This window comes from Sorex araneus, chromosome 2 (assembly GCF_027595985.1).
Source record: "Sorex araneus isolate mSorAra2 chromosome 2, mSorAra2.pri, whole genome shotgun sequence".
Classification (NCBI taxonomy): Eukaryota; Metazoa; Chordata; class Mammalia; order Eulipotyphla; family Soricidae; genus Sorex; species Sorex araneus.
In genome coordinates this window covers 225,116,322-225,184,939 of record NC_073303.1, presented here as the reverse complement: position 1 = coordinate 225,184,939, position 68,618 = coordinate 225,116,322, and the positions used below count along the sequence as shown (strand labels likewise).

The 68,618-nt window shown below is 55.2% G+C and overlaps 3 protein-coding genes across 3 annotated transcripts; 1 reads left to right on the top strand and 2 right to left on the bottom strand.

Moving 5' to 3' along the window:
• Window positions 1-14,936: 14,936 nt before the first annotated feature.
• Window positions 14,937-27,799, top strand: LOC101541751 (keratin, type II cuticular Hb5-like). Its single transcript, XM_004601825.2, has 9 exons — window positions 14,937-15,359; window positions 18,278-18,486; window positions 19,544-19,604; window positions 21,120-21,215; window positions 21,936-22,100; window positions 22,290-22,415; window positions 23,992-24,212; window positions 26,740-26,771; window positions 27,648-27,799. Exons 1-9 carry the CDS (start codon window positions 14,937-14,939, stop codon window positions 27,797-27,799), a joined length of 1,485 nt encoding a protein of 494 aa, XP_004601882.2.
• Window positions 27,800-34,183: 6,384 nt separating this feature from the next.
• KRT85 (keratin 85) lies at window positions 34,184-40,422 on the bottom strand. The gene is made up of 9 exons (XM_004601497.2): window positions 40,000-40,422; window positions 37,994-38,202; window positions 37,482-37,542; window positions 36,866-36,961; window positions 36,343-36,507; window positions 36,004-36,129; window positions 35,469-35,689; window positions 34,657-34,688; window positions 34,184-34,377 (listed from the first exon to the last, which is right to left on the bottom strand). Exons 1-9 carry the CDS (start codon window positions 40,420-40,422, stop codon window positions 34,184-34,186), a joined length of 1,527 nt encoding a protein of 508 aa, XP_004601554.2.
• Window positions 40,423-55,017: 14,595 nt separating this feature from the next.
• On the bottom strand, window positions 55,018-62,852 carry KRT84 (keratin 84). The gene is made up of 9 exons (XM_004601498.2): window positions 61,994-62,852; window positions 60,511-60,719; window positions 59,695-59,755; window positions 59,170-59,265; window positions 58,203-58,367; window positions 57,973-58,098; window positions 57,294-57,514; window positions 56,839-56,870; window positions 55,018-55,772 (listed from the first exon to the last, which is right to left on the bottom strand). The coding sequence occupies exons 1-9, from the start codon at window positions 62,684-62,686 to the stop codon at window positions 55,453-55,455; spliced, it is 1,923 nt and encodes a 640-aa protein (XP_004601555.2). The 5' UTR covers window positions 62,687-62,852; the 3' UTR covers window positions 55,018-55,452.
• Window positions 62,853-68,618: the final 5,766 nt, after the last annotated feature.

The window sequence follows — 68,618 nt, the reverse complement described above, 5'->3', positions numbered from 1 at the left end:
CTTGATTCACTCTGTATAATTCTCCTCATCTGTAAAAAGGAGCATATTAAAGCATTCCCAAATTCCAAGTTGCTGAACCTGGGGTCTTGGGGCAAAGACTGTTATGCTGGCTTCTGGACAGAAGGTGGCAGCAACACATCTCTTTTTTCATACCAATTTTTTTATCCTCCGTTGGTAAGCTCTGTATATATAGCACTCTAGCACTGTAGCACTGTCATCGATTTGCTCGAGCAGGCACCAGTAACATCTCCATTGTGAGACTTGTTACTGTTTTTGGCGTATTGAATACGCCACGGGTAGCTTGCCAGGCTCTGCTGCGCGGGCAGGATACTCTCGGTAGCTTGCCGGACTCTCCGAGAGGGACAGAGGAATTGAACCTGGGTGGACCGCATGCAAGGCGAATGCCCTACCTGCTGTGCTATATAGACTCATTTCTTTCTCTTAAAATTTTTTTTTAATGAATCACCGTGAGATACAGTTACAGACTTACAAACTTTCCTGATTATGTTTCAGTCACACAATGATTGAGTACCCATCCCTCCACCAGTGCCCATTCTCCACCACCAGTGTTCCCAGTATCCCTCCCCCCACCCCCATCCCATTCTGTGGCTCCCCCCACCCCCGTGTCTGTGGCAGGCACATTACCTCTTACTCTCTGTCTCCTTTTGGGTGTTATGGTTTGCAATACAGGTACAAAGTGGCCATCATGTTTGGTCCATAGTCTACTTTCAGCAAGCATCTTCCTTACCAAGTGGGCCCTCCAAGCATCATTTTTACTTAGTGGTTCTTTTCTTACCAAAACCATGGGAAAGATTTTTTTCCAGCTGCCTCAGCGTTGTTGATACTGATATTTGTTTAACTTCGGTCCTATGCTATACACCACTGAATGATCCTTGGACTACTCACTAAATAACCAAGCTCCCAAAAGAGAGTGACACAGAGTCTCTTGCCCCCTGCGCCTGGCTGTCTTCACCGGGGCCAGCCATGTGACATCTAATAGCCTTGTTCTCCTTCTTGGAGAACTTGACAAGCTACCAAGAGTCTATTGCCTGCACGGAAGAGCCTTGCAAGCTTCCCATGGCATATTCATAACCCAAATACAGTAAAAGATATATACATACCTCTCAAAGAGCCCGGCAAGCTACCAAGAGTATCCCGCCCGCACGGCAGAGCCTGGCAAGCTACCCGTGGCGTATTCGATATGCCAAAAACAGTAATGATAGGTCTCATCCCCTTGACCCTGGGAGAGCCTCCAATCGTTGGGAAAGACGAGTAAGGAGAGGCTGCTAAAATCTTGGGGTTGAGTGTAATAGAGATGTTACTGGTGCCCGCTCAAGTAAATAGACGAACAACGGGATGACAGTGATACAGTGATTTTCATTTTTATATTGAATCACTGTGAGACAAACCCTTAAAAAGCTGTTCATGATGAGGTTTCAGTCATACAGTGTTCCAAGACTCATCCTTCCACCAGTGTACATTGCCCAGCACCAGTGTCCCCAATTTCCCCCCATCACCCACCCTACCCCTAGCCTGCCCCTATGGCAGGCACTTCTCTCTCTCTCTCTCTCTTTCTCTCTCTCTCTCATTCTCTCCATCTCTCTGTCCTCTGCTCCCCCCCCATTTCCCCTCTCTTCTCCTCTCCTCCTCCCTCTCCCCCTCTTTCTTCCCCTCTCCTTCTGACTTACCCCCCTCTCTCCTCTTCCCCCTCCCCCCTCTCCCCCTTTGGACACTGTGGTTTGCAATACAGATACAGAAAGCTTGTTGTGTATATATCCCTTTACCTAGTTTTAACATTCAGTTCTTGTCCAGGGCGATCATTTCCAACTATTATTGTCATACTGGTCCCTTCTCTATCTTACCTATCCTCCGCCTTATACACACTGTGGTAGATTCCAACCATTGACCAGTTCTCTTAGCCCTTATTTTCCCTGGCCGTGGATATTTGTCTTCTGCTATATATTTTTTATGTACCACAAATGAATGCAGTCATTCCATGTCTTTCTTTTTCTGACTCATTTCACTCAGCATGATACTCTCCATGTTCATCTATTTATAGATAAATTTCATGACTTTATTTTGCCTAACCGTGGTGTAGTAATCTATTATGTCGATGTACCATAATTTCTTTATCCATTCATCTGTTCTTGGGCACTCAGGTTGTTTCCAGATTCTGGCTATGGTGAATAGTGCTGCAATGAACATAGAAGTGCAGATGGTGTTTCGGTTGTGTGTTTTTGGAGCTCAGAGTATATTCCCAGAAGTGGTATTGCTGGATCAAATGGGAGATCAATTTCTAGTTTTTGGAGGAATGTTCATATTGTTTTCCAAAAAGGCTGGACCAGTCGGCATTCCCACCAACAATGAAAAAGGAGAATCCCTTTCTCCCCACATCCACACCACCACTGTTTGTTCTTAGTCTTTTTGATGTGTGCTAGTCTCTGTGGTATGAGATGATATCTCATTGTTATTTTGATTTGCATCTCTCTGATGATTAGTGATGAAGAGCATTTTTTCATGTGCTTTTTAGCCATTTGAATTTCTTCTTTGAGGAAGTTTCTGTTCATTTCTTCTTCCCATTTTTTGATGGGGTTGGATTTCTTTTCTTGCAAATTTCAACCAGTGCCTTGTATATCTTTGATATTAACCCCTTATCAGAAGGTATTGGGTGAATAACCTTTCTTGTTCCATAGGCTGCCTTGTGTCATTGTTTTTTTTTTGAGGAGCAGAAACTTCCCAGTTTAATGTAGTCCTTTTTGTTTATCTTTGCTTCCACTTGCTTGGTCAGTGGCGTTTCATCTTTGAAGATACTTTTGGCTGCAGTATCATGAAAGGTTTTGCCTACATCTTCTTCCATGTTCCTTATGGATTTTGGTCTTTAATCCATTTTGATCTGACTTTTGTGCACGATAGAGGTCTGAGTCCATTTTTTTTGCATGTAGCTATCGAGTTTTTCCAGAACCACTTATTAAAGAGACTTTTCTTGCTCTATTTCATATTTCTTATTTCCTTCTCCCTTGTCAAAGATTAAATAATCAGATATTTGAGGGTGTGTGTTGGGGTAGTCAGCTCTATTCCACAGGTCTGCAGGTATGTCTTTATTCCAATACCACTTTGTAATACAGTTTAAAGTTGAGGAAGGTGATGCCTCTCATCTTCTTTTCCCCAAGGGTTGCTTTAGCTATTCATGGTGGGTTTATCGTTCCACAAGAATTTCAGGAGTGTTTGATCAATTTCTTTGAAAAATGTCATGGGTATTCTTATAGTGACCACATTGAATATGTATAATGCTTTGGGGAGTGTTGCCATTTTGACAGTGCTAATTCTCCTAATGCACAAACAGGGACTGTGTTTTCATTCCTTATATTCTTTTTTATTTCTTGAAGTAGCATTTTGTGGTTATCTTTTCACAGGTCCTTAATCTCTTTAGTTAAGCTGATTCTGAAGTACTTGTTTTTCTGAGGCACAATTGTGAAGGGGATTTTTTAAAAATATCACTTTCTTCTCCTTTTTATTTGCATATAGGAAAGCCATGGACTTTTGGGTATTGATTTTGTAACCTGCCACTTTTATATATAGATTGATTATTTCTAGGAGCTTTTTGGTAAAAGTTTTTTTTTTTTTTGCTTTTTTGGGTCACACCTGGCGATGCACAGGGGTTACTCCTGGTTCTATACTCAGAAATTACTCCTGGCGGTGCTCAGGGGACCATATGGGATGCTGGAATTCGAACCTGGGTCGGCCGTGTGCAAGGCAAACTGCCCTACCTGCTGTGCTATCGCTCCAGCCCCCTTTTTGGTAGAAGTTTTAGGGTTCTCTAAGTATAGTATTATGTCATCTGCAAATAGTGAGAGCTTGATTTCTTCCTTTCCTATCTGGATGTCCTTAATATCCTTTTCTTTCCTAACTGCTATGGCAAGCACTTTAAGTACGGTATTAAATAGATGTGGATAGAGTGGGCAACCTTGTCTTGTCCCTGATTTTAGAGGGAAGCCTTTAGTTTTTCCCCACTGAGAATAATGCTTGCCTTGAGCTTGTGGATGATGGCTTGGACTATGGTAAGGAAAGTTTCTTGAACTCCCATTTTGTTGAGAGTTTTCATTACGAACGGGTGCTGAATCTTGTCAAATTCTTTCTCTGCATCTGTTGATATGATGATATAGTTTTTATCTTTTTTTATTGATTTGATGTATTATGTTGATTGATTTGCGAATGTTAAACCATCCTTGCATCCCTGGATGAATCCCACTTGGTCATGGTATATGATCATTTTGACAAGTTGTTGGATTCTATTTGATAATATTTTGTTGAGGATATTTGCATCTGTGTTCATCAGGGATATCAGCCTGTACTTTTTATGTGTATCTGGCTGCTTTTACTATCAGGGTGGTATGCTCCTCATATAAACTGTTTGGGAGTATTTCTGTTTATTCATTTTCCTGGAAAAACTTGGAAAGAACTGGAAATAGGTCTTCTTTAAAGGTTTGGAGGAATTCACTAGTGAAGCCATTTGGATCTGGGCTTTTATTTTGGGGAAGACTTTTGATTACCATTTCATTTTCCTCGGCAGTTATAGGTCTATTCAGGTATTTCAAGTCTTCTTGTTTCAGCTTTGGGAGGTTATAAGAATCCAGAAATTTCTTCTAATCTGTATGCTTTGTGGCATAAGACTTTCAAAGTAATACTTGATCTTTTGAATTTGTTTTCTGTTGTGATGTACCCCCCATTTCATTTGTGATTTGGTTTATTACGGTTCTCTCTCTTTCTTGGTGAGTCTTACTAGTGGCTTATTGCTCTTGTTTATTTTTTCAAAGAACCAGCTCTTGATTTTATTGATCTTTTGGATTCTTATTTTAGATTTTAGCTCATTGATTTTTGCTCTAAGTTTTATTATTTCTTTCCTCCTGCCTAGTTTCGGCTCCTTTTGTTGGTCTTTTTTTCTGAGATTTTAAGCTGTAAAGTCGTTATTTATGTGAGCCCTTTCTACCTTCTTGATGAACATTTTCAGAGATACAAACTTTCCACCAAACAGTGAATTAGCTGTGCCCCACAAGCTCTGGTAACTTGCATGCTCCTTCTGCCTTGTTTCCGGGAATCTTCTGATTTCTTCTTTGATTTCCTCTCTAAACCACTTGTTGTCCAGTGACGAGCTGTTTAATTTACAGGTGTTAAATTCCATTTTCAGTGCATCATGCTATGAAAAGATAGTTGATATCATATATATCTTCTTGATTTTATTGAGGTATGTTTTGTGCCTCGAAGAGCCCGGCAAGCTACCGAGAGTATTGAGCCCATGCGAACAAATAGATGAGCAACGGGATGACAGTGACAGTGACAATGTTTTGTGCCTCAGCGTGTGGTCTATCTTGCAAATGTTCCATGTGCATTGGAGAAGAATGTGTATTTGGCTTTTTGGGGGATGAACAGCCCTGTATATATCTACTAGCCTTCTCTCTTCCATTTCTTCCTTTAGAGTCTGTACTTCCTTGATGAGTTTTAGTCTCGTTTATTTATCAAGAGGTGACAAGGCCATGTTGAAGTCTCTGACCAATATTGTTTCACTATCAATGTCCTGCTGAAGTCTATTAGCAGTTATTTTAAGTATTTTGCTGGCCCCTCTTTGGGTGTGTATGTTTAGGAGTATAATTTCTTCCTGATATACACATCCCTTGATTATTAAGAAATAGCCTTTGCTGTCCCTTCTAATCTTTTCCAACCCCAAATCTATGTTGTTGGATACTATTATGGCCACCCCGGCTTTTTTGAAGGAGTTGTTTGCCTGAAGAATTGTTTTCCCGCCTTTGACTTTGAGACTGTGTTTGCTCTGACTTCAACTATGTTTCTTTTTGGCAGCAGAATATTGGATTTAGTTTTTTAATCCATTTTGCCACTCTAGATCTCTTTTTTTTCCAATTTTTTTATTAGTGAATCACCGTGAGGTACAGTTACAGATTTACATATTTTCGTGCTTGTGTTTCAGTCATACAGTGCTCGAGTACCCATCCCTCTACCAGTGCCCATTCTTCACCACTGATGATCCTAGTATCCCTCCCACCTCTCCACTCCATCCTCTCTCACCATATCCCACCTCTGTGGCAGGGAATTCCCTTTTGTTCTCTCTCTCCCTTTGGGTGTTGTGGTTTGCAATAGAGGTATTGAGTGGCCGTGTTCGATTTATAGTCTACTTTCAGCACGCATCTCCCATCTCGATCAGGTCCTGCAACCCTCCAACCACACTTTACTTGGTGTTCCCTTCTCTATCTGAGTTGCCTTTTCCCCCAGCATGCAAGGCCTGCTTCCAAGATGGCCACTCTATGTCTCTTAATTGGTATATTAAGTTCACTGAGGGTGAGAGAGATTATTATCATAGGTTTTGTGTCATATTTCTGTAGAAGTTTATTGTGTTTGTGGGGTTTGTCTTGTCTTCAGTAGCCTCTTCAGTCCTTCCTTTAAAGTTAGTTTTGAGTCTATGAAGTTCCTGAGCTGTTGTTTATCCATGAGGTAGTGTATCGTTTCTTCAGATCTGAATGAGCATCCAACTGGGTAAAGTACTCTTGGTGAGGCATTCGGTTCATTGAGATTTTTCACTATATACCACCACTGTCTTCAAGCCTGGAGGGTTTTGTCTGATAATTCTGCTGTAAATCTAAAGGATGCTCCTTTATATGTGATTTCCTTCTTTGACCTTTCTGCTTTCGGTATTGTGTCTCTATGGTATTTGTCTTTCTGGTTATGATATGTCTTGGAGACTTTTTTAGGCTCTCTTTTAACTGGTCCCCTTCCATCTTCTTGGATCTGGATGAATACCTGAGTTCAACAGTTCTGGGAGCTTTTCAGCAATGATTTCTTTAACTGTTACTACCTCATTAGGTAGTACCTACTACCTCATTGCTTCCCTGTCCCTCTGGGATTACACTGATTCTTATATTGTTCCTTTTGAATTCATCCCTACATCTCTTACTTGCCCTTGAGATATTTTGAGGTGTCTTTCCATCTTCTGATGTTGCTTGTATGTTCTCCACAGCACATCTTCAAGCTCACTGATGTGTCTTCGGCTGTTGTTGTTCCACTATAAGGACACCCACTGAGTTTTTTAAAAAATTTCATTTATTGAATTTTTTTATTAGTGATGCTTCTGTTTGTAGTTTTCTTTTTCTTTTTTTAAAAAAAGTTATTTATTGAATCACCATGTGGAAAGTTACAAAGTTCTCTGTGGGGGTCCTGTCCAGCAGGGAGGACCCTTTGTGGGGCTGAAGAGGGGATGCAGCCGAATGAACAGACACAGAGCCAGAAAGCAGCAAGAAGGAGGAAGAGAGTTTATTCTACTGGCAGTTACAATACTTATACCTCTCTGCTGGGAGGAAATGGTATGGTATGCGTGTCTGGACCCCCATGCAAATGCAGATTGTGACATGTCCTTTTGTTATGGGCATAGGCTATTCAGAAACAAATGGTGACCATAGTGGCAACCTTGTTACAAGCCTCTGTTTGATCAGAAGATAAGAGTCAGGCTCTGTTTTATTAGGAAATAAGAGCCAGGCTTGTAAAGTGGCTCCCTACAGTTCTCAGGCTTATGTCTCAGTTATACAATACTCAAACACCCATCCCTTCACCAGTGCCCATATTCCACCACCAAAAACCCCAATATACCTCCCACCCCCCCGCCCCCCACCCCCGCCTGCGTAACTGATAAATTTCACTTCATTTTCTTTTTACCTTGATTACATCCCATATTTCAACGCAAAACTCACTATTGTTGTTGGAGTTTCCCCCCAAAAAAGACAGCCCTACTGCCAAGGAAACATTTGATAATTAGTTTTCCATTGCTGAGAATGAAGAGATATGAAGTCCTGCTGTTCCAAGTACATAACTCTTTTTTTTCCTCCTTCCCGCACCACCAAGTTTGTGCCTGCTTAATAGTCCTCATAATATGGCTGACGCCACACTGCTTCTCCCCGAAAAGGGAAAAAAACACGAGAAAGAAGGATATTTCCCCTCTTCGGCCGGCGTGGGGCTATGGCTTAGTTCACAGTCTAGAGACATGACTGCAAGCAGTTTCTGGGACCAAAAGTAGTCTAGTTGGCCTTCGGATCCTGGTTGATCAGCAGCAAAGCGGCCTCACAAAAGTGTGGAAACCCATGTTGAATCTCTGCAGAGCACGCAACGGTATTGGCCCTGGCACGAGACTGCCCAAGCGTCCTGCTGTCCCAAGTACATAATTTTTTTTCCTTTTTTTCCCTCTTTTTCTCCTTCCTGCGCCACCAATTTTGTACCTGCTTAATAGACCTCGTAATATGGTGGATGCCATGCTGCTTCTCCCTGAAAAGGGAAAAAAACCGAGAAAGAAGGATATTTCCTCTCCTTGGCCGGTGTGGGGCTATGGCTTAGTTCACAGTCTAGAGACATGGCTGCTACTTCGATTACCTTCAATATTTCAACAAAAAACTCACTATTATTGTTTGGAGTTTCCCCCCAAAGTCAGACCTAATCAAAAGGAACTAAAGGGCTCAGGGACCATATGGGGTGCCAGGAATAGAACTTAGGTCAGCGACATGCAAGGCAAGTGCCCTACACACTTACTGTCATCCTAGACAAAGTGCCTCTTTCTTTCCTTTATTTTTTGGCTTTTGTGGTCACACCTGACAGTGCTCAGGAATTACTCCTAGCTCTGCACTCAGGAATTGCTCTTGGTAGTGCTTGGGGACCATATGGGATGCCAGGGATTGAACCCAGGTTGGCTACGTTCAAGCAAACACCTTATCCGCTGATATTTATGGGAACATACCAATCTCTGGCATCATATATGTGGTCCCTAAGTCCCTTCCAGGAGTGATCCTTGAATACAGAACCAGGAGTAATCCAGGTGTGCCCCCCAAAATAAAATAAGGAAAAAAAGAAGACATCAGTAAGTTTCTGAATGTACAGCAACCAAGTGATAATTTATAATCAACCCTGTCATGAATCTGAGGTGAAGCATTGCTCACCAACACGGCACTTCTCAGGTAAAAGGGGTCACCAGGAGTCAGAGCAATAGTACAGTGAGTAAGGCACTTGCCTTGCACTCAGCTGACCCGGGTTTGATCCCCCCGTAAGCCCTATGACCACTACTGAGAGTGTGACCTACTCTCTTGGAGAGTTGGAGAGTGTTCATCCAACGTCAACCTTTGTTGGATGAAACAAAGTTGGACTTCCCTTTGGAAGGAAGGGGAAGACTAGACTAACCACTTGTCTTCGGCAGGGGAGTCCACTGTGAATCTCCACATGGAGTGAGAGGACAAGAACTGTAGCTGCCTGAGGTGGAGTGGAGTTGGTTCACGGGAACCAGCCAGCCAGGGCGGTTGGTCTCACAGGCACGGTGTGCAGCTCTGGGATAATCCAATCCCAGCCCTAAGGACCCATTCACTCTCACCATTAAAAATAAACAAGGTCGGGGCTGGAGCGATAGCACAGCAGGTAGGGCGTTTGCCTTGCACTCGGCCAACCCAGGTTCGATTCCCAGCATCCCATATGGTCCCCTGAGCACCGCCAGGGGTAACTCCTGAGTGCAGAGCCAGGAGTGACCCCTGTGCATTGCCAGGTGTGACCCAAAAAGCAAAAAAAAAAAAAATAAACAAGGTTTGGGTCTGAAAAATGTAGCTTAGCTGTAGAGCACTTGCCTTGTGCAAGTTAGGTCCTGGTACCTCAAATATTAATAATAAGATTAAAAAGTGCACTGCAGTGTCATCCCATTGTTCATCGATTTGCTCGAGCGGGCACCAGTAACATCTTCATTGTGAGACTTGTTGTTACTGTTTTTGGCATATCAAATATGCCACGGGGAGCTTGCCAGGTTCTGCCATGTGGGCGGGATAGTCTCAGTAGCTTGCCGGGCTCTCCGAGAGGGACAGGGGAATCAAAGCCGGGTCAGCCATGCGCAAAGCAAATGCCCTACCCCCTACCGCTGTGCTATCGCTAGTGCACACCTTTGTTTATTGATGTGCTTTGTAAGACAGTCAAGATATGGAAACAAACCAAATGACTGATGCTGAGTGGATAAAGAAATTGTGGTATGTATACACCATAGAATACTACTCAGCATTAAGGCGAGGGGCTAGATGTCATACTAGATCTGCACTGTAGGCCACTAGAAAAAGTTCAAGTAGCCCAGACTGCCGTAACAAAATACTATAGACTGGAACAGCTTCCTGGTTAACCACACGACACGTGTTTTCAACCTGTTGCTCAGAACTTAGTTACATGGCTCTGCCTGTCCATGTTCTTTTTGGTGTTGGGGATTAAACCCAGGGTCTCATACATATAACATTATGTGCTACCCCTATTCTCTATCTTGGGTCCCAGAGACGTCATCTTTACTTTGATGAAATGACAGGCCAGCCGATATTCTTACCACTGCCATGGAAGCGCTTCCTGACACCTGCGGGGAAGCAGCATCTGGCCTCTGGCCGCCCTGGCCGCGCTCCACCAGCGCAAGCTGTCTCTGGAAACTCCTGTCCTCAGCTCCTCAGCTGCAACAGTGCTCAGACTCCAAAACCAAGCTACTGGGGAATGCGTGTCTCCATCTTGGATCTGAAGATTGTGTTCATTTCTGAAAAGTAACTTAGTGCCTGTTCCTAGGAAGTACTCAGGAATGTTAGCTGCTACTACCTCTACGACTACTATTATGCCTTTTGGTTTTGGGGCCACACTCAGCTGTGCTAGAGACTTGCTCTGGCTTTGTGCTCAGGGATCACAGATACTGTCTTTCCAGGCCAACTACTACTATTATTATTGGTTTGGGGCCACATCCAGCAGTGCTCAGGGGTTACTCCTGGCCCTGGACACAGGAATCACTCCTGGTGGGCTGGGGTGACCATATAGGATGCCGAGGATCAAACAGCAGCCAGCCACATGCGAGGCAAGTATCCTACCTGCTTTACTATCTTTCCGGTCTAGTTTTTTTTTTTAAATTTAAATTTGTTTCCCCCTTACACTTGATAAAAACGTTGTGTTTTATGGATTTTATGATGATTTGTTACAGATATCCCAAAACCACTGGCCATGTATTTTTAACTATGATTGAGATTTAATTTTCTCACTCCTTCAGAAAGGTTTGCCCTGTGCGGCTGGAGAGATAGTAGAGCAGATAAAGTGATTGCCTTGCTTGCAGCTGACCCAGGTTTTTTTTTTGTTGTTGTTGTTTGGGTCACACCTGGCGATGCACAGGGGTTACTCCTGGCTCATGCACTCAGGAATTACTCCTGGCAGTGCTGGGTAGACCATATGGGATGCCGGGGATCGAACCCAGGTCAGCCTCGTGCAAAGTAAAAGCCCTCCCTGCTGTGCTATCGCTCCGGCCCCATGACCCAGGTTTAATTTCTGGCACCTCATATGGATCTTCAAGTCCTTCCAGGAAAGATCTCCGAGTACAGAGCCAGGATTAAGTCTTGAGCACTGCCAGGTTTGGTCAAAAAACCAAAAACCAAAATAAATTAAAGGAACAGATTGAAAAGAAGCATCTTCCCTGTTCCTCCTGTTGCTATTATTCTCTCGCCGTGCCTTGTTCTATTCCTACAGTGCTTCCAAGGCCCACTTTGTATTCACAGACATCATGACTTTTGCTCTTGTTTCTATTCTTTCTCCCAGTCTGGGGCCACACCTGGTGGTGCTCAGGGTTTACTCCTGGCTCTGTGCTAAGAGATCATCTGTGCAGGGCTCGGGGGACCGTCTGTGGTGCTGGGGACCTAACCCAGGCCTGCCGCGTGCTCCGAAAGCACCTTACCCTGGTTCTCTGGCTCCAGCCCCAGAATGTTCTCTCTTTCTGGGGGAGCCACTGCCTTGAGGTCTGGGGGTCACTTTGTGAGCCTGGACACAGCTTCCTCCCAACGCACTGGAGCCTTCAATGAGCTTCAGCCTTTGCTGACGATCAACAGCCTCGCGAGAGGTGCCTGGCTACGCTGCACACGTTCCTGGGCCAAGGAAACCGAGGGATGCTAATCTCCTCATCTCAGGCAGCTGCATACTTGAGTAGTGGGTTATGCTCCAGAGTGAATGAATGCTATGCCTTTGAAGACGTGTGTTGGGAGTGGTGCTGAGAGGTGAGGCAGGAGAGGCAGCCGGGCCATGGAATGCGGAGGCCGGAAGGGGTGGGGCTTGTCTCCGCCCACAGCCGAAGACCCTAGTGAGCCTTCCAGTGGGCCTTCCCGTGGGGCCTGCAGGTTGGGGTCAGCACTGGTGTCAGGCAGGTGGAGCTGGACCACTTTGGAACTGGTGCTGAAGGAGGAGTAGGAGGGTAGCATCACCAGGCAGGAGGGCAGAAATTCATCACCCCAGCCCCACTGCTGGGCCCTGAAACAGTCTCAAGTGCAAGTTCTAGATGAACACACTCTTATTACACAAATTACATTCTGTAGGAGACCGATGGGAAATGGACCACCTTAAAAGTTTGGGAGCCGGAGTAACAGTATATTCAGAAGGAGAGAGAGGAGAGACAGGGAAATGGGGAGAAGGAGAGAGAGGGAGAGGAGGGGAAGGAGAGAGAGAGGGAGAAGAGGAGGAGAAAGAGAAAGATGTGATAAGGAGAGTGAGGAAGAGGGGAGAAGAGAGAGAGGGAGAGGGGGAGAAAGAGAAAGAGGGAGAGGGGAAGGAGAGAGAAAAGGAGAGAGAAAGGGAGAGAAAAAAGATGGAGAGAAAGGGAGAGAAATGGAGTGAGATAGAGAAAGGAAGAGAGGTAAAAGGAGAGAGACAGAGAGAAAAGAATAAAGAAGAAAAGAGAAAAAAGGAGAAAAAATAAGAAAAGAGAGAGATAGAGAAAATGAAAGAGAGAAGAGAGAGAGAGAGAAAGAGAGGGCAGGTGGGCAGAAAGGCCCCCCCCATATATTTCTGGTTCTGTTGGTTCATTTCTTTTTTAAAAAATAATTGATTAATTAGTAAATTAATTTTCAAAATTTTTTGTTAGAGAATCACTGTGATGTACAGTTACAAACTTATGAACTTTTGTGTTTGCATTTCACTCATACAGTGATCGTTTACCCATCCCTCCACCAGTGCCCATTCTCCTCCACCAATGATCCCAGGATCCCTCTCACCACCCCCACCCCATCCCCCACCACCTCACCCTGCCTCTGTGGCAGGGCATTCCCCTTTGTTCTCTCTCCTTTTGGGTGTTGTAGTTTGCAATAGAGGTACTGAGTGGCCTTCATGTTTGGTCTATAGTCTACTTTCAGCTTGCATCTTCCAACATGAATGGGTCCTCCCGATATCCTCTACTTGGTGTTCCCTTCTCTATCTGAGCTGCCTTTTCCCCTAGCATGTGAGGCCAGTTTCCAAGCTGTGGGGCAGACATCCTGGTCCTTATCTCTACAGCTCTTGGGTGTTAGTTTCCCACTATGTTATTCTATATTCCACAGATGAGTGCAATCTTTCTATGTCTGTCTCTCTCTTTCTGACTTATTTCACTTAACATGATACTTTCCATGTAGATCCACTTATACACAAATTTCATGACTTCATCTTTTCTAACAGCTGTATAGTATTCCATTGTGTAGATGTACAAAAGTTTCTTTAACCAGTCATCTGTTTTTGGGCATCTGGTTTTTGGGCATCTGTTTTTTTCCCAGTTTTTGGCTATAGTAAACAGTGCTGCAATGAACATAGAAATGCAGATGTCATTTCTACTATATCTGTTGGTTCATTTCTCATGCCCCCTCCCTCACCTGTTTTCCTGAGAGAAGTTCTAGAAGACTCCTTGTCTTCAGGCACTGAAAGCTTCATGCAAAGACTCTGTGTGCTGGGGGCTTGGGCATCAGAGAGGCTGCTGACGGCCCGCTCTGAATAGGCAGGCACCTCCCGGGTAGGGTCATTTCCATCCTGCCCCTTTTGGGGTGAGACCCAGGAGTAGTGTGGGGAGGAGGGAAGCCCAGCCTGGGTCTGGTGAGGGCCTCAGGGCTGGACGGCCACCGGCTCTCGCCTGCCTCCGTCCTGCTCGCTGGGAACCTACCGCCCTGGGTCTTACCCTCGCTCACGTTCCTTCCTGACCTGTCCCCGGGAGGAGGCGGCTTCCAGGAGCCCCAGCTCCCCGCGCCCGCCAGGGTGGGTGAACCCTCTTTCGGCTCTTGCCGCCCATCTCTCCTGTCTGTCTGCTGTCCAGGTTCCCCCAGGGCGAGCTGTGTGCCCCCACCCAGGCCAGGCTTGCCCAGGTGGGCGATGCGCTCCTGCCCCCTGCAGGCAGTGCCTGGGCCAGGCCCTGTGGAGGCCGCCTTGGTTCTGGGGGACCACAGGAAGGAGCTGTGCCCCTCCCCACTGTGTCCTGTCCCTTCCACCCACTCCAGCTCGCCCCTCGTCCTTGTTGCGGGGAAGGGGGACAGTCTGGTGCAGACACAGCGGGATCTTCTCTTACTTCTGCCACGTCTAAGAAGCCTCCTGAGTGGAGGGGCAGCGCCCACTTCCCCTCACTGCTGCAGGACCGGATGCTCTTCGGAGCAGTGGAGCGGAAGGCTGCAGGCCGGCCCACGTGTCCTGCGGGAAAGATGAGCCAAGGGTCCCAGCAGCCTCCGAGGCAGCCGTCATGCCCTCTGCATGGTGGGAGGGGCGGGTGGGCAGGACCCTGGGAGTCTCAGGAGGGTCCTGGCTCAGCGTCCACTTGCCTCTGTGGGATGCTGACCCCGGTGCACTCAGAGGCTGCAGGGGAAGTAGGGGCTTCTGCCCGGGCCTGTGGGTCCAAGGGCAGGGCTGTTTTTATTACAACGTGGGGTCTTCTTGCGGGGCCTATTAAACCAGGCAAGTCTCAGCTCTCCTCTGGCTCTGCCTAGCGGGAGGTTCCCATGCTTGTAAAAGGCTCTTAATAACTTTCTCCCGCCTTTCATGTTGTGGGGAGACCTGTGCCGGCCCCATAAAAGGGGAAAGCGCCCACGGTTCCCAGAGGAGAGCCCACCCTTCAGTCTCGGCGTCCGGGGCCCAGCATGGCGAGCCGCCCGTACCGCGTCAGCTCCGGCTATGGCCCCAGGAACTTCAGCTCCAGCTCTGCTGTGGTGCCCAAGCCCGGTGCCCACAGCTGTGCCAGCGCCATGGCCTACCGCGGGGGCAGTCCCGGGGGGCCCGGCTACCGGCGCCTGGGGGGCTTTGGCAGTCGGAGCCTCTGCGCCTTGGGGTCCCCCCGGATCGCGGCGAGCGGCGGGTGGCCCCTCCGCACGGGGGGCAGCTTTGGCTACCGGGCAGGGGGTCTGTGCGGGCCGACCTTCCCCGGCTTCACCACCGTGACCGTCAACGAGAGCCTCCTGGCACCCCTCAACCTGGAGATCGACCCCAAGGCGCAGTGCGTGAAGCAGGAGGAGAAGGAGCAGATCAAGAGCCTCAACAACAAGTTCGCCGCCTTCATCGACAAGGTGGGTGTAGGGGTGCTGTTACCCGGGGCGGGGGCTCCGGCAGGGCCGCGGGAGGACGCACGCCCAGGGCTGGGCTGTGTTCCGATTCTCCGTCTCAGCCCGGCTACGGATTAGCAGGAGCCTCGGTGCTCAGGCAGCCGGGGTCTCCGCTTTCAAATGCTGCTGCTGGAATCCACCCAGAAATGCCAGGAAACTCACCCGTTGCTGAGTTTCGCTCTGGGCCTCGAGTGAGTGGTGGGGTACACACGGGCAACGGAGTGTGGAGACTGATGGGCCACAATTGTGCCCTTCTGATTGTGGGTATTTTTTTTTTGAGGGGAGGGGCACAGCACCCTACATGCAGGGTTTATGCCTATCAGGAATCACTCCGGGCAGTGCTCAGGGGACCATTTGGGGTGCCAGGGGATCGACCCCGGCCAGCCATATGCCTACCTGCTGTACTGTCACCCCAGTCCCAAGAAAAACTACTTTTTCAGAGTGAATGGCATGCAAGTCCATGCCTGTAAACGGCTTCTGGGAGCTGGGGGGCGTGGGAGGGGCTTTGCTCTCAGATACGCCTGGCCACCGGGAGTGGACGTGTCTGCTGTGAAGAAGCGACACTTCTGGCAGCCCAAACTATGACCCCCTTCCCCAGTGTTGGCTAGGTTATGAGTTGCTCCAAGGTGTGTGTGTGTGTGTGTGTGTGTGTGTGTGTGTGTGTGCGCGCGCACGCGTGTGCGGCGAATGCATATTTTGGAGGGAGTGCAGGGGAGTGCCCCCTTGCCTGTGTGCCCTGCAGGGTGTGGCATTTGCCAGGAAGGGCACCTTTTCCTAGTTTACTCAAACGTCTGTGAGGGCCCTGAGCACGCAGACTCCAAGGGCGTCTTGCGTGTGGCTTTTGGGCACCTCCCAAGGATGTCGCTCTGCCTCTGAATTGGTCAGTCCTAGAGGATGCTGAGGTCCGGGCATGCAAGGTGCCTCGGTGGGGTGCACAGCTGCAAAGGAGGCAGGTCCCAGTTCTGCTCCCGACCTAGACTGGGGGAGAAACTGAAGCGGGTGCCTTTGGATAGTCAGGGTTTGGGCTCCTTATCTCAGGTTCTGGGCGTCCAGAGCTGCTTTCTCTCAGGTGTGTCGTCCTGGGAGAGGAGCTCTCCCCGTGGCAGGAGGGCAGGTCAGGCGGTCAGGCCCAGATTTCCCAGTTTCTGGTGTGTCAGTGTCACGGAAATCTAAGACCTTGCCTGAAATCATTTTCATCATTCTATGCCAGCAACGCGTTTGATTTTTGTGAAACTGCCGCAGAGACATGCCCGGGGGCCAGGGGCCAATTGCTGGTGTAATGTCACTGTCTCAGTTTACGGGGGACTCAGAGAGGAGCAGGGCCGGGTCCAAGGCAAGGGGGGGTCAGCGAGTTTCAGCGCCACCTTCCCAGCTGTCTGCACCCCTGCTGTCAGAGTGAGGGTCAGTCATTGTGGGCGTGGTTTTAAATCACCCATAAAAATGCCCATTAGCTTAGCAGCTGAAAACCATACAAATTTGGGCGGGAGAGATAGGTCAAGGGCTGGAACATGCCGGCAGCTTGGGTGTGATTCCTGGAACCACTCGCTCCCTTCAGCACTGCCGGGAGTGACCCTCAGACACCCTCCCTAGAGCCCTGCCAGGTCTGGCCTGAGAGCCCAAATCAAGCAAAAAAAGCAACAGTACAAATTCGATATTGCAGACATGAGGCTGAAGGCCTGGGGTCAGCAGGGCTGCATCTCTTTTGGGAGGTTCTGGGGGGATCTGTTTCCCGGGACGTACTGGACCTGGGCAGAACTGAGTTCCCTGAGACTGCAGGGCTGAGGGCCTGGGGCCCTGGCTGGCTCCTGGGGCCGGTAATTCTGAGCTCCTGGAGGCCCCTTCAGGCCCCTTTCCCCTCGTCGTCAAAGCCAGTGAGAGTGGCCAAATGGTGCTCCAGGCCGCTCCTCTGCTCCGCCGCCAAGTTTCTTTCTCACTCTTCTGCCCTCTGCGTCCCCTGTCTGAGTACCAGGTCCACCTGGATAGTTGGGCACAGGCTCCTGACCTCCAGGTCCCTAATGCACGCCATGTGCAAGGACCCTTTGACCTATTTATGTGAGTTCCAGGAATTAGGGTTGTTTTATTTATTTATTATTATTATTTATTTATTTTTTATTAGTGAATCACCATGCGTTACAGTTACAAACTTGTGAACTTTCATGTTTGCATTTTGTTTATATCCCTCCACCAGTGCCCAGTCCCCTCCACCAATGTTCCCAGTATCCCTCCCACCCTCCCACCTCATCGCCCCACCCCACCCCACCACTGTGGCAGGGCATTCCCCCTTGTTCTCTCTCTCTCCTTTTGGCTGTTGTGGTTTGCAACAGAGACACTACGTGGCCATTGTGTTTGGTCCATATTCTATTTTCATTGCTCATCTCCCATCCTGTGCGGGTCCTCAAACCACACTTTACCTGGTGTTCCCTTCTCTATGCGAGCTGCCCCTTCCTCCAGCATGTGAGGCCAGCTACACAATGGAATACTATGCAGCTGTTAGAAAAGATGAAGTCATGAAATTTGCATATAAGTGGATCAACATGGAAAGTATCATGCCAAGTGAAATGAGACAGAAAGAGAGGGACAGACATAGAAAGATAGGGTTGTTTTTTTAGTTTTACCTACGTAGCCTGCAGATCAGATGTTACTGGACTCAGTGCCGGAGGGCAGGATGACAGCAAACCGGGTGCTGTTTTTGGGAGGTGGGGTGAAGGGAAGGTGCTTGGGGATGTTTGTGACCGCTCTTGCAGACCTGACCGTAGGGTTTGGGCCTGGGGGGAAGGTTACAGGCTACTGTGGGCCAAGGGCTGTCTTCAAGGGCAGGGAGCGCTCCAGGGGCCCGGGCACCTGCGGGCTCCCCCTGAGTCTCTCCCCCACCCTGGGCCCAGGTGCGCTTCCTGGAGCAGCAGAACAAGCTGCTGGAGACCAAGTGGCAGTTCTACCAGAACCAGCGCTGCTGCGAGAGCAACCTGGAGCCGCTGTTCTCGGGCTACAGGGACACGCTGCGGCGGGAGGCCGAGTGCGTGGAGGCCGACGGCGGGAGGCTGGCCTCCGAGCTCAACCACGTGCAGGAGGTGCTGGAGGGCAACAAGAAGAGGTGGGCAGGGCAGGCCGGGTGGCTGTGGAGTGGGGCTGTCCTCGGCTCTCCTGGAGGGAAGGGTGGGGAGGTCCCAGAGACGGGGAGGAAGAGATGACACCAGAGCTCCAAGCCGCAGGGCTGAGAGGGGCGCGGGGGCACCCCAGTGCGGGGAGGGGCACAGGAAGGTGCCGAAGAGGCATCTCGAGTCTGCGGTGGCTAGAGCCGCCCCGGAGGTCTGGTGAGCCCAGCTAATTCTCTGACAAACCGCAGAGAGCCCCGCTCCTTGCCCTGCAAGCGCCTGGGGCCCACGGAGACCATGACTTCAGACCCAGCCAGTGCCACATGGCTCTGCCCACCGTCACTCTGCCCCTCTCCCAGCCAGATCAGACGGTGGGGGGCGGGGAGTTCGATGTCCCCCTCTCCAAGTCTGATGGGAAGACCTGGGGATTCTGGCCCGGGAAGCTCGGACTGTTCAGGTGGCCCCAGTGATGGCTGCTTCCCCACCCAGTGGGGGTGCTTCTCGGGGCGCCCCAGAGGTCCGGCGCCCACTCTGGGGCCGGGAGGCGGTAATTACAGAGCTGGGTTTATAGCAGCCCCATTACCCTCATTAAGCAGTGTGAGAACCTGCTCTGGGAACACGCCTGCCCAGGCACAGCTGCGCCGAAGACCGGGCTCGTGGGCAGAGGCACCAGGTCAGGAGGAGGTGATGGAGCCTCCTCCCGCCCTCCATCCCCGCCCCCGCCCGGAGCCCGGAAGTCTGGGCACTGAGGGCGGGTTGCAGGATTTGGCACCCCTGGCTGTTGGGGCGCTGGAGGGAAGCCTCAAGAGGGGAGGCCCCGGGGAGGGGGGCTCTGTCTCCCACTCGGCCCGAGAGGTCGGCAGAGGCCCTGCCGAGCGCAGGAGCAGAGAGCGCGGAGGGGACTGGCCCCCGGCGTGGCCCCGACTCCAGCCACACTCACGCCCCAGGGCAGAGACTCGGCCCTTTGGTGGATGGAAACGAAGGGTCCGGAAGGGCTGGGCACACGGAGCGTCCCTGTCCCAGCCTCAGGCCTGTTCCCCCGCGCTGTCCCCTCAGGTACGAGGAAGAGGTGGGACTCAGAGCCTCAGCTGAGAACGAGTTTGTGGTGCTGAAGAAGGTGAGTGTCTCCCCGGGGACGGGCGTGGGATCAGCGCGCGAACCGGCATTTGGCCAAGTTCACGTGCAGCTGTGGTGGTCGGGGCCCTTGTTCCCAGCACTGGTGGGCTGGTGGGCTGAGCCTGGAGCAGCGTCCTGAGTTCCCGCAGGAGCCCCGATGGCGAGAGGAAGAGAGCCTCAGCACGAAGCTGTTTGGCTTTGAAGACTTGGCAACCCCCACCCCGATTTGCAGGCGCCATCTCTTTCTCTTTGGTTGTTTGTTTTGCGGGCCACACCCCGTGGTTCTTAGGAGCCATTCCTGGCTCTGTGCTCTGGGATCACTCCTGGCAGGGTTCAGGGGAGCATATGCAATGCTGGGAAGCAAATCCAGGCCAGCCACATGTAAGGCAAGCTATCTCTCTGGCCCCTGAAACCATCACTTTTATTTATATATATATATAAACATATATATATATATATGTATATTAGCTTTTTGAATCACACCAGCAGTGCACAGGGTTTACTCCTGGCTCTGCACTCAGGAATTACCCCTGGCAGTGCTGGGGGACCATATGGGATGCTGGGAATCGAACTCGGGTCGGCCGCGTGCAAGGCAAACGCCCTACCCGCTGTGCTCTTGCTCCAGCCCTATTTATTTATAAAATTTATTATTAGTGAATCACCATGAGATAAAGTTCCAGACTTATGAATTTTCATGCTTGCATTTCAGTCACACAATGATCGAGTACCCATCCCTCCACCAGTGCCCGTTTTCCATCACCAATAGTCCCAGCATCCCTCCCATCACCCCCACCCTGTCCCCTTCACCCCACCCCGCCTCTGTGGCAGGGCGTTCCCCCCTTTTGCTCCCTCTCTCCTTGTGGGTGTTGTTGCAACCATCCCTTTTAAATCTGCTTCACTCTTGGGGCCGTCACCCCAAGTTGAGGGTGCTAGTTCTCAGTTGCTAGGGATTCAGGGAGCTGAGACCCACTCTGGGTGCAGGGATTCACCCAAGCCGAGCACCAAGGAGGCCTGAGGGGGAGGGACCCCGGGGCTCTCGACAGCCACACAGCCCCACTCGCGGGGGCTAGCTGACGAGGTGGTGGCAGATTGACAGCAGGTGATGTTAGACTGGGCTTCCGCAGGTTTGCAGGACTGGGTGGCTTTCCCCACTCTGACCCCGAGCAGCCTGGCTCGTGCTTCTCTGGGGGACGATGACAGCAGGTTGGCCCTCACCTTTCACGCAGCCAACCTGGGTTTGACCCGCAGCATCCCATATGGTCCTCCCAGCACCTCCAGATTCCCGAGTGTAAAGCCAGGAGGAACCCCCAGGCACTGCCGGGTGTGACCCCAGAAACAGCAAAACAAAAAGAAACGAAACAAAACTGACTCTGCCTCTTCCTGAGTATGGGCAGGAATACAGGGGTTCCCGGTCAGCGTGGACACTCGGGGCGACCGGAAGTTCCTGGAGAGGGCGGGGGTCGGGCAGCAGGGGCGGGGACACCTGCTTCTCCCGTCATCTCTGCTGTCTCCTCAGGACATTGACTGCGCCTACCTGCGCAAGGCCGACCTGGAGGCCAACGTGGAGGCCTTGAGGGAGGAGATTGGCTTCCTGCAGTCCCTCTACGAGGAGGTGAGTCTCCACACCCGGGGACACCGAGGGAGCAATGCAGGGGGCTGTGGCCTGCACCCCTGGTCCTAGAGGCGCGTTGTTCATCCCCCCCCCACCTCTTCTTTGAGCTCCTGGGCAGCCTTTTGTGACCAGAGAAGGTTCTTTCCGGTTGAGGTTCCCTCCCATGTGGGAACTGGAGGACCCCTGCATTGGAAAGGTGGGGGACCAGGATCAGAGACCCCGAGATGGCACAGCAGGGCGCGGCGAGCTGCAGACACAGGCCCAGCTCCACAGACAGAGCTAGTGTCTCCACTCAGGGGGAAACCGGTCAGAGTCTGTCACTCTGCTGGGCTGCTCTCAGCCAAGCCCAGCTGCCAGGGCCAGCTGGTGTCTGCCAGACGCGGGGGACCCAGGCCGGGATGGATTCTGCCTTTCTCCTTGCTTTGTCCCCAGGGTCCGGACCCTGGCCTTTCTCTTACAGCTACGCTTTATGTTTTGGGAGGCCCCCACACAGACGTGTTTAGGGCTTACTCCTTGCTCTGCACTCGTGGTGGCACTTGGGGGAGCAGAGGCAGCGCTGGGGATCGAAGCCAGGTTGGTGGTGTGCCAGGCTGGCGCCCTATCCGCTGTCCTGCCACTCTGGTCCCGTCTTAAACGCGCCAGTTCTTTCTCATTTACTCGCAGCAGCGTTAGAGCTGGGTTTACGTTGAGGGGAACCCAGAGGCATTGTTGATTCCGCAGGAAATCCAGCTCCTTCAGTCTCAGATCTCGGACACGTCGGTGGTGGTCAGGATGGATAACAGCCGGGACCTCAACATGGACTCCATTGTGGCTGAGATCAAGGCACAGTATGACGACGTTGCCAGCCGCAGCCGGGCGGAAGCTGAGTCCTGGTACCAGACCAAGGTGACCCGGAGGGCTGTGTGGCCGTGGGCATGGCGCTCCCCTGGGAAGTGCTCCGTGCACTCAGCCGGGCTGTGGCCGAGGTTTAGGCATTGCAGGGAGGAGGAGGGACTGCGGGGAGGGGTGCGGCAATGCCCAGCACGCACACTGGGCATTTCACCGGCATGTGCACCCCCTCTCCCCCACCTGTAGTGCGAGGAGATGAAGACCACCGTGACCCGGCAGGGTGAGAACCTCCGAAGGACAAAGGAGGAGCTCAATGAGCTGAACCGTTTGATCCAGAGGCTGACGGTGGAGGTGGAAAACGCCAAACAGCAGGTTGGCACCTGCCCTGAGACCCTGCCCCGGGCCCTGCTCCTTGGGTCACTTTGCCTTCCTCCCGTGGCCCCCCTACACGACCATCTCTCTGAGGGGCTCCACAGACTGGAACTGAGCCCACCTCACCCTGATCCCCGGGCACTCGACCACAATATACACTTTTTTAAATTTACAATCGTGGCTCCTTCCTTCCTTCCTTCCTTCCTTCCTTCCTTCCTTCCTTCCTTCCTTCCTTCCTTCCTTCCTTCCTTCCTTCCTTCCTTCCTTCCTTCCTTCCTTCCTTCCTTCCTTCCTTCCTTCCCACCATTCCTCTGTCCGCCCTGAGCACGTAAAGACATAATTTATGCTTTTATGGCCCATTTCTCATGCATATCAAAAAAGATTAGGTAAATATATACTCGGACATACATGTTTTAATGTTCTACATTTACATGAGGGTACCGTTCCATTTCCCTCCTTCGGTCTCTGAGATCCATGCATATTGTTAGCCTTTCCCTCTTGCAGTATTTCTCAGTGTGGATTCTACTGTACCCATAAGCCAGTTTCCCATTAATTCTCCTATTGAAGAATACTTAGTTTCCAAGTCTTTGAACGAGTTGTATCATGAACATTTTATATATTCTTACATATGTCTCCAGGCTGGAGCGATAGCACAGCGGTTGGGCTTTCGCCTTTCACGTGGCCGACCCTAGTTCGATTCCTCCACCCCTCTCAGAGAGCCCGGCAAGCTACCGAGAGTATCGAGCCCACTCGGCAGAGCCTGGCAAGCTACCCGTGCATATTGGATATGCCAAAAAACAGTAACAATAAGTCTTTCAATGAGAGACGTTACTACTGCCTGCTCAAACAAATCGATGAGCAACGGGATGACAGTGACAGTGACATATGTCTCCACATGGTTTTATTTCATTTTATTTTATTTTTGCTTTTTGGGTCATACCCGGTGATGCACAGGAGCTACTCCTGGCTCTGCACTCAGGAATTACCCCCTGGCAGTACTCAGGGGACCATATGGGATGCTGGGAATCAAACCTGGGTCAGTCGCTGCAAGGCAAACGCCCTACCCGCTGTGCTATCACTCCAGCCCCTCCATGTGGTTTTACATGAGAGGTATTTTTTTCTTCCATTTTTGGTGGGCAGAGGGTTTGAATTTCACGTCTTTTGGATAAATACTGGGAAGCACCGCTGTGCTGGATCACGTGGTCGTGGGACTTTTAATATTTGAGGGTCCACTAGACTGTTCTCCATGGCAGTGCCATCTGATTGCTTTCCTACCAGCTGTGTGCGAGGTTCTGGCTCCTTCAGATTCTCGCCAACACCATTTTTGTTTCTTTGGTTTTGGGCTACACCTGGTGGTGCTCAGGGATTACTCCTGGCTCTGTGCTCAGGAGTCACTCCTGGCCATGCTTGGGGGGCCATATGCTGACCTCTGTGCCAGCACTTATTAATGGGGCGGCTCTGGGCAGGCCGTGGCTGCTCTGGATGCTCACTTTCTGCATCCACAAGTCTGTTCTGACAAGTCCAGAAGTAGCTTAACAGTCAGTTACAACAACAGCCTTGTTTTCTGTACTCCCAGCGCTGCAAGCTTGAAGGAGCCGTGGCGGAGGCGGAGCAGCAGGGCGAGGCGGCCCTCTCCGACGCCAAGTGCAAGCTGGCCGGCCTGGAGGAGGCCCTGCAGAAGGCCAAGCAGGACATGGCGTGCCTGCTCAAGGAGTACCAGGAGGTGATGAACTCCAAGCTGGGCCTGGACGTGGAGATTGCCACCTACCGAAAACTGCTGGAGGGCGAGGAGAGCCGGTGAGGACACGGCACAGGGACACCTCCCCACCCCAGGACCAGGCTAGAGCCCTCCAGGCAGGCAGCCTTCGAGCCCAGGAAGACTCAGGGCAGCGAGGGGCACAGTCACGCGTCATTTACAGAGGGAAGCAAGACCCAGGCCCACAGCTAGTTAGGGACTCAGCTAAAACAACATCAATCTCCCGCCTCGCATTCTAGGAATTTACAACCAAACCATGTACACCCCCTTTTTGCTGTGATGGTCAGGGGTAACACACTTTATTGCGGCCCTGGGGATCCCGGATGTCACAGCTGCTGGGACTGTACTTAATGGGTGTGGGGCAGGGCCGGGAACTGAACCCACAGCTCTAAGCCGGCAAGGCTGGCTCTGTCTCTGAGCTGTCTGTGGGGTCTCCACTGTTATCTCCACCTGCAGTTCCCCCCTGGCTGCCCCGCCAGCTCCTTCCACGGCAGCTGCTTTCCTCTGATGCCCGCAAAGAAGTGTCTGTGATTTACGCTTTAGGGGGTTCTACAGCTGGGCTCATTTCACAGATTCACTAAAGGCTGTTTGATTTAATGAACAGGTGAGGAATTTTGTCTTTCCCAGGCAGGCTGATTTCAGGGTGGCAGGACAGAAAGGAGTAGCTTTGGCAGGGCAGGACAGAGGCAGACAAAGAGCCTCCAGGGACTAGGGTAGTGACCCCACTGGGAAGGAGAATGGAGGAAGAAGAGCTGGGGGGAAGGACCAGGGCACTCCAGGCTGTGCTGATAGTCTGAGCCCCAAGAATAGGGCGGGGGGGGGGGAGGACTCCCTGGGCTGCAGAGGTGCAGAGGACTCCCTGGGCTGCTCCTCATGGTGGCCACTGACCTGGTCCCGTCCGAGAGAGCAGAGTGTGGAGGTTCAGGTCATGGGTGTAAGCCAGTTTTCACCGCACCCTGTCTTTGTACCTCGCTGTGCCTCAGAGGGCTCTTCTAGACACAGAACAAACCAAGCCCTCCCGTGCAAGCCATCTGCAAGGATGGAACAAGCTAGTGAAACCTGGTGAACAGGGGACGAGGAGGTTCTGAAAGGGACTATCTCTATCGGGGCAGGGAGAGGCTCGCTAGGACCCAGGGCAGCCCGAGGAATCTGACCAAGTGGTTGGCTCCATCACCAGCATCACACAGGCACTGGTCACGATGACCCTTACTCTCCATGCAGTCGCCGTCATGAGGGCTTTGGAAACTCGGTCCTGTAATGAACGAGGCACCGAGCTTGGGAAAGGCAGCTGGAAGTATTCTGTGCTTTGTAGATTGAGGCTGCTCTTAGCTTGGAGCGGGTTTGATTAGATGGTCCAAAAAAAAATGACCGTTGCAGAAAATTAGAAATCAAAGCAACCCACCCACCACCTCTTCTCTGTTGCTAGCCTGGTGGCTCACCTGGTGAGCCAGGGTGGGAACAGATTAGAATCTTCTGGAAGGGCACCGTTCCCTGGGCATGGCAGGTTCACATGGCAGCACAGTGAGCCTGAAGCCCCTCACCAGGGAAAAAGAGCACGGGGTGGTGTGGGGCGGGGGCTCAGGCAGGCAGGTGACATGCGAGAGCTTTCCTGGAGCAGCAGAGTTGAAGCTCAGGGCCCGCAGGGGGATGCAGCAAGAGGAGAGGGGACTGGCCCATCGTCACCCAGTCAGTGAGTGGCTGAGAGGGAAGATGCAGGAAGGGAGGAGGACACAGACGGGTGAGGGAAGCAGGCGCGAGGGTTGCTGGGGCACCCACGGCTGCACTGTGAACGTCTCCTCACTGGTGGTGTCAGCGGCAAACACTCCTGCCGGCTTTCCTAAGTGGGCTCGATTTTAGGGACTCTGCCTGTGGTGCTCTATTGAGCCGCCGGACAATCCTGGGGGCAGGTATTATCATTCCACTCTCTGACAAGGACGTAAGTTAGGTGGCTGGCCCAGGGTCAGCCAGTCGGTGTGTGGCACAGGCTGACACAACCGCAGGTGACTCCACATGTTGAACCCCCGCAGCCTCCAGCCACCCTCTGGCTTTACCAGGGTGTGACGCCGACCCATCAGTTATAGCCGTGCGGGAATGTGGCCCCCGAGGACAGTGCGGGCAGCTTGGGGAAGAGCATGGTTTGCCTGTGTGCTCTTGAGTCCCATCCATGCCCATTTCCCTCCAAGATGGAGTCCACCGGGATGATACACAGGCTCGTTTCCCAAAGGGAAAGATAGGCTATGGCTGCTTCCACCACTGACCCAATCAATGGCTTTACTGATGTTCCAGCGAGGGGGACGGGGAGGGCAACGCCTACCTGCCCCGTCTCTACCTCTCAGTCCGATGCAGCTCCTTGGCTGAGAAGCAAACAAGGCAGAGAGTGGCCCCTTTTGTGCTGTGATTGGTTCTCCCTGTCCTTTTGGGGTCTCTGGGAGCCGTACCCACACTGTGCTGCAGGTTGCCCTCCCGGCCACCCATCTCTGCTCCCCTCCTTCTGGCTGGGAGGGGAACTGACTTGCCACAGAGCAGAGGAGCAAGGCTCTCACCATACTCCTTCTCCTCTCCTTGCAGGTTGTGTGAAGGTGTGGGCTCGGTCAACATCTGTAAGTTGTCTGTGTGTGTGTGTCAGGGCTGGGTAGGCATGGTTCTGTGGCTTACATCTAGCAGGTGATGGACCCTCTGGCCAGGGGACAGTGAGTAAGGGAGATAGGAGTTGAGGTCTCCGGGATGTGGGCATATGGATGGCCCTGTATGGATGCATCTGGAACATCCATGAAGCCTCAGCTAACAGCTGTGGAAATTGAAGCTCCCTTAATTGGTTAGACAGAAATAGTCTAAAACATTCAGTTACACAGAGAATGGTCCTTAAGTAATAAAGCCCTTATCGTATCTAGTGATATAACAATAAAAGCCTCTAGATGTGAATTCTGTAGGAATCCTGCAGGCATCTCTTACATTTTTATGTTGAATTGCACACAGATAGTCCCAAGAGAGGTCTCAGTTGATTCCCCCTCCCTCTCCAGAAACCACATTTCTAGGGGCTGGAGTGACAGCACAGCGGGTAGGGCATTTGCCTGCATGCAGCCGACCTGAGTTCAAATCCCAGTGTCCCGAGCACCGCCATGGGTAATCCTGAGTGCAGAGCCAGGAGTAACCCCTGAGCATCACCGGGTGTGACCCAAAAAGCAAAAAACAAACAAACAAAAAACCAAACCACATTTCTAGATGATTCCTCCACTGTGAGTGGAGGTCGTAGAAACACCGGTCCAGTGTTAGGTAGCTCCAGTTGGTCTACGCGTCCACTTTGTTAACCCTATTTGTTCAGGAAGCAAATGGCAGTGGGTTTCAGTGTGAAGTTTCAAAAGATTCGTGTCTCTGAGGTGGGTTGGGGGCGGGGAAGAGAATGCACCGTTTCAAAGAAAACTCTGGGCTGTGCCCTGTCTGGGGTGGAAGAATTCTGACCCGGTGTCTCCTTACAGGTGTGAGTCGCTCCCAAGGCGGTGTGGTCTGCGGGGATCTCGGTCCCACCCTGCAGCGTGGCCTGGAGAGTGTGGTCATCAGCAATGGTGCCCTCTGCGCCCCCTCTGTGGTGGGCGTCTGCTCCAGTGCCAGATCTGTGCGCTTTGCATAGGGGGGGGCAAGAGGAAGGAAACTAGGCAGGCGGGGGGGGGGGACATCTCTCAGTGACTGCCCCTCCCAGGGACCCCCTGCCTGCCCCCTGGCGTTGTGCTTGCTCTCAGAGTGCGCCTCTGGGTCCGACATTGCTGACAGCCCTGCCCTGGGGGACTGGAAAGGGCCGCAAGGACCTTTTGATATAAACTCTTCCATTGTCATTTCTCGCCCAGCTTGCTTCTGGCTAGCAGAAGGAGCTTCTGGGAAGGACTCCCTGGGACGTCTGCGTGCGGGGCCTTTGTGCTCTGTCCCTGGATCTGTGCGTGTTCTCACACCACAGAGGGGAAGGTGGGGATGTGGGGGCGGGGCTCCCCAGAGACCCTGCCGGGTTGTGTGTTCCCACGTTCCCCCATAACTCTTCAGACGTGGAGATGTTGGGACAGGGTGTTGCTGGGGTTCTTGGTGGTGGTGGCCGAGGGAGGGACTGTACTGCTGTGCCGATTAAACGATTAAACGTTGATGGCCGAGGATTATGTGCCTGCCATGTCTGTGTTTGCCTCTTCTGCTCTTTCTGCAGCCTACTCCAAGACCCGGTGACTTCAATTCTCCAAGTAGGTCGGGTGCCCCTGGCCCTCCTCGCCCCCGTCTGCCTAAACACCAGGATTTCTGTGCATCATTGTTAGCTCTGCTCATCCTGGGATCCATCCAGATGGATTGGATGGAAAAACCTAGGGTTAAGCTAGAAAGTCGGATTGAAACAAGCTCCTGTAGGAACCAGGCAGAGAACCACTAGTTTCCATGGCAGAATGAAGAGAGCCATGTAACCCGAGTGCAGGTGTGAATTTCCTTCTCATTTTTCTTGGGACCAGACAAATCCTCCAAAAGTTTTGGACAGGTCTTACCATGACAGTTAACATGGACCTAGTGTATCGGACCTCAAATTAAAATTCAGGCCTCTGGCTGGAGGTCATTGCCCCCTAAGAGCCTGGTGGGGGACTTGTCCCTGGCTTATTCCTGAACCGATGGACCCCAACGTGTCCCACACAGAGGAATCTCGTCAGCGCCCCTTATAATTATTATTTTTTGCTTTTTGGGTCACACCTGGCGATGCACAGGGGTTACTATTGGCTCATACACTCAGGAATCACTCCTGGCAGTGCTCGGGGGACCATATGGGATGCTGGGAATTGAACCTGGGTTGGCCACGTGCAAGGCAAACGCCCTACCCGCTGTGCTCTCGCTCCAGCCCCATCCACACCCTTTAGACGCAGGTGTGACTTCAGATGCAGAGACCCAGAGAGGGTTTTTCTGACAGCAACTTTCTTTATTATATGATAAGAAGAACTCTACTTCTCCCATCTTATTTTATTTAGGGTTTAATAAAAGATTTCAAAGGGACTTGGCTAGGTAGCAGAACTTTTGCTTCACTTCATTTGCTTCCAAGATAGCAACCTCCAAGCTGCTCTCCGCGGCCACACAGCCTTTCTCTTCAGAAAGTGTCCCCAGGTGCACAGAGTTCCTGGGGTTCCCCACAAGGAGTGAGGCAGTTGTAAGTCTCTGCCTCTGGACCAAGAAGCTCCCGGGAGAAGGGAACATTGCGTGAGTGTATGTGTGTGTGTGTGTGTGTGTGTGTGTGTGTGTGTGTATGCACGTGTGATGAGGGAACATTGCGTGAGTGTGTGTGTGTGTATGCGCGTGTGATGAGGGGACATTGCGTGAGTGTGTGTGTGTATGCGCGTGTGATGAGGGAACATTGCGTGAGTGTGTGTGTGTATGTGCGTGTGATGAGGGAACATTGCGTGAGTGTGTGTGTGTATGTGCGTGTGACGAGGGAACATTGCGTGAGTGTGTGTGTGTATGCGCGTGTGACGAGGGAACATTGCGTGAGTGTGTGTGTATGCGCGTGTGATGAGGGAACATTGCGTGAGTGTGTGTGTGTATGTGCGTGTGATGAGGGAACATTGCGTGAGTGTGTGTGTGTGTATGCGCGTGTGATGAGGGAACATTGCGTGAGTGTGTGTGTGTGTATGCGCGTGTGATGAGGGAACATTGCGTGAGTGTGTGTGTGTGTATGCGCGTGTGATGAGGGAACATTGCGTGAGTGTGTGTGTGTGTGTGTGTGTGTGTGTGTGTGTGAGAGATGATGTTGGGGATCATACCCAGTGTCACGCATATGATAGTCATGTGCGCCGTCACTGAGCACACATATTCCTGCCCCCCACCCCCATTACTGAACAAAGCAGAAATGTGCAGGGGTGTCAGGCACAAAGGTGCCTACGAGGGTTGGAGTAGCCCCCCCCTCGCCCCCGGACAGAGGGACACTTAAGGAAGGCGCCGCCTTGCTTTAATTCTCTTCCTGCAGTGAATTAAACAGTGATACAGCTGACGCCCTTTGCCCCCGCCCCGCTGCCCTCCTCCCCGTGAGACCACTTGGCTCCGTGGTCAGTGTCCACTGCTCCTGTTCTATTTCTGTTTGTTCTGAAAACGAGGGTGCTGATGTGACGGCCTCTCATGGCCCACCTGGGGAAGTGACACAGCCCTGGTCTTTTCTCTCCGGACTTATTTGGCTTCCTATGGTCCACTTGAGGCCCTCCCAGTTGGCTGCAAATGCCGAAATCCCATTTTTTTTTTCTTCTTGTTTTGGATCACACCTGACGATGCTCAGGGGTTCCTCCTGGCTCTGCACTCAGGAACTACTCCTGGCTCTGCACTCAGGAACTACTCCTGGCGATGCTCGGGGGACCATACGGGATGCTGGGAGTCGAACCCGGACAAACGCCCTCCCTGCTGTCCTATGGCTCCATCCCCCCGTCTTTTCTTTCATGATGAGCAGCACCCCTGGGTCTCTAGCCCTGCTCCAGTGTGCCATGACGTGCGCAGTCACGCCTTCCTGTCTGTGATCCTGCAGGGTGGCCGTGGCCGGGGGCTGGTCCCTGATGCTGTCCCCGACTGTTCCAAGGGGGCAGCCCGGGCCTTCCTTGACAAGGTGGTTGATCTGTGTTTCTCCCTGTGCTTAGTGTGGACTGCGGCTGGAACCCAGGGCTTCACACGTGAAGGCTAGCACATGCCTCTGGGCTCTGTCTCTGGTCCTGACACAAGGTCCCAAGGATGGGAGCAGGGAAGAGTTTGAGATCTGGGGGCTGGGTACTGGGGAGGCTGCTGCAAAGCAGAGGGGCTGGAGACTTGGTAGGGACGAGCCTGTGAGCACCGTGGAGAAGAGAGAAGACCCCCAGTCTCACATCCATCGAGGCTTGAAAGGAAAGTGCTCTCAAGCACTCTGGGGGGCTGTGCCTGGGGTGAATACGGAGATAAGAGTTCACTATGGACTGAATCCCTCCAAGGGAGGTCTGAGTTTGACTTGTGACCTTTCAAAGGAAAAGGACGCTTCAGAAAATTCTGAATGGACCCACTTTACGGCTCGGGTTTTTTATTCTTCTGACTTCCTCTAGCTATCTCACTGTCACTGCCACTGTCATCCCGTGGCTCATAGATTTGCTTGAGCGGGCAGCAGTAACGTCTCCATTGTGAGACTTGTTGTTACTGTTTTTGGCATATCGAATACACCATGGGTAGCTTGCCAGGCTCTGCTGTGCGGGTGGGATACTCTCGGTAGCTGGCCGGGCTCTCCGAGAGGGGCGGAGGAATCGAACCTGGATCGGCCGTGTGCAAGGCTCTCTCATGACATAAAAATATTCTAATGCAATATGAAGCCTTAGGAGGACACCCTTCGCTGGGCTGGAGAGATAGCACTGTAGGTAAGGCGCTTGCCTTGCACATGTCCAACCCAGACTCTATCCCTAGCCAGGAGTGATCCCTGAGCACAGACGCAGGAGTAAGCCCTGAGCATTGCAGGGTGTGGCCCCCAAACGAAGAAATGATTGCCCCCTTTGCTCTCTGCAGGGAATAGCTCCTTTAGCAGGAAGGGCTGGGGGCCCCCAGAGCCCTTTGACCCAGAGAATGGGCCTGGAGCATTGCCCACAGCTGCAGGGTGTAAGTTGGGGGGCCTCCTGCTATGAGCCAGCCCCCCCACCCCGTCCTTAGCCTGGTCTGGGCACACAATTGTGGGAACTCATTACAGAGAATTGCGTTTCCACTCTGACATCTGACCTGTCCGGGTGTGGAGCCCTGGCTGGGCAGAGAGGGGTGTGGCCTTGGAGTTCAGCTCTGTAACAGACCAGGAAGCCCGCACGGCGACCCCTGGTGGTCATCCCTAGCTACAGCCCCCCCGCACCCCCCTCAAGCTGCAGGAGGCCCCCCACTGACACCCAAAGCCCGGGGCCCTTTCTTGAACCGATCAGAAGGCTCAGCTGACTCCTCTGACTGCTCAGGCCTGGCGCTGTGGGGTTTGCTGCCTCCCTCAGAGATCCCCCCGCTGGCCTGCAGTGGACATGTTCGGGGGGGGTGTTCACTTCTCCCCCAGGGCCGTCAAGGGGCTGGTGGGGGCACATCTGCCGGGAACCGTGGCAGCCAACGTGTTCTCCCGCCGGAGAGACGGGGGTGAGAGAGGGCAGAGACGGCTGAATCCCTCTTCCGTTGCAGCCCGGGGTGCCCCTCCTTCAGGCCGTATATGTCTGTGAGACCCCTCCTGGGAGTGGGGTGTATATGGGGGTTGGGGGTTAGAGTTCTGAGGAGCTGCTTCTTGCTCTCAACTCAAGGCACTTCCAGCCCGATCCAGGCTTCTAAAACCCCGTCCCACATCGCTGGCACACAGTCACCAAGAACCAGTGCTCATTGGGACAGTGCTCATTGGGGCTGAGGCATGGGGTGCCAGGGGCGGGTTGTGGCAGGAGTGTGCTGGGGGGCGGGAAGGGGGAAGGGAGATTCGAGGGGAGCATGGAGCCAGGGGATAGGGACACAGGCAGGGAACAGGCCTCTGGGACGTCCTGGGCACACCTGTGCAGAGGGTGGGCTTATCCCTGTGCCCGGGGGTCTTGTGCCGGGTGGGGAATGGGGAGGGTGGAGGAGCAGCTGGGCAGGGGAGCTCCCGGGAGCCTCCTTGGAGTCAGGTATGCACACGCCTGCTGAGCACGGATTTGAGCCGGGTGGGAGGGCTGAGTGCAGCCAGGCCAGGGTTCTGGCTCAGGGGGGAGTGGGGGAAGATCAGGGCAGGCCCCAGGGCACTGGGGCGGGGGCGAGGGGGGGTATCGAGGATTCAACAGTGACAATGAAGCTGAAGGGGAATTGACGAGGAGGATAGACCCCACCCATGCTTCCAGCCGGCCAACTCCAGAGGGCAGGAGCTGCCAAGGGGCAGCTGAGTCTGGGCAACGGCATAGCCATGGAGAGCATTGGGGTGCCCATGTGATGGTGGCCTTGGTCACCTGGGAATCTCCCCCAATGTCCTCTCATGTGCTCGAGGTGGTCTCACCCTTGCTTCACAAAGTAACATGCTTGGGAATCTGCCTCTGTCCTCTCCTGCCAGCTGCCCACGAACGCCCCATTCTCTCTGCGAGAATCCACAAGAAGGGGGCCCTCGACTTTGTTGGGGGGGCCCGTCTCTGGGGGCAGGAGGCTGCTGGTTCCGACAGCATCATCAGATGGAGCGCCCCCCCCCCCTTCTCAGAGCTGCGTGGGGGTAAGGCTGTGGGGGCTGCAGGGCTGGGAGGGGCGGGTAGGAGCGTGGACGTGTGGCTCACAGCGCAGGGCCCGGCATTGCAGCAGCAGCGTTTATTAAAACAGGTTGAGATAGCCCAGAAGGCAAGGCGCCCACAGATAGCCCGGGTGGGGCCGAGCCGGGAAGCAGACGGACCTCCTCTGCCCACACACCCCTCCCGCACTGGCAGAGGCCCGTGGGGAGCCACCAGGGAGTTTTCTTTGAAATGTATAAAGGTGCATCAAGAGCAAGACCTGTCCCAAATCAAAGGACCCCGCCCCCCACCCCTGGCATCAGGGGCCTCTCAACTGGGAGGCCCCTGGAGGAGTTTGGTTGGAACAAGCTAACCCATAGGAAGGAAGTCAGTCAGAGAAACAAGCAAAACTCACACAAAATACCCCCGGCCGCGTTTCCTGGAGGGAAACTTTGGTCTAGGAGAGGGGAGCCGCCGGGGAGGAGGGGCAAGTAGGGGGTCTTTGGATCTCAGGGGCGGGGGCCCGGGGCGGCAGCCTCATTTCTCGTTCCAGAGGAAGGCCAAGCCTCCCTCCTCTCTGGCCCCCCGGTGTGAGGGGCGTCCCAGAGGGCCCCGGGTGGACCGATGAGCCGCTGGTGTTCTGAAGCCGAATTGAAGGGCCGGGAACGAGGCACGGGCGGGAGGAACCAGGAAACGGTCCCCGAAACAACCCCCAGGGGGCGGCAGAGAGTGGCCGAGGGTCTGTCCCCAGAAGGGACCTGTGGAAGATTCTGGCAACAAGCGCACGTTTTCCCATTCACACACCATCCGGACGCCGACGCGGGCCTGGCCCGGGCCTACGCGAAGCGCACGGACCGGCTGCTCCCGCAGCTGAAGCTGGAACAGCGGGGCTGGCAGGGGCTGCAGGAGTCGGGCGCCATGACCGTGATGCTGCCCCCCGTGGCCATGGGGCCAGAGGCGATCTGGCGGCCAGGGGTGGTGCTGCACGTGAGGCCCCCGCACGAGACCCCGCCCCGGGAGCTGCTGACGCCTGGGGGAGAGAGAGGGCGCGAGAGTGAGCAGAGGGGACAGACCCCCAGGCCCCCTGCCCCCCGAGGGCTCTCCTGTCCCGGGCGCAGGTCACGCCGGCCAGGGGAGGAGGAGCTGGTTGGCAGCCCTGACCCTCGCCGGCAGTGAGCTTGCTTGCCCCTGTAGCTGTCCTCAGCGAGGAGCCACAGGATGGGCGCCCCCCTCCCCCGCTGGCCCCCCACTTGGGAATGTTGGGGGCAGCCTGGCCCATCAGTGAGGGGGTGTTCAGGCAGATACTTACAGACGTTCACCGAGCCCACGCCTTCACACAGCCTGTGGGGAAGAACATCCTGTTAGCACCCATTCTGGATTCCTGAGGGGGAGGGATCCCCCCTCCCCCAGAGAGAGAGGCCGTGTGGGGTCAGGGCCCACCCCCACGGGCAAGTCGGCACTCAGTGCTCACTTTCTTCCTTTCCTTTGGGGCCACACTCAGTAGCACTCAGGGATCATTCCAGGCTCTGCTCGGGCAGGGGCCACTCCTGGCAGTGCCCAGGGACTGCGTGTGGTGCCAGGGGTCAGCCGGGCGCGGCCATGTGCGAGGCAAGTGCCTTTACCCCTGTGTTATCCCTTTTACCTGTCACTTTTTTTTTTTTTTGAAGGGGATGGCGCACGCTCCATGGTGCTCAGGGCTTACTCCTGGCTCTGCGCTCAGGAATCACGCTTGGTGGTGCTCGGGGGACCCTATGGGGTGCTGGGGATCGAACTCGGGTCGACGGCGTGCAAGACACGTTCCCTGCCCGCTGTGCCATCTCATCATGTAGGAAGCTTCTCGGAGACAACAGGGCTCCGAGTCAGATAACGGGGGCCGGTTCTGGCTCTTACGCCAACGAATGTGGGGCCCTGGGGAAGCCGCGGATGCTCGAGCAGGTTTCTCTGTCTTGGGTGGAGTGCGAGGAGGCGGGGTGTGCTGGCTGAGAGACAGCGAGCACTGCGTGGACGATGCTTACTGCTGGAGCCTTACCGGTCCTGGACGTGTCAGAGACACATCACACGCAGGGACCCCTGGGCCCTGGGCTGTCTGTCCACTCCTGGGGACGAGGGTCTTGGCCTCACCTGTGCTCCTCGCCCTCCAGCAGGCGCCGGTAGGTGGCGATCTCGATGTCCAGGCCCAGCTTGGAGTTCATCACCTCCTGGTACTCCTTGAGCAGGCACGCCATGTCCTGCTTGGCCTTCTGCAGCGCCTCCTCCAGGCCGGCCAGCTTGCAGCGGGCGTCCGTGAGGGCCGCCTCGCCCTGCTGCTCTGCCTCGGCCACGGCGGCCTCCAGCTTGGCCCGCTGCAGGGAGGGGGTGGGGGGTCAGGGGGAGTGGAGCTGTCGCCCACACGCTGATGGAGCTGGGCACCCAGGGGCGGGGGGGGGGGGGCCCGAGCGCAGGGCGTCAGCTCGCTGGTCTGGGTGTGGAATGGGGGTCTCCTGGCTGGGGCTCGGGGAGGCCCAGGAGGGGGCCAGTCACCCGACTCAGCTCACTTGGAGTGCCACGTGATGTGGGAGGGCCCTGTCCTCCCTCTGGGACTGTGCTTCCTCCTGGGCACACTAGGATAGGCGCGGGCATAGCTCTACCCTGTGTGTTTGAATCCCCTGTACTCTACCTGGCACTTGGCGTTCTCAATCTCGGCCGTGAGCCTCTGGATCATGCGGTTCAGCTCGTTGATCTCCTCCTTGGTGCGGCGCAGGGTCTCCCCGTGCCTGATGACGGTGGCCTTCATCTCCTCACACTGGGGCAGAGGGACAGAGAGGCCTGAGACTCAGGACGGGGGGTGCCGCCCATCGGGACCCCCAGGTGAGAGTGCGGGCTGTGCAGTGCCCAGCTGGAGCAACAGTACATGGCAGCCCTGCCCGTCCCTGGGGGTCAGTGTCCCAGGCAGGAGCAGCCGGTGCCCGTCTGTGCTTCAGGGAGCCTGTGTGGGAGCAGGGCCAGTGCCTCTCACCTTGGTGCGGTACCAGCTCTCGGCCTCAGCCCGGCTGCGGCTGGCAACGTCGTCGTACTGGGCCTTGATCTCGGCCACGACACAGTCCATGTTCAGGTCCCGGCTGTTGTCCATCTTGACGATGACCGAGGTGTCTGAGATGTGGGCGTGGAGGACGCGGATCTCCTGCAGGGGGCATCACACACGCATGGGGCATCTCATGGCTCCTGCTGTGCCTGAGCCCGTCACAGCTGGGAGGGTCCTCGGCACCCCCTCCCCGGCCTAACAGTGAGAGAACAGCTGCCGCGTGTAGGAAGGGCCCTCACAGCTGCCTGTTGTGCGCTGGGGCGGAAGCCAGGCTGGTGGCCAGGATTCGAATTCCGACCCTTCTTGAGCTGGGGCCCCACCTGTTCCACCGCCCTGGACCCCACACACGTGTCAGTGCATGTGTGCCCCAGGGCCCCTGCTGCAGGCCCCATTTCCCCGGCCATGTGCATTCGAATCCCGCTCTCCCTGGCCCACGTTGGCTCGGCCGCGCCCGCACCTCGTCATAGAGGCGCTTGAGGAAGCTGGACTCCTCCACCAGGGCCTCCACGTTGGCCTCCAGGTCCGATTTCCGCAGGTAGGCGCAGTCCACGTCCTGGGGGGGAAGACGTGGCAGCACTGTGAGCGTGGGGGGTTGTGCTGTGCATTCGGTGCGTCCCGCTGTGCTGTACAGTACGTGGCTGCGTGTGTGTGTGTGTGTGTGTGTGTGTGTGTGCGTGCAGTGCGTGCTACCTGTCATGTACTATGTTGGGTATCGTGCATGTGTGTATTATGCATGCTGGTGGTGTGAATCTTGTTTGCACGTGTTATACATTGTGCATGTTGTATTTGCATGTGCCATGGGTTGTGTGTGTGTGTGTGCTGTGTGCGTAGGTGTACTGCATGTTGCATTGTATGTGCTAAATCTGTGTGTCATGTGTGTTTGCATTGTGAAAGCCATGGGCATCGTGCTGCGTGTATATCACATGTGTGGTGTGTGTGTTACCATGCGGCATGGTGTCTGTTGCATGCATCATGTGTGTTGCAGTGTGTATGTGTATGGCGTGCATTGTATGTGTCCTGTGTGAGTTGCATGTGAGTGGGGGGCGTGTAGGAGGTGGCCATGTGGCCCTCACCTTCTTCAGAACCACGAACTCGTTCTCCGCCGTGGCCCTCAGAGCCACCTCCTCCTCGTACCTGGGGGGAGATGCCGTGCTGAGGGCTGTCCCGGAAGGTCTCCCCGGATCCAGCGCTACCCCCCGCCCCCGCGACCATCGCGCGTCAGTCCACGCCTGGTCTGCCGGCTCCACTCCCTCTGGCGTCACTGCAGCAGCTCCCCTGCCTGGGATGGGGTCAGGGTCGGCCCCGACTCCTGCTGAAGCTTCTGTGTGCCCTGGACCCCCAGAGAGCAGGGGCCAGGGGCGCAGAGCTGCGGGCGGGCACCTGCCGAGCCCTCGGTCTCCCACCCGCATTCCCCGCACCCACCTGTCCCGGAACGGAGGTGGGGTCAGAGAGTCTGAAGGGGGCCCCCGCCCGGCCCAGGGACCCAGGGCTTCGGTCTCCCCCACGGCAGGCAGGACTCAGGAAGCTGCCTTCTGTGCCCACGGGGGAGCCCCCCTTTACCTGCGAGCCCCCGCCCCACACTCACTTCTTCTTGTAGCCCTCCAGCACCTCCTGCACGTGGTTGAGCTCGGAGGCCAGCCTCCCGCTGTCGGCCTCCACGCACTCGGCCTCCCGCCGCAGCGTCTCGATGTAGCCTGAGAACAGCGGCTCCAGGTTGCTCTCGCAGCAGCGCTGGTTCTGGTAGAACTGCCACTTGGTCTCCAGCAGCTTGTTCTGCTGCTCCAGGAAGCGCACCTGTGGGGGAGGCGGGGGTCGAGACTCAGGGGGGCCCGGCTGCCTCCCGCCAGATCTCTCGGGAATAGCCCAGGGCTGGGCTCCGGGCATGAGTGCCCCTCGGCAGGAAGTGGTGGGTGTGGGGGGCCCTGGCTTGAAGCCAAGGGCCTGCCTGGTGGGGGTACCGGTTCTGTCCCTCACGCAGGGAGGAGCGAGGACCTGGCTTTGGACCTGCCTTCCCATCTACAGTGGAGATGATCGTGTCAGCCTTGGGGTGGGAGGGGGAGCAGGTCCACACAGGGGAGGGACCTAGAGCAGTCGCTGATGTGTCCTGTAGGCGTCCATCCAACTGCAAGAGAACTCCAATGGCCCGTCGCTGTTCTTAATTTACTCACTTATGCAGCACAATGAATATTTACCATGTGGTTGCCAGGCACTGCGAGAAACCATAGGCATGAGTGCATGCACACACATACATGTACACACACATACACAGGCACACACATACATATACACACATGCACACACATACATATGCATATACATGCAGACATGCAGACACTCATTCACATACATCTACACAAAAGCATACACATACACATACTTACACATGCACATACATGCGATACACACATACAGACTTACAGACACAAACTCATACATATGCACACACATACATACACACATATGCATGCACATATACTCATAGCCCCCCCCAACACACACACCCTGAGTCTAAGCCTGTCAATTTCATTCAATTATCATTGCTCTTAGGGAAGGTAGATTTCACCCCCCAGGGCAGTTGGGGAAACTGAGGCCCCAAGGTGTACAATAACCATCTTGTCAGTGAGATGGCTCGAGCCCTGGCCCTGAGGCCCCGTCAGCAGCTACTGTCGAGGCGGCTCACGCAGACCCTCTCGGCTTCTGTCTGTTACTCAGAGCATGGAGAAAAGAATTCCGACGTCAGTGAGAGATTTTGAGCATTATGATTACCTGTGTGTGTGTGTGTGTGTGTGTGTGTGTGTGTGTGTGTGTGAGAGAGAGAGAGAGAGAGAGAGAGAGGGGGGGTGGAGAGGGGGAGGGAGTTATAGAGAGCGGATGGGGGTGGGGAGACTAGGATAGTTACCCCATGGTCACCTGATTCTGACTGAGAGCCCGGTGGTTTGTGCTGTGTGGAGCAAGGCAGGTGGCCCGCAGGGTCCCGCGTGCTCTGCAGGCCCACCCTTTGTCAGCCTGACGCCTCCCCTGCTCCCCCCCAGCTGCTCAGCCGTGAGTGGTCACCAAGCTTCCTCAGGGCCTTGGAAAGAACAGCTGACCTCCAGTGAGCACTTGGCAGGTGCCACCCTTGCTGTGCCTGAACCCCTTCACCCGACAACAAGCACCGGAGACCAACAACACGCCTGGGGCCTCTCCACACAGCCGAGGGGCAGAGAAGGAGCAGGGCTGGAGGGCCCGGGCCGTGTCCAGCCACCTCTTGGGCCCCCTGGGACCATGAGCAGCTCCTGCCTTTGCCGCTTCCCACCCTGCCTCCACCCGGTGGCCAGTCCAGTTTTTGTTATTTTTCCAGCCGGAAAGCCCTTACGTTGCTGTGTCGTCTTGTCTCTGAATCCACCTTAAGTCACAGGCTCCATTCCTGGACGGTGGCTAGAGACTCACACACTTGGCTGGAGTTAAAGAGGACCACAAGGTTTTCTCCCTGGAGCCGCCTAGGACGTCTCTCCATCTGCTATCTCAGACCTGGCTGCTGTTCTAACTCCCCTCCAGCCTGCGTCCTGCGCATGGGTGGGGTGCAGGAAGGGTTCGATCAGGGCCACCCACCTTGTCGATGAAGGCAGCGAACTTGCTGTTGAGGCACTTGATCTGCTCCTTCTCCTCATGCTTCACGCACTGGGCGTTGGGGTCGATCTCCAGGTTGAGGGGCGTGAGGAGGCTCTCATTGACAGACACGGTGGTGATGCAGGGCGGGCTGGGCCCGCACACCCCCCCGGAGCGGTATCCGAAGCTGCGGCCACAGGAGCCGGCGCGGAAGCCCCCCATGGCCATGCGGGGCCCGCAGGAGCCCAGGTTGGAGAGGCTGCGGCTGCCGAAGCCCCCGGTGATGCCCCGGTAGCAGGACACGCCTCGGTAGGGCGCCGCGGAGATGCAGCAGCGGTTGCCGGTCTTGGGAGCCACGGCCGAGCAGGAGCTGAAGGTCCTGGTGACCCCACATCCCGGGCTGATCCTGTAGGAGCGGCACGACATGATCTGAGCGGAGGCAGAGGGCACGGGCGTCTGTAAGGCGGTCGGGCGCGCTTGGAGAATGGTCTCGTCCCTGGCCCTCGCTGGCCCTTTTATTCGCGGGGAGAGCTGGGGTAGGCTGCATAAAAGGAGTGAAAAGCCATTTTATGTCGTTTATTGGCTTGGGGAATGTGCCAGCAACTCCCCAGCGACTCGCCTTCAAGGTGAGCTCAGCGGCGGCTCCCGGCCTCCGTAAAAGTATTGAAGATGTTATTAGGGACACTGTGCGTTTGCACTTTTCATCTTCAAAGCTCGTTTACGTACATTAAGCAATTAATTTTCTCGCAGTCTCGCTGGGAGAAGGCCGCAACCCACACCCGAGTCGGAGCTGAGCAGCCCCACAGTCTGGGCGGCTGTGTTGGGGCTACAGGAGGAACCACCGTGCCCGGGACAGGGCTGGCTCCCAGGCTGGGCGCATCCGTGAGGGTGCCCGCTCTGACCCCAGGCTCCAAGGTGCAAGGTCGCCCGCCCGTCCGCCCGCCCGCCCCCCACCCAGCCTTTCATCAGCCACCAGTGCGGTGGGCCCCACGCCGGAACCAGAGTGGTGCCCGAAAGGGCGCTCGGTTCTCCTGGGCTGCAGTGACCAGAACCGGATCCCTCAGAACCATCTGGACCTCAGCCTACAAGCCATTCCAGCCTTCATTCCTCTGTCAGCGAAACTGCAAACCGCCTGACTCCTTGTGGCCTCAGTAATGGGCATTTGTGGGTAATGGGGAGCTGCTTTGGCCACTTTCCCTGTTTGGCACAGAACCGGGAGGACGCCAGGACTGGCCCCTGGCCGGGACATGCTGCAGGCTCAGAAGGGGCCCCGAAGACCCTGCCCTGGGCCAGCTGTCCTGCGGCTGGGGGTCGGTCACCCCCTCTTTCCTGGGCTGCTTCGAGGGGAACAGCAGCTCTTCTTTAGCTGGGGGGTAGCCACACCCAGAGATGCTAAGGACTGACTCCTTACTCCGTGCTCCGCAGTCACTCCTGGTGGGGCCCAGGGGACGCATGGGATGCCAGGGATTGAGCCCAGGCCTACCGGGTGCCAGGTGAACGCCCTTCCCGATGCCCCACGGCCTGGCCTGGGCTGTGCCCCAGGAAGTGAGAGAGACGCCAGGGAATAGTGGGGCCGTCTCTGAGGGCTTGCTCCCTCTGGGGGGTCTCCGGGAGCTGACCCTGTGCCCGTGTCCCCGTGTCCCCGCTACCTCCAGGTTCCCTGTCAGTCAGGCCGACCCAGAACCCCACAAGGTGCACCCCAGGGCCAGGCTAATGGGACCCTACCCGCCCCCTCTCTGAGAAGAGAGCAGAGACCGCGGGCCGTGCAGGAGGGCAGAGGGGCAGGAGGCCCTGCCTGCAGGTCCCCAGGGACGTCCAGCTCATGTCCACCCACGACAGGGAGCCACAGGGCAGGGCCCACAGGGGTTCCCTGCTGTGTGACCTCGGGGAACTTTTTCACCCCTCTGAGCCATTGCTCCAGGAGAGCCCCTGGCCCTCCCCGGGCCGGCGGAAATGGGCCGCCCTCCCCTCCCGCCCACGGCGCCCGCTGGCACCTTTACGACTGGCGCGCCCTTTCAAGGCGCTTCTAATGTTTTCTCTAACCTGATTTCACTCGGATAAACATTCGGGGTGGAGTCTGGGGGCGGGGAGAGGAGACAGCGGGGAGCACTGCGGTTCCTGGCCCGGACAGTGAGCCGTGAGCCCGCAGCTGGCCGGGCGGGGCCAGGCGGGGCCCTTTGAAAGTGGGGAGGTGGGTGGGGGCCCTTGCTCAGCCAGCCTCAAGACCCCATAAAAACCTCACTCCCTTCTTAACTGCTCCGCCTTCCTTCCGGCGGGGGAGGGGGGTCCTCTGTCAGTTTCTCCTCTGTGTGCGCGTACACACACACACACACACACACACACGTGTGTGTCCATACAGTGCACATGCCCATGCATGTGTGGAGGCATGTGTGCATATGTGTTCATGTGTGGATGCATGTGTGCATATGTGTTCACATGTGCACACACACGTGCATACACATGTGACCACTCATACACACAGACAGTCACACGCTTTTCCCTGGACAGACCCTCCTGAGGCTGGGGGAGCAGGGCAGGGCCCTCGGGAGCCCCTGGGAGGGCCCCCACTGCTTTCAGAACCAAGATGCCTCCCAGGAGTGAGGGCTGAGCACCCGGCAGCTGTGCAGGAGGGCGGTGGGTCCGGCCCCGCACAGGGATTGTTTGAGGATGCCAGGGGAAGTCTGTGTCGTGAAAGAGGCTTCTCCGAGGCGTGGGGCAGGCTGGCACTGTGACCTGAGGGGTACGTGCTCACAGGCAGGGAGACCCCGCAGGGCTGGGTGCACGTGGCCTGGCCCCAGGAAGGGCAGACAAGCACCCCGTGCTCCCACGCTTGCCCGAGCCCATCACAGCTTGCTCAGCTCAGAGCCCCCAGAGCCTGCGGGCGCCAAGGACGGTAGATACAAGGGCCAGGGGGATTACCCCATAGCTGGGAGCCTGCTTCATGAGTGGGGGGGGGTGGTGGAGAAGGCAGATGGAATAGAGAAGGGATCACTGAGAAAATGGTGGGAGGAACCAGTTGGGATGGGAGATGCATGCCGAAAGTAGATAATGGACCAAACATGGTGACCTCTCAGTGTCTGTGCTGCAAGCCATAATGCCCAAAAGTAGAGAGTATGGGGAATATTGTCTGCCATGGAGGTAGGGGGAGGGTGGGAAAAGGGGGGTATACTGGGGATATTGGTGGTGGGGAATGTGCACTGGTGGAGGGATGGGTGTTCGATCATTGTGAGATTGTAACCCAAACATGAAAGCTTGTAACTATCTCATGTGATTCAATAAAGTTAAAAAAAAATCCTGCGAGTTCGGGTGAGCTGGGCTCCCGTCACGCCGTCACAAGCTCTGTCCTCAGTGCCCCACACCTGCTGTGGGTCCTCTCCTGCTGCCAGGCCTTCTTTCTAGTCACACCTCTGCCTGGAATGTCCCAGGGCAGCTGCCACCTCTTCCAGGAAGCCTTTGTGTGATGATTCGCCTGCTCTGTCTCAGCTCATAAAATGCCTTTCAGGGGTTCCTCAGGTAACCCCAATTACTCCCCTCCACACCCTCTTGTCCTGGGCTCTGCTGTGCATCATCCGCTTTGGTCCTGTCCCCTCCCAGCCCGTATCTTTTGGAGGCCACATCCAGTGCCAGGAAGGTGCTCTCCAAACCAGTGCTCCTCCCATCCCATGCAAACCTCTCCAGGACCTGCTTCTTCGAGAAGCTTTCCAGAGACAATTGGGTGGGAGATGTTCTTTGCAACATCCGGAGCCCCAGGGGGCCCCAGGGAGTGCTGGCACCCTCTGACTCTGCTCCTCGCTGGGGCCGCCCTGGAGGCCCCGTCACTCACACACTCGCCCTGGACGGTTGTCCTCCGGAGTGACGGAGCTGTGGTGCTCCTTGGAGAACCATCTGCTTGTCCCCAAACCAGACTCTCACCGCCTCACGCCTTTGCTCCTTCTTCTGTACTTAAAATCCATCCGCTTCCAGGAAGGCTTCCTGGATTTATCCAAGGTGAGGGGGCACTCACCCCTTTCCTGCCCTGTGCTTTCCTGAGGGTGACCTGGATCTGCTGGCTATGTGTGGGGTGGGGGGCGGGGAGCTGGGGGGGTGGTCTGTGGGTGTGTGGGAGGTGGGAGGTGCTGGGCGTGGGGTGATTGGGACTCTCTGAACTCTCAGAGAGTTCAGAGAGTTCAGACAGCCTTCATGGACTGTCCCAATCAGGGCCTGGGGGGTTCAAGGTGGACATTGCCCCTTGGATGCCGTGGCCTCTCCACATGTTTTCCCACCACCTCCTGGGGCTGGAACCCAGCTCGGCCGGGCTCTTTCCGTTGCCCCTCGCAAGACTCAGCCCTGACGTGCAGGGAGAAGTGTGTAGGGGGCGTGAGGCTGGGATCGCTGGGCCCGCCCAGCCCCCGTGCGCTGAGACGATCCTCCAGTTGGCCCAGCTGCTCCCTGGAAGAGAGCCCCAGATGTGCTCTCACAGCCTTTCCCCCAGGAGCCCCTCCTTACCATCTTCTCTGCTGGGCTCTGATCCACACCTGCTCTGGCGGGGCCATTTCCTGAGGCCACACAGAGGCAGCAGTGCAGGGCGACTGGGTAGGCCCTGGAGAGACGTCACTACAGGCTGCATAACAGCAAGGAGACTTCTCTATACACTAGGTTTATTCTAGTATATAAACTTTTCGATACACTAAATGTGTGCTCTAGATCACTGCATCACTGTCATCCTGCTGTTTGTCGATTTACTCGAGCGGGCACCAGTAACGTCTCTATTCCTCTCAGCCCTGAGATTTTATCACAGTTGTAGCAATTGTGCTCTAGATAGACTCTTTATAAGCTGTGTGTGTGTGTGTGTGTGTGTGTGTGTGTATGTGTATTCATGCTCAGTATATAGAGACTTCTTGGGCTGGAGCCGAACTGTATTCATAGTTTTAAAATGTTTAATATTTTCTGTTTAGCTCCACAAGAACTTCCCTAAACCTTAAGAGAAAAAAGACTAGATAAAGGTACACATCCACTCAAACATCCACTCGCTCACACACAGTCACATACACACACACTCACACAACATACCCACACCTACATACATCCCCCAGCCCCCCACACTCACACTCAACAATACTCTCTCTCTCTCTCTCTCTCTCTCTCACACACACACACACACACACACAAACACACACACGTATATGCTCTCCTACTGCATTTTCAGCCCTGTAGAAGGGCCTCTTCAAGCCCTTCAGTTGGCTGGGTCAGGCCCTCAGTTCAGCGCCGCTTGTAAGCGGGAGACCAAGAGTTCAATCCTCAGTGCGACCCACATTCCTGCTGGGACCTCTGGTGCCCCAAGTGTGTGGTCAAGTCATGTGTGGCAGAGGCAGTTGTGTGTGAAAGTGACCAACTGTGTGACTCCCGGAACCCACAACACCAACAAAGACAAGGTTGGGAAAACCAATCTGTTAAAAAGAAAAGAAGCCGGGGGCCTGAGAGATAGCACAGTGGGTAGGGCACTTGCCTTGCATGCGGATGACCTGCGTTAGATCCCTGGCATCCTATATGGTCCCTTGAGTTCACCAGCAGTGATTCCTGCATGCAGAGCCAGGAGTAACCTGAGCACTGCTGGGTGTACCCCCTCCAAACAAATCAACAAAAAGCAAAACAAAACAAAAGAATCCCAAAAAATTAGAAAAAAAGAAAGAAAAAAAGGAAGGAAGGAAGGAAGGAAGGAAGGAAGAAGGAAAGAAAGAAAGAAAGAAAGAGATAAAGAAAGAAAGGAAAAGATGTTCCTTTGCTCCTTTGCTCAAATGCTTGCATGGTTCTCCCTGTATCACTCTCTGTATCATTGTCATCCCATTTTTCATTGATTTGCTCTAGCGGGCGCAAGTAACATCTTCATTTGTCCGTGTCAAGTGCTAGCGTAGCCCAATGGCGTCTGTTCGCTCCAGGAACACGAAGAACACGTTGTTGTTACTGTTTTTGGCATGTCAAATACATCACGGGTAGCTTTCCAGGCTCTGCCGTGCGGGTGGAATATCCTCAGTAGCTTGCCGAGCTCTCCGAGAGGGACGGAGGGAGAAAACAAGCAAGTATGTTAAGCCCAAACACATGTGCTGCTTTAGGCGCATCAGTGGGGTAGAGCGTAAGAGTCCCCCACAGTGAATCACAGAGTCCTCAGGACACCTGTCCTGCTGTCACCCGTCCTCCCCTCCCTCCCGGCTGCCCCCACCCTGACATGTGGGCACACCTGTCCTGCTGCCTGAATGTTTTGTCCCTCAGTCACACGGCTTGCCCTGCTGCCATCAGCACCTTGTAAGACTGTCCTCAAAGAGCTTCCTGGCCCCTTTTCTTTCTTTTTCCCTTATTTAGCTTTTTAAAAAGATTTCCTTTGGGGCTATACTCAGCAGTGCTCAGCGGTTACTCCTGGCAGTGCTCGCGGGATCACTCAGGCCCGCGGCATGCAGAGCCTGCTCTCGCCCGATGAGCCATCTCTCGGACTTCAGATCCTTCTTTTTATTTGACTATTGCTCATTATTATTATTATTTTAATTTTGGGGGCCACACCCAACTGTTTTCAGGGCTTACCCCTGTCCCTGTGTTGAGGCTCACGCGTGCTAGGACACAGGGAACCATAATATGGTGCCAGGGGTCAAACCGATCTTCTGTGTGCAAGGCAAGTGCCTACTCACGCTACTGTCACCCCAGCCCCTAGCGCCTTTTTGGGTCACACCCGGTGATGCTCAGGGGTTACTTCTGGCTCTGCACTCAGGAATTACTCCTGGCGGTGCTCAGGGGACCATATGGGACGCTGGGAATCAATCCCAGGACGGCCGCGTGCGGGGCATGCCCTACCCGCTGTGCTATGGCTCCAGCCCCTAGCACCTTTTTAAACTGGTGACCCAGTCCACTCTCCACCGACTTTTTTTTTTGTCTTTCGGGTCACACCTGGCAATGCACAGGGGTTACTACTGGCTCTGCACTCAGGAATTACTTCTGGCGGTGCTCAGGGGACCCTATGGGATGCTGGGAATCGAACCTGGGTTGGCTGCATGCAAGGCAAACACCCTACCCGCTGTGCTATCGCTCCAGCCCCACCACCGACTTTTTTGATTCCTAATGATTTCCTTTCTCTTCTTACTTGTAAGTGCTTGACCCCTTGTCACTCATTGTCACTCATATATTCTAGTTGACCCTGTCCTGCCCCGGCCATCCCCCCACCCCTCCGGCCCCGGCAATATGAACTTGGTAACTCTTTGCTCCACCCACAGGACCCCACACTCAGAGCAGTGCTGGGAACAGAGAAAGCGCACACCCGTTTGCTGCCTGCGTGTTCGTCTTGGCTACCTGAGATATCTGATGCTGGACAGAGAAGCTCACCATGAGGGAAGCCAGGCCTGGGAGCCCTAGGAACCACCCCCAGCCGGGAGTCGCGGGTTCTCGAGCCCCCATTTTCCTCCCTGCCTGGACACTGAAGCTTCCTGCCCATTTGTGGACACAGGGAGGACAGAAACACAGACTGTGGGGAAAAGTGCTGAGTTGGGCTAGCAAGAGGGTTTGGATTTCTGCCTGGAAATAGAAATGGTGGTAGTTTGTGTCTCAAACAAAAGTTTGGAGGAAGATTTGTTTGAAAAGACTCCCAGGTCCCCCTTTGAAGGTCCGCCGCAAGGAACCTTTCAGTCCTTCCTGGGCAGTGCCGCCCTGGGCGCTGGCGGCCAGCAGAGGGCAGCAAACCCTCACAGCTGGCCCTGCAGCCGGCCCTGGGCGCAGGCTCAGAAGCCGGCCTGCAGCTCAGACTCGGGGCTCAGGGCTCAGGGCTCTGGCACCACCAGCAAACCCGTGGCTGGAGGGTTCTGCAGCCGGCACGGTGACCTGCTGGCCATGCAGAGCACGAGAACATATTTTGGGATTGGGGGACTGAGCAAAGACCACGGAGCAACTTTTGCCTGTCGATGCAGGAATCTCAAATGCTTGTTGCTGACTCAATGTGGAAGCGTTTGCCGTGGAGCCTTGAATCAGGGCTGGAACCTCTGAGCACTGCGGTTCCTGGTCAGAGGTTCAGCCAGCGTCAGGGAACCACGTTCAGGGCCCCGGTGGTTCTGGCGACCCTGACTGGTGTTCTCAGGCTGCCTGAGGTTGAGCCAGGCCTCACGGAGCATTGGGCAGGGGGGGGGGGGGGAGGGCGGGGGGGCGGGGAGAGAAAACCAGAGGCCAGAGATTTAACCCGCAGAGAACATGGGGATCCCTCTCGTCCCGGAAGGAGAGTAGTCAGCAAGCCCCCTGGAGGGAGGCTTCAAATTATGGAGCAGACGGTGGAGAAGGAGGGAATAGACCATCATCCTGCAGGGGTCCACTCACCACTGGCACCTCAACACTACCTCCTGCTCCCCCAGGGAACTTCGAACCCATTGTCCAGCCAGCTTTATAGAAACCCTTGGCCCTTAACTGGGAGATGATGGGATTATTATTGGGTTAGAGGGATAGCACAGTGGGTGGGGCGTTTGCCTTGCATGCAGCCACCTGGGTTCAATTCTTCCGTCCCTCCCGGAGAGGCCGGCAAGCTACCAAGAGTATCCTGTCCACACAGCAGAGCCTGGCAAGCTCCTCGTGGTGTATTCAGTATGCCAAAAACAGTAACAACAAGTCTCACAACGGAGACGTTACTGGTGCCCGCTCGAGCAAAATCGAGCAAATCGATGAGCAATGGGATGACAGTGACAGTGATACAATTTTGTTTTGTTTTGGGACCACACCAGGCTGTGTGTGGGCTCCAGGTTCTGGGCTCAGGGAACACTCTTGGTGGGTCCAGGGGCTTGAATCAAGGCTGGTTGCTTGCAAGGCAGAACCCTTACTCCCTGTAATATCTGTCCAGCCCCAATTGTTATTCATTCTTGAGAGATCACCATCTTCTCAGGTTGCGAGGCCTTGAATAAACTCTTCTATCTCTCTCTCTCTCTCTCTCTCATGTATTATCTGGTTATAATCAAGTTCAATCTATGATCTCTTGAATATTGGCCTTCAAGCTGTGAATGCCTGAACTCAGATTCAGAAATAATGGCATAGCATCTCTACAACTTCTCGGATGCATGACATGGGCTCCCATTTCATCATTGTTATTTTTTATGATTTTGTTTACGTGGCAAGCCCGGGGTTTCACACAAGCAAGGGAAGAGCTTGACTGTGGAGCTGCATTCCTACCTGTTTCCCCAGTTTTCAGATGAGAATCATCGAAATAGAGTGACGGGCAGGACAGGATAGTGGGGGAAACAGCTGGGTTATTTTTCATTTTAATTTTGTATAAGGACTGAAGTGATAGCACAGCAGGTAGGGCATTTACCTTGCACGCGGCTGACCCGGGTTTGATTCCTCCATCCCTCTTGGAGAGCCCGGCAAGCTACCCATGGTGTATCCTGCCCCCACGGCAGAGCCTGGCAAGCAACCCATGGTGTATTTGATATGCCAAAAGCAGTAACAATGGGCTGGAGTGATAACACAGTGGGTAAGGCACTTGCCTCGCACGTGGCCAACCCAGGTTTGATTCCCAGCATCCCAGATGTTCCCCTGAGCACCTCCAGGAGTAATTCCTGAGTGCTAAGCCAGGAGAAACCCTTGTGCATCGCTGGGTGTGACCCAAAAAGCAAAAAAAAAAAAAAAAAACCCAAAAAACAGTAACAACAAGTCTCACAATGGAGACTTTACTGGTGCCCACTCAAGCAAATCAATGAACAACAGGACAAGAGTGCTACAGTGTAATTTTGTCCAAATGTTTCTGATTTCCCTAAAGGCAGCCTCTTTGATCCATGTATTAGAAGCCTGTTGCTTGGTTTCCAAACATTTGGGAGGTGGGGGGATTTTCTAGTTGCCTTTCTGGTACTGGTTTATGATTTAATTTGATTATGATCAGGTAATATTCATTGTAGAGAGCTGAGGTGTTTTTTTTTTAAACCTTGTTAAGATTTGTTAACAGACAAATGGTTTGTCCTGGTGAAGAACTCTGTTGTCTCTTGAGAAGAAAGTGTGTTTTTCTACTTTTGTGTGGCATGTTCTGTATCCTGCTCCCCCACGCCTGCCCCGGTGTGTTTAAACAGTGTGGTTTGCTAAGTTGTTCATGATGATTTGTTACAGGTATTCGATATTCCGACACCAGTCCCACCAATACTGTCACCTCCCCTCCACCATTGTCTCCAATTTTTCCAACCACCCTTCAAGCCTGCCCCCCCCCCCCATTGCAGGGCCCAAATAATTTATTAATTTATTTTATATTTCTTGTTACCCCTAAATAGCTAAGGGAATGTCACTGTCACTGTTATCCCGTTGCTCATCGATTTGCTTGCACGCGGCTGACCCGGGTTTGGGGGAGAGAGAGACAAAGGTGACTGTGCGGTGGGGACTTACCCAGAGAGAGGCCTCGCCTGTGAGGCAGGGTGAGGAGAGGGCAAAGCTTTCCTGGGGCTGAAAACTTCAGACACACGTGTCTCTGTCAAGCTACAGAGAGAATCTCATCCACACGGCAGAGCTTGCCAGGCTCTGCCGTGTGGATGAGATTCTCTCTGTAGCTTGCCGGGCTCCCTGAGAGGGGCGGAGGAATCAAACCCGGGTCGGCTGTATGTAAGGCAAACGCCATAACCATGTGCTGTCATTCCAAGGGAATGATCAAAAATATTTCTGTGGAATAAAATTGGTGAAAATTGTTGTATCTCACCATGGGGACATGAAGTCCTTGTCTGAGGGTTTACTAGGCTGTTGTTGCCAGTTAAACCTTCTGTGTTCCTGCTTCTGTTGGCGTCTGCAGTGCATCCCGCCCAATCTGGCGTGCTCCTACTGGGGCGTCAGTGTTGTAGAGTCTGGAGATTGCGGCTCTGCGTTCCAGAAAATCCAGAATATTTAAGTAGGCAGTCCAGCCAGAGGGTGGCGGCAGCTTTGGGGCGTGGGAGCAGCTGCTGGGGCTCTGTCTGGGTGGGAGCTGGGCTGCCCCCCTCAGACGGCCTCAGTGGTCTCAGTTGGGAAGAAATGGGTGTCTGAGAAATTCGAGTAGGGCGTTTGCCTTGTATGCAGCCAACCCGGGTTCGAATCCTCCGTCCCTCTCGAAAAGCCCAGCAAGGTACCGAGAGTATCCCGCCCACACGGCAGAGCCTGGCAAGCTCCCCTTGGCGTATTCGATATGCCAAAAACAGTAACAACGAGTCTCACAGTGGAGACGTTACTGGTGCCTGCTCGAGAAAATCTATGAACAACAGGACGACAGTGCTACAGTTGCTACAATTTTTTATTAGTGAATCACGAAGAGGCACAGTAACAGACTTACAAACCTTCCTGCTTGTGTTTCAGTCATACAATGACCTAGTACCCATCCCTCCACTAGTGCCCAATTTTGTCTGAGAAAGTTTTTCAGCTAGCTGATCTCCTTTGAGGTTTATTCATGAGTCTCCGGAGCAAAGCCAGTAGATGAGCGTACGTGTCGGCAGCCGTGGTGGTGGGGCACATGCGTCTTTCAGAAGTAAGGGGAGGTTGCGCGTCCAGACCGCCCGAAGGCCTGGAGTTCCCGGCCACAAAGACACGTGTGCAAGTGTGTCTGAAATTTTTAGCCCCAGGAAAGCTTTGCCCTCTCCTCACCCTGCCCCACAGGCAAGGCCTCTCTCTGGGTAAGTCCCCACCGCACAGTCACCTTTGTCTCTCTCTCCCCCAAGCCCTCTCTCACCCACCTGGGAGTCTTGTCTGCCTTGACCTTTGAAGAACAGCATCGGGGGCCGGGGGACTCTTCAGGTTCAGAGCACAGGACGGGGTGAGGCCCCGAGCTGGATCCCAGGCACTGCCTGGTCCAGGGAGCACTGAGAGGTGGGCCCTGCTGGGGCCCCCGCTGAGAGAGAAAAGGAGAGAGAGAAGGAGAGAAGGAGAGAGAGAGAGGGGGGAGAGAGAGAAGGAGAGAGAGAAGGAGAGAAGGGGGGAGAGAGAAGGAGAAAGAGAGGGGAAATAGAGAGAAAAGGAGAGAGAGGAGAGAAAGGGAGAGAGAGAAGGAGAGAGAGGAGAGAGAGAAGGAGAGAGAGAAAATGAGAGAGAGAAGGAGAGATGGAGAGAGAGGAGAGAGTGAAGAAGAGAGAGAAGGAGAGGAGAGGAGAGAGAGAAGGAGAGATAAAAGGAGAGGAGAGGAGAGAGAGAAGGAGAGAAGGAGAGGAGAGAGAGGAGAGAGTGAAGAAGAGAGAGAGAGAAGGAGAGAAGGAGAGAGAGAGTTGTGCCCAAGTTTCAGATCCCCAACTGCAGAGAAACTAAGTCCACACACGATAGCATGAAAGCAAAGGAACTTTATTACTAGCCCGAGCCAGCACTAGCCCGAGCTAGGGTCTGAGTCTGATCCAACACAGTGGAGTCTTGACAAGGACCCAACTCCAAATCACAAGCAGTGTATATAGGGTTCAGAATTAGGAAGCAATTTATATGCTGGTCTATTTTTAGCATCAACCCTACTTCAATGGTGGTCAGCAATTAGGCAATGGTTAGCAACAGTTTCTCAGGAGGGCACAGTGACCCCTCATGACCGGCTGGACCCAACTGCCCAGTTCCTCATCTTGGCAAATGACTCAACTGGGAGTTTACCAGCAACTGCAAGTCCTGCTCTGGGGAAACAGAAACTGGGGCCTGGTTGAGACTTAGTGTTGGCTGCAGCTTGTCCTGGCATCAGTTGAGAGAGAGAGAGAGAGAGAGAGAGAGAGAGAGAGAGAGAGAGAGAGAGAGAGAGAGAGACAGACAGACAGACAGACAGACAGAGAGAGACAGAGAGAGACACAGAGAGAGAGAGACAGAGAGAGAGAGAGAGGGAGGGAGGGAGGGAGGGAGGGACAGAGAGAGAGGGAGGGAGGGAGGGGGGGAGGGGGATTGGGAGGGAGGGGGAGGGGGCAGGGGAGCTGACGGGCGGCCTGGCCTGTGCTTTTCCAGGCTGCTGTGGCGTAGGTTCCTGCCTGCACGGGGCCTCTCCCTCCCTCCTTCAGTCTGTGGTCCATGTAGCCAGACCGACACTGTGGAAATGAGGCTCCCTTGCACCCCGCCTGCCCCGACTGAGCCTTCGTGCTGATTTCTCCGGCTGACTGCAGCTAGCCACACTGCGTGCAGTGCAAGGCAGCTCCTGGGGGCCGGGGACGTGATTCGACAGGCTGGAGCATGTGCTTCGCACGCGGGAGGTGGGTGCTCAGTGGGCCCAGCTGAGGCCCCCAGACCCTCCCCACACCCTGCAGGAAACAGGAGGCTGGTCAGGGGCCTTTGCAAAATGAACAGCCGGTTGTGACTGGGGAGGCGATGCCTGAAGTGGCTCAGCCACTCTCCCCTCAATGCACGTGGCTGTGGCCAAGGGCGGCCCCCGAAAGAGAGGCTGTGAGCTGAGACCCCCAAAGCAATCCCTTCTTTTTAACCGAAGGGCAGAGGAAGGGGGCCTGGGGGGGAAGAAACACAGAGGGAAACTCTCGTGTTTTCTCCTTTTGCCAGGTTTGGCCCTGCCTGCAGGCCCATCACGGGGAGAATGATGCGCACAGCTGATGCTTGACCAGAAGCCTGAGCACTGTGGCTGGAGGCACCGGGTGGGGTGGCAGTTGGGGTCGACCTTAGCGTGGGCTGGGTGAGAGAGGAAGGCTGATGCTAACGTTAGAGAAAGTGGATTTGAGAGCAAGGAAAGACCGTATAGTGTTGAAAGGGTCAATTCTAACCAGGCATACATCTAACGAGAGACGGACACATGGTCCTGGTGACCCTAGCGGGTGGGGTGCAGGGAGTCTGCGCACTGAGGCTGTGATCTGGGATGCAGTCGACGGGATGAGGTCACTGTGGGGAGGGAGAGAAGAGATGGAGGCTGGCCAGCCCCATGGGGCTCGTGTTAGACTCCGTGCTGAAAGCAAGGCCGTCTACACGGCTCGGCAGCCAGGACCAGTCACGGCACAGGCCACACAGCCACGCCGACAGGGGACACTGTAACCAGACAGCACAGGGACCTCCAGCTCCGGCCAGTAAAAATAAGGCAACAGGTGTCAGGGACAGTGGTAGGGCAGTGGCAGAGGGACCAGAGAAACTGCAGCCGAGACCCAGACCTCACGCAGAGGGCACAGCCCTGACCACCTGATTCTCGAGCAGTCACCATGGTGCCACCCTGAGGGAACTTTCCAGAACTTTCCCAATCAGAGCGTACCCGAGCTCCACTCTCTTGGGTGCTGGGGGAATTTTCCTGAAAGGTGTCTTGGAGGCATTCTTTAATTCTGTTATGACTGTCCCAAAGCAGGGAGGTGCTGGGGGGGTGGGTGCTGGGCAGGCAGGGGTGTGTGTGGGGGGTGTGCAGGGGTCAGACTCATTTCCTCACGGGTGAGGCTTGTTTGAGCGTGTGGAGAGCGTGGCCCCCAGACGTGGCGTGATCTCGGCCCTCTTGGCTCATGCCCGCTGCCTGGGCCCCTGCTCCGCGCGGCTCACCCTCACGAGCCTGCGGAGGCCCCGGTCTCTAGCAGGCTGCCTGGAGGCGGTGAGTCTGGGGCGTGTCTCTCCTGGGTGCCCCGAGCCTTCGCCCCGCCCCACCACACCGAGCCCAGGAGTGGGGGCTGCTCGGGTAGCGGCTCCGACGCTCCCCGCACTTGGCCACCTGTCTGCCAGCACAGGGCTGGCGAGGGGCAAGGATTCAGCCGGGGTTTGCCGGGTGAGCAGTAAGGGAAAGGCTGGCTCGGGGGCTTGGGGGCCTGATGGGGAGGAAGCACAGGGCCAGGGCCCCCGGCTCACAGGGCCTGCTCACAATGGGGGTCTTTCCGGAAGAGCCCCCGCGCTGTGAGCAGGGGGAGCCACAGCCAGTGTCGTAGGCCAGCAAGGCCCCTGACAGCACTGGACCATCACGACGAGCAGCTGCACGGCGGGGACGGAGAGGGGGTGGGCTGCCGTTCCCCGGGTGCTGGAAGGAGAGGCGGAGTCCCGAGTGCTGTGAGCTTGCATGTTTATTGACAACCAGAAGGACACAGAGAGTACAAACCCGCACCCACCCCGGCCCCAGGTGCCTGGCAGACAGACCCTCCCCCGGGCCTGGCCTGGGCCTCACTGACACCCCCAAGGTGGCGGGGCGTGGACTGGACCAGGAACCACCTCGCTGCCGGCACCTCACGCACCAACACCCCAGGGAAAGAAGCAGCCACGGAAAGAACCGTCTTGGAGGGATGCAGGGACTAGGGGTCCCTGTGAGTCGGGAGGGGGAGGGGGGCAGGGCAGGGGGCAAGGAGCGGGCAGGGGGGGACCTGGGACGCTCCTTGCACCCAGGACTTTCTCTCTGCCTTTGGGTGGTCCCTTCACTCCCCACCCTGGTGTTTAGGTTTAGGACCACCTGAGGACAGGTGGAACCCAGCAGCCCTTGGGGAGAGCAGGATGGGGGGCTTCCTGGCGGCAGGGCGGAGCTGGGGCCCACGCAGGCCTCAGGCCCGGTGCCCCTGGACGCAGCAGGAGACGGGGCGGGGGCGGTTCTCCCGGGCTCGCGCTGGCGCCGGCTCAGTACTTGGTCCTGCGGGACGTGGTGGTGGACGCAAAGCGCACGCTGGAGCTGCGGCTGGTGCGGCCCCCGCTGCAGCTGCTGAAGCCCCCCTCGGTGGGCAGCGGGCAGGGGAGGCTGGGGGCGCAGGCCTCGCCCACCAGCACGGAGCCCCCCCGGGAGCCGGACCCCAGGTTGGAGCCGCAGGCGCCGACGCTGCCTCCGTAGCGGACGCTGCTGCCGCTGGAGAAGGTGACGCCGCCGCCGCAGCGGGAGAAGGCGGAGCCGCAGGGCAGGGACTCGGGCCCGCACACCAGGCCGCCGCGGGAGCTGCTCACGGCTGGGGGGGAAAGTCAGAGTGAGGCGGGGGGCCTGGAGAAGGGGCCCCGCAGGCTTCCCCTCCCCCGGGGCTGGGACCCCGCTAAGGCCGAAACAGACCTCCTCCACCGTGTCTGCACCCTGGTGGGCGCGAGCCCGGTCACCCAGACAGAGGACAGAGCCGCACGGCTTCTCCCTCCCAGCTCCCACCCCGCAGCCCCCCAGGGTCGCCCTCCGGCTCCCCTCTCTCCCCTCTCTCGCGACCCCCTGCAGGCTCTGCTCTGTAGCTCTCTGCCCGTCCCTGGGCACCCCTCCCTGCCCACAGCTGCTAAATCCTGCTAAATCTTCCCGAGAATGCTGCCACCCTCATCTTCTGAGACCCTCCCACGGCCTGGGGTCTCCGAGAGCCACTGCCTCTGAAGCCGCTGTTCCTGCCGCCTGCCCTTGGTGGGGGCAGCCTGGAGCTTGGGCCACCACACGGGTCTGTGCTTTGGAAGTCAGAGATCTGAGCTCCCATGCTGGCTGTGACTCCGGGCACATCGAGAGCACGTGCGCTCTCTGGGAGACCAAAAGGGGGATGTCAAGGCCGCCGACTCCCCGACAAAAATGTGTTTTGAGATTCGGGGTGAAGATGCGTAAGGTTTTCCTTCTCAATGAGATCAGACTTCCTGAAAGCAGGGTCTGGGGCCCTGGCCAGGGGCACACACGTGTGGGCACGGCCTATGGGACAGCATAAGGGTGCCGGACCCTGCCGCTTGGGGTGTGTGTGGGGGAATGCCATGCCACTGGATGGTCTTGCCAGTCCACCCCTGGACTTGGGCCTCAAAGGACGAGGCCACGCTAAACAAAAAGCCTGACCTTGTTCTAGAACCTTCTTGGACCCAGTGCTTCCTGATTTGTGATTGCTTTGCTCTGGGAAGGAACTTTCTGGGGGATATCTCAGATCTCAGCTCTGGGGTCCCTGCACCCCGGAATATTTTGGCCAACGCTGCTCTGGGCCCCTGACTCCACCGAGGACCCTCAGTGGGAGGAAGATGGGAGGGCCCCAGGAGACAGATGTGTGAAGGGGAAAAGAGGAAGTCTCTTACATATGTTCACGGGTCCGACGCCTTCGCAGATGCTGTGGAGAGGGAGAAATGGGTCAGTGGCGGGCACCTGTGGGCTGCAGGTTTGCCAACAAACGGGCCTTTGGGAAAGGACACAGTGGCTCTCGCTCCCGACAACGACGAGAAACATCTGCTTTGAAAAGTCATGTGCTCCTGGACCCTACCCCCGACTTATTGAATCAAAAGACTTGAGGCCCTCTCCCCTCCACTCCCCACCTCTCCACCCCTGCTTGCTTTGTCCCTGCCTGTCCGGCAGGGCTGCCCACAGTCCTGGTGCCACCTGCCCGCACACTTGCAGTTACGTGGCATAGCTCCAGCACCGTCTTCCAAGCCTGACTCACGAGCAGCAAAGACGCAGACAAGACCTCGGTGCCGCCGAGCATCTTCCCCGGGGCCCCTGCCGGTGAGTGCGAGGGCCGAGGGTCGGGGACACTCACCGGATCTCCTCGCCCTCCAGCAGGCGCCGGTAGGTGGCGATCTCGATGTCCAGGCCCAGCTTGACGTTCATGAGCTCCTGGTACTCGCGCAGCTGCCGCGCCATGTCCTGCTTGGCCTGCTGCAGGGCGCCCTCCAGGTCGGCCAGCTTGCACTTGGCGTCCGAGAGGGCCGCCTCGCCCTGCTGCTCCGCCTCGGCCACCGCGGCCTCCAGCTTGGCCCGCTGCAGGGAGGGAGGTGGGCTTTGGCGGGGGCCGGGACCCCCGTCGAGTGCTGGGAACCAGCCCGTTGCTGAGCCAGGGATGGAACTCAGGGGGCTGCTTTTCTAAGGATGCTGATAACTTGTAACTGGGGAGGGGGCGGAGAAGAGTAGGGGGGGACCGTCACTTTCCTTCAGTTTCTGTCTCCGTGGTTTTGCACTTCCTGGGGTCTCAGGGCAGACCGGTTCTTTCTGCCTCACTTGCCTCTCTAAGTTGACCCCGGGATTTTCTTTTGCCTGGAGATTCTTCCTGCCCATGTTTTCCTCCTCCAGGAAGCCTTCCTGGACACATCCCCGCTTGCTTCTGTTTCTGGCACCCAGTGATCTCCTTCACCTCATCAGACTAGGGGATCCCCAAAGCCTGGGGTGGGGGCGCCCTGCCCCTTCTCCCTTCGGGCCTTCTTTCACTCTCCCCTGCCCACCTGTGCCTTGGCGTGCTCGATCTCGGCCTTCAGCCTCTGGATCAGGCGTGTCAGCTCGTTGATCTCGTCCCGGGTGTTGCGCAGGTTGTCACAGTGCTGTCCAGCGGTCACCCGCATCTCCTCATACTGGGGGCGGGGAGAGACGTGGGTCCGGGGGCTCACAGCCCTGCTGGGGTCGGGACCTTTGCGGGGTCTGCTCCCTGGGCCCCGGCCCCGTCCTGCCCTCTCACCTTGGTCTGGTACCAGGCCTCCGCATCCGCCCGGCTGCGCCTGGCGATCTCCTCGTACTGGGCCTTGATGTCAGCAATGATGCCATCGAGGTTCAGGTCCCGGCTGTTGTCCATCTTCACGATGACTGACGTCTCTGAGATGTGTGACTGCAGCAGCTGTATCTCCTGTGGGGGAGTGAGGTGGGCAGGACGTGGCTCAGAGCCCCCGCAGAGCCCGATGCTGTGACCCCCGGGTTGGGAGCAGAGCACCTGATTCAGAGCATGGCTGCGGGTGGACCAGCCTTGTGGGCCAGCCAAGGAAAGGAAGCCCCTGGGCTGTTTCCACTGGACTCCGTGTCCACAGAGGCATCGGAAGCCCCAATCCACTTGGGTGCACTTCCGGGGGCCTAAGGGACTGGTGCGGGCATGAGTCGGTTGGATTTAAACTCTGGATTCTCCACAAAGTGCCAGTGACTGTTCACAGACTGCCCAGAGCTCGGAACCCTCTCTCCCAAGCCCCGCATGGAGCCGGGGAAAGGCCTGGAAGTGGCCTGAGGCAGAGGGCCTCAGGGGAACTGCCCCACCGTCCCACCCTGTGCCCGGCACTCAGCATGGCTGGCATGTGCTGGTGACACCCGGATGAAGCAAAAGCGTTTGCTTGACTAATTAGGCCAAGCAATTCTTTTACATCTGTTTTCCGGAGTCCTCGAATCAGCTGTAGGGAGGGACATTCCTAGACTCTGCCTTCAGATTGGCCCACGATGAGGTGGGCGACAGGTTCACGGGTTGTGTCCAGCCTGAGTCAGGCTCCCGAGGCTGCATACCTGACTCTGCTGAGATCCAGTGATACAGCAGAGGACCTATGAGTGTGTGCGTGCGTGCATGTGTGCGTGTGTGTGGATACTGATTGTCGCAAAGCATGCCTGTCCGTGTGAAGATCCCACCGAGCACAGGTCTCTAGCGCCTGCTCTGAGGCCACGATGCTCACCTCCGTGTACAAGGCTTTCAGGAAGTCGATATCCTGGGTCAAGGAGTCTGCGTTGGCCTCCAGATCAGACTTGTTTAAGAAAGCTGCGTCCACATCCTAGGCAGGAGAGAAGGGTCGAGGCTCATGGAGAAACACTGCCCCTCTGGCGGGCTGTGAGATGTGGGACTGCCAGGACAGTCCCCGTGGGGCGGGGGCCGTGGGCGGGGGCAGGGTTGTGGGTGGAACTGAGTGGGGGCTCTTCTCCCCCACACCACACAGACTCGCCCCACACAGACTCGCCCAGGGCAGGCGTGGTCTGATCTTATTTAGGGGCGAGAAGAGTCTGGACACCCCCAGACTCGCTAAGGGCTGACCCCTCTGCACTCTGCTCTCATGAAGCCGGACAGCCACGGGGCCTTATTGCATGTCCCGGGATGCCTGCTGTGGCCTTGGGGGGCTCTTGAGTAACCCCAGATTCAGCCCCTTCCTGGGATCTCTTGAGACCTCCCTCTGGAGCGGGGAGTTGGCCTGGCTCTATCCCTTTACCTTCTTCAGAGTCACAAACTCGTTCTCAGCGTTGGCCCGGAACACCACCTCCTCTTCATACCTGGATGGGAAGGATTGGGAGGGTGGGTTCTTCCTGGGGGCGGGGGCTGGGGGGGGTTGATGCTCCACAATTCAGTGGATGTTTGTGTTCTTGGCTCCTGCCAGAGCTCGGGTCCCTGCGGCCACCCACATAACGTCTACTCTGTTCCCTCTTCAAGACCGTTTATGAATCAGGGAGTCTGAGTCCTCCCAGACCCCGTTTCCCTTTCCGACTTGGGTCTGGGGTCTGCAGGTCTGTGCAGACTTGCCGTTCTGCAGGGAAAGACTCACAGTCACCACACATGACCGTAGAGCAAGTCGCACCCACTGGTGGCTGCAGCAGCATGGACCCCCACGCCACGACAGCCCCTCACCACCCCCAGGCAGGCTGGGGACAGACCGTGCCCCCATTTTTTCCCACGCAGGCCCCTCCCCTGCCCGTCCAGATCACCGTATTCTCCCCAGTCTCCAGGTTGTGTCTAAAACACAGCAGCATCTCACCCCCATCTACTCAGCTGTTTTTGTCAGAGCTGGGCTTGCAAGTGGGAGGGAGGGGGAGCAGGGCCTGCCCTTGGTCTGTGCAGCCCATTTGTTTTATTTTTTTTTGCTTTTTGGGTCACACCCAGCAATGCACAGGGGTTACTCCTGGTTCTGCACTCAGGAATTACTCCTGGTGGTACTCCCAACATCCTATGGGATGCTGGGAATCGAACCCGGGTGGGCTACGTACAAGGCAAACGCCCTACCCGCTGTGCTATCACTCCAGCCCCCACTCACTTCTTTTTGAAACCCTCCAGGACATCCTGCAGGTGGTTCCTCTCAGCCTCGAGCCGGGCCCGGTCATTGCTCACGACGTCCAGCTGCCTCCGCAGGTTGCTGATGTAGCTCGCAAAGAGGGGCTCCATGTTGCTCCGGGCACATTTCTGCTCTTGGAGGAAGTTCCACTTGGTCTCCAGGAGCTTGTTCTGCTGTTCCAGGAACCGCACCTAAACCAGTAGAGGCACAGAAGTGGCAGTTGAAACACCGACTGGTCACCCCCGCGAGGACCAGCTGGCCCGAGAGGGCCTCGTCCTTGCCTCTCTTGGCTTTCACTCTTCCTCTAACTCAGTTTCTCTAAACCTCCTCAGACTCAGGCAGGCACCTGGAGCCAAAGGTACCGTTTCCCCTTCTGCCGTTCCACGGCAGCTCGCCGGGCCTTGGCGAAAATGGAATCCACCTGAGTCTAAAATGGACCCCAGCCATCCCTGGCAGAAGACAAGTTGCTAAGCAAAGAACAGGTGTGTGGGATGTGACATCAGGAGACGGGGACTCTCGACTCTCAAGTCATCCCAACAACCCAGATGGCCCCTCTGCAGTGCGGTGTTGGAGACCACAGACTCCTGCCCCTGCAGTTCCGAGAACACCGATGCTCCAGGCACAGAGCATCACTCTCGCTCCCACCTGAGCACCCCTGCTCCCATTAGACACGAGGTGTAGGACCAGTTCCTCTCAATCGGGGAAAAGAACTCCCCTCACAACCTTCCTCTCTTCAGTCTGAAGGCTACCACTGAACCCAGGGGCGGTTCACTGTCTCCCCAGCCCAGACAACTCGGCTGAGCCTGAACACGCCAACTGCCATGTCTGAGTTCTTGTGGTTTGTAAAAATATCGCTACACTCCATCCCCCATTTTCCTAAGCCTGGATAGGGGGCCCAACCAGCCTCAGAAGTGACAAAAAGTTCAAAAAGAGGATTCCAGAGGAGCCTTTATCCTTTTTTTTTTTTCCTTTTTGGGTCACACCCGGTGATGCACAGGGGTTACTCCTGGCTCTGCACTCAGGAATTACTCCTGGTGCTCAGGGAACCATATGGGATGCTGGGAATCGAACCCGGGTCAGCTGCATGCAAGGCAAATGCCCTACCCGCTGTGCTATCGCTCCAGCCCCTGAGCCTTTATCCTTGTACCAGCTCTTGCCCGTCCAAGACCTGGTGTCTGGCCTCTCAGGAGCTGCTGCTGTAAGTGACCAGGCAGCCGGGCTCAGTTTGCTTGCAAGTTTGGATGCTCTTCTTCCGGAAGGCACAGCCCAGGTCTGCTCTGTCACCCAGCCCTGGCCTCGCTCCGCAGCAGTCACCCACGGTCAAGCCACCCTCAGGTGGGCACCTGAAGCCCCTGACCAAGGTCGCTGTGCTGTGCTAGCACCAGTTCCTCTCAATCGGGGAAAAGAACCCCCCGACGCCTTTGAGCTCTTATCCGCCCAGCCCTGCTCCGGCGGTCTTAGGTACCTTGTCGATGAAGGAGGCGAATTTGTTGTTCAGGGTCTTGATTTGCTCCTTTTCATCCCTCTTCACCCTCTGTGCATTGGGGTCAATCTCCAGGTTGAGGGGTGTCAGCAGGCTTTGGTTAACAGTCACTGCTGTGATAGAGGGGGCAGCTGGCACGCCGCCACCGCCGATCCTGTAGCCGAAGCCAGGGCCACCGAAACCACAGCCAAAGCCACCGCCAGCCCCGAACCCCAGACCGACACCACTGCCGGCACCGAAGCCTAGACCAGAGCAGCTCCCGTCACCAAAGCCAAAGGCCGCCCCGCTGCCAGCACCGAAGCCGACTCCACAGCGAATGGGACGGGGGCACCCCGTGGCCATCCGGGGGGCGCAGGACCCGAAGGAGACGACACTCCTGCTCCCAAAGCCACCGTGACCCCGGAAGCTGGACCCGCTCCGGCAGGAGGCAGAGCTGACCCGGAAGCGGTTCATGCTCGGGGGAGCCACCGCAGAGCAAGAGCTGAAGTTGCCAATCCGGCGGCCAGAGCTGACTCGGTAGGAGCGACAAGACATGGCGGCTTCTCGGGGAGCAGAAGGGCGACCACAGAACGGGGATGGCAGGAGCCGAGAGTCGGATGAGGCTAGTGGATTGCTCTCAACCCTTTTATGTATGTGGGGATCTGAGGATTGGCCCCATAAAAACGAAAAAGCCATTTGGAGACATTTATGAGCTTGGGTAGTTAGCAGAAACTCTTCATGCCTCTAACCTCCTTGACAATGAGCTAATCTCAGACACACCTACTCTCTTTGGGATCAGCGCTGCAACGTCAAACCTATAAACATTAAAAACATATAAACACATAAACATTATGGCCCTATTTTTTCCCACAAGTCCACCACAAGTGCCATTATGGGGACACTAATTTGATTTGATCATAAATCCAATAGACCTTTTCACTGCAAGTGAGGCTAACCGCCAGAAAGTTAGGATGGTAACAGGGCCAAAGGAGGTCCACTAAGGGACGCATCTGTACTTTAAAAAAAGACCTCTTGATAGGTGTGTGCATGTGTGTGTGTGCACGTGTGTGTGTGTGTGTGTGTGTGTGTGTGCAGGAGAGAGACAGGTCTACACAATCTTGAATAAGAAATGAAACTGTGAGATATAGTTTAATGCATCCCTACAAATGCATAGTAAAACCTTTTGCAGTGTTTTACCTACGGTCTGGAGTGATAGCACAGAGGGTAGGGTGTTTTCCTTGCACATTGCCGACCCGGATTCAATTCTTCTGTCCCTCTCGGAGAGTCCGGAGTATCCCACTGCCGAGAGTATCCCGCCCTCACAGCAGAACCTGGCAAGCTACCCGTGGTGTATTCGATATGCCAAAAACAGTAACAAGTCTCACAATGGAGACGTTACTGGTGCCCGCTCGAGCAAATTGATGAACAAGGGTACGACAGTGCTATTTACAGTGCTATTTACTTATGTCCATAACCTAGTTAAATTTTAGTGAAGTTCATTTGGTTAGTGTAGACATATATCTTATTGAAAATGCTGAAAGGATTACTTATAGTGTCCCAAACTGTGTGTTTGTTGCTGGGGTATAGCCAGGACAGTCTATTCTTGTGGTGGTGAGGAAGATAAATCTTGAGGACTTCCACCAGTCAACACTTTTGTGGCATAACCTGAATCCAAACTGTGCCAATAGTTTGGCCATTTGACTGTAGAAAGTTAGCCATGTGATTTCAAGACCCCAGAAATATGTTCCAATTGATATATAGTTGTTTGTGAAGTGTTCTCAACTTACTAATAAATATTTGACTAGGATAGCAGTAAGAATCTAGACATAAAGATTCTTATTTCTATCTCATCTATTTTTGGATAGAAATAAAAAGTCCCTAGCTACTAGATATTATTATTGTGATCAATAGTGTAGAAAGTTCAGGACCCAGTTTATGATTTATATTCTAATATGTAATGTGGCTAATTCTCCCTGTCTTGAGCCTGGGGAACCTATATTTGAATAAAGGAGATTCTCTGCACTCTTGGGTATCTACTTGGGAAGCAATGTGAGTTTATAACGAGATAATCATCTCAAGTCTTCACTATTTTTCTTCTTCGTATATGTTCTACTGCCTTTTCTTGTCTGTGTTAGCTAGATCTTCCAAAATCATGTTAAAAAACAGCAGTCAAAGGAAATGTCCTTGCCTTTTTCTGGTTAGAGGGGGAATGTTCCAAATTTCTCGCCGTTAGATGTGCCGTTAGCTGTGTTTTTTGTTTTTTTGGTTGGTGTTTTTGGTGTGTGTCTGATAAATGTATCAAATTCAGGCCAAGTCTCTCTATTCCTAGCTTATTACTATTTGCAGAGACACAGCTACAGCTAGATATCTAAAGGGGGAAGATTCAGAAAAACAGACTTGTGAAGATCACGGCAGCCCCTGTTTGCTAAGCCTCTTCTTGCTGCACCACCTGCTACCTGCTCGTCAAGCCCAGCCTGTCCCTGGGTCTGTCCAGGCATCGTCCTCAACTCTAGCTCAGCTCCAAGCATCAAAGTGACCCTCTAAAATCTCTTTTTTTGGAGGGGGGTAAGTCACATCCAGCAATACTCAGGGTTACTCCCGACTCTGCACTCAGGAATTACTCCTGGCGGTGCTCAGGGGACCCTATGGGATGCTAGGGATTGAACTCAGGTTGGCCGTGTGCAAGGCAAATGCCCTACCCACTGTGCTATCTCTCTGGCCCGAACCTCTAAAATCTTGTCTTTGGCCCAGGCCCTTTTTGTGCTTCCTTTTCTTTATTACTACCGGGGCACAGCTATGAAGTTGTTCATGATTGGGTTTCAGTCATACAATGTCCCAACTCCGTTCTTTCACCAGTGTCCCCACCACCCATGGCCCCAGTTTCCTCCCCACTGCCCCCAGTCCCACCCCAACCTGCCTCTATGGCAGACACACTTTCTCCTCATTCTCCCTTTCGGGTTTGCAGTACTGTTATTACTGAAAGGGTATCATGAACATCAATTTACCTCTTTTTAGTGCCCAGTGTGGAGCGGCCATTTTCTACTATCATTGTCAGAGTGGTCCCTTCTCTGTCCGAGCTGCCCTCCCTCTGACCCGCGGTGTGGCAAGGTCCCTGCTGGGGGCCAGTCCTTCCGCACCAGGTTATATATCTATGCTCAGCCCCTTCCGAGGCTTCCTCATCCCACTCGAGTCCCTGACACCCAGGGCACCCCTCCTCCCCTGACGGTCTCTGTCTCTCTGCCCTACTGCCCCAGTGACCCGCTGTCCGTCAGCCAGGAAGGAAGCCTCCTGCCTCTCATACTTCCCCACGTGTGTTCCCTGCTGGGAGCCCCCTTTCCTCTGGGAGCCACCTGGCTGCTTCCTCCCTCCCCCGCTGCCCTGCACAGAGGTCATCCATGATAGACAGCTCCCTCTCTATGTCCTGTGTGTCCTCTCCCCCTGCTTCCTCGTTTGGGAGCTGTGGTCCTGGACGGCTCCCGTGTGACGGTGCTTGTCTGCCAGCCGGCTTCCCTGGGTGACACAGGAGCCTCAGGACATAGGTCGTGGGTCGGTCTTCTCCTTGCGTCCTTTCTGGGGTGGCACGGGCCAGGCGCCCAGGCTAGTGGGATGGCTGGATGGATCCTCCAGCCGGGCTAAGAGCAGGAGGGAAAAGGAATGAAAGGAACAAAGAGGAAACAGAGGAGACATTCCAGCGTCTGGGTTTTGCGAGTATCTCAGAGTAAGGAGACTCCAGGCTCCAGGCAGACAGGAAAGGCTGGAGGTGGTGATGACGCAGGAATTCTGGAGTGGGCAGGACCACTCACCTGGGGATGGCCGTTTAAAGGACAGGGCGGCCCCGCCCTCGGAGGCCCGGCCGGGCGCTGTCCTTGGAGACTGGGAAGGGGGCAGTGGAGCCCTGTGAGGGGGCAGAGCAGGGAGCTGAAGAGATGGCAGAGAGAAGGCCAGTGGCCATGTCGGGCAGGGACAGAATTTATTGAGCCCTGTAGGGAACAAGGCTCAGCTCCCATTTTGCTGCTACCAGCAGGTGTCAGGGATGGGGGTCTATGGAGGCGGAATGTGCAGGTTCGGCCCCAGGTGCAGGCAGAAGGTACTTATCAACAGACAACTGAGTACCACCACTGGGTGGCTTTCTAGTCTCACCAAGCCTGACTATTCTTAAACAATCACCGTCCTTCAGTCCATCAAGGTTTATCAGTGACCTTCGGGAGCTCATTTATCTCCCTAATCCTCAGTGTCCTCATCTGTAAAATGGATCTATAGCTACTCGGTAGAAATTTACTTCCAATGTGAAAACGGGGGAGCAGACTGTGCAGGACCTGGTGTCACCCAGTTCTTACCTTGCACCCTCCTCTTCCTCCCGCCCCTTCCTCTCTGTCCCATCCTCTGTCTTTGGCAGACCCCCTCGCTTCCAAGACGAGACACCCCTCTTCCCTCCAGCACCCCACCTTCTTCTGCTCCAGTGGCTGTGACCTTTGTGTTCCCCACAGCCCTTCCCGGGCGCTGCCCCGGGTCATAGCCATGGCCCCGGCAGGAGGGCAGGGTGGGGGGAACAGTCAAGCCTGGCCCCAGCTCTGGGGTGATGAGCTGCCCCGTCATCCACACTGTTCAGAGGCATTATTTCACCTGATGATGCATCGTGCCAACCTCAGCCATTTTTTGGGTGGGGGGTGGCAGGCCGGGAGAGGGGAGGCGCCTCCCTGGGGACTCTGGGCTGAGGTTTTGCTGCGGTGTCTCTTTCTTCTTCCTGGTGTCTGTCAGTCGGCCTGGGTGCCCGCCTCGCTGGGAGACACGACAGGCCTGCTGGCTCATCGCGATGCTATCTGCCGAGGGGGCGGCAAGAAGTGCTGAGTGGGACAGGCTGAGGTGGGGCCCTGCTGGTTAGCTGAGTGGGGCTGTGTGTGTGTGTGTGTGTGTGTGTGCGTGTGTGTGCGTGTGTGTATATGCATGTATGTATGCATATGTGTGTGTTTGTGTGTGTGTATTTGCATGTGTGCTTGCGCGCGTGTGTGTGTGTGTGTGTGTGTGTTCCTGCCAGCGTGGGAAGCAAGGAAGGTGAGAGGGAAGTCCCAAGGCTGGGAAGGCTTTGCTCAAAGCCGCCTTCTGAGCGTTTCCGTTTTGCCCGGGGACAAGTGTGTGCAGGAGAGCCAGGCTGGGCTCAAGGGCCTCCTGCCGTGACCTGCCCGCTGGCACAGGCCGCTCACGAGTCACAGGCCGAGGGCAGCGGGGAAAGGCCAGACCTATGCTGGCCCAGGCCCTCAGACCAACGACGTGTTGGTGGCATCTGTCCCCGCTCCCAGGGGAGGGAGCTCGAGCCTTTTGGTGGGGTTCATGCCTCTTCCAGCTTAATCCTTCCCTCCCTGTTGCCCACTCAGCTGCCGTCACTACCTGGTGACACCCACACGGGGCAGCGTGCACCCACGGCCTTGACTCGGAGCTGAGGTGTGCCGGCTCTGCGTGCCGGTGCCGGCCAGGCGGCTGCTCAGCCTCCCTCCCTTCCCTCTCCGTGCCCCCCCACTCCTTTGTCTACACTGCTGCTTCGCATCACAGGTCGGGTGGACGGGGAAGCCGAAGTGCCCGGGGCCAGCTCTTGGGACTGGCATGACGGAGGGGCTGGGCTGGGAACAAAAGAGGCCCCGGAGAAGTGGGGCCGTGGGCTGAGGAAACGCAAGGCATTCCCAGCAGACCGACACAACACAAGTTGTTTTTCCCTGTTCCTGCCACCCGACCAGGCCTAGGTTGGCCCAGTTCAGCCTCGGGGGCTCTCTGGAGCAGGGGCTGGGTTGGGGTGTCCCAGTCCCTTGCAGGGAAGGGAGGTGCTGGCTTTTTGCAGACGGCCTCACTCCCTCATGTCCTTGAGAAGGGCAGGGGACCTGACCCGATTTCCCCAGGCCCACACAGGGGGTGCGCTGGGGGGAATCTCAGTTATCTGAGTTACCCGGTGAGCGGAATGTGACTCGGGGAGATTTGTCCCACTTGTCCAGAGCCCTCTCCTAGCCGGGGAGGCAGGGGGAAAGGGCATTTGGAGATAGTGTTCCCGGGTTCTCAGGATGGGGGCAGCATTCGAGCCGCCGAACTCGAGCACCCCACCTACTCCTGGGAGGAGGTGGAGTGTCTGGTAGGTGCTTCCAGATGGTCCGTCCACAGTGGACACCGGTCAGGGCTCTGGGGAAGGTGCCCCCTCGTCTCCGCCATGCTGAGGGTGTGGGCTGGCCCACAGCTTGCCCTCTGGGCACAGAGGGGCAGTCATGGCTTCTCTCTGTTCTTGCTGACTCAGGGCCAGCAGCCCAGAAGCTTCCAGAGTTTTGAGTCATTTCTCAGCCCGGAGCTGAGCTGGCCTTGGGGCTGGGCCCAGAGTGACAGGACCTGCAGGGGAACAAGCTCTGAGGTCTGCCGTTCCTTGCTCCTCCCTTCTTGCCCCAGTGGGAAGTGTGTCCCTGGGGTCCCAGACACTGACTCCGTCCTGTTGTCCTGAGCCCAGTTTCACGTTCCTCTCCCAGCCGGTGACTACCAGGAGGGGCAGGGAGAGACTCACTTGTGTCCCCCGTCACAACCACCTATAATTTATTTTTCCATTTAGCCACACAGCAGCCTCCAGACCATGACCCAAGCCCCTGGGTCTCCTTTTAAA

What these genes read in the sequence shown, in the direction of transcription:
- KRT84 (XM_004601498.2), bottom strand. Translation starts at nt 62,686, where the DNA reads ATGGCTTTTTCGTTTTTATGGGGCCAATCCTCAGATCCCCACATACAT. An exon ending in TGAAAGCCTTGTACACGGAG is followed by an intron (nt 58,368 to 59,169) that starts GTGAGCATCGTG and finishes ACTCCCCCACAG; the next exon opens with GAGATACAGCTGCTGCAGTC. An exon ending in TCGAGCACGCCAAGGCACAG is followed by an intron (nt 57,515 to 57,972) that starts GTGGGCAGGGGA and finishes CCCTCCCTGCAG; the next exon opens with CGGGCCAAGCTGGAGGCCGC.
- KRT85 (XM_004601497.2), bottom strand. Translation starts at nt 40,422, where the DNA reads ATGTCGTGCCGCTCCTACAGGATCAGCCCGGGATGTGGGGTCACCAGG. An exon ending in TTGAGAACGCCAAGTGCCAG is followed by an intron (nt 35,690 to 36,003) that starts GTAGAGTACAGG and finishes CCCTCCCTGCAG; the next exon opens with CGGGCCAAGCTGGAGGCCGC. An exon ending in CTGGAGGGCGAGGAGCACAG is followed by an intron (nt 34,689 to 35,468) that starts GTGAGGCCAAGA and finishes TCTTCCCCACAG; the next exon opens with GCTGTGTGAAGGCGTGGGCT.
- LOC101541751 (XM_004601825.2), top strand. Translation starts at nt 14,937, where the DNA reads ATGGCGAGCCGCCCGTACCGCGTCAGCTCCGGCTATGGCCCCAGGAAC. An exon ending in AGTTTGTGGTGCTGAAGAAG is followed by an intron (nt 19,605 to 21,119) that starts GTGAGTGTCTCC and finishes CTGTCTCCTCAG; the next exon opens with GACATTGACTGCGCCTACCT. An exon ending in CTGGAGGGCGAGGAGAGCCG is followed by an intron (nt 24,213 to 26,739) that starts GTGAGGACACGG and finishes CTCTCCTTGCAG; the next exon opens with GTTGTGTGAAGGTGTGGGCT.